This window comes from Abramis brama (genome assembly GCF_963993115.1).
Source record: "Abramis brama genome assembly, chromosome: 13".
NCBI lineage: Eukaryota > Metazoa > Chordata > Actinopteri > Cypriniformes > Leuciscidae > Abramis > Abramis brama.
Genome location: NC_139975.1, coordinates 39,110,603 through 39,182,691, shown reverse-complemented (window position 1 = coordinate 39,182,691; position 72,089 = coordinate 39,110,603). Strand labels below are relative to the sequence as shown.

The window sequence follows — 72,089 nt, the reverse complement described above, 5'->3', positions numbered from 1 at the left end:
CAGTCCTCCTCCCATCCAGTCCACCGCCAGTCCTCCTCCCATCTAGTCCACCACCAGTCCTCCTCCCATCCAGTCCACCGCCAGTCCTCCCATCCAATCCACCACCAGTCCTCCTCCCATCCAGTCCACCGGCAGTCCTCCTCCCATCCAGTCCACCACCAGTCCTCCCATCCAATCCACCACCAGTCCTCCTCCCATCCAGTCCACCGCCAGTCCTCCCATCCAATCCACCACCAGTCCTCCCATCCAATTCACCACCAGTCCTCCTCCCATCCAATCTACCGCCAGTCCTCCCATCCAATCCACCACCAGTCCTCCTCCCATCCAGTCCACCGCCAGTCCTCCCATCCAATCCACCACCAGTCCTCCTCCCATCCAGTCCACCGCCAGTCCTCCTCCCATCCAGTCCACCGCCAGTCCTCCTCCCATCCAGTCCACCACCAGTCCTCCCATCCAATCCACCACCAGTCCTCCTCCCATCCAGTCCACCGCCAGTCCTCCCATCCAATCCACCGCCAGTCCTCCTCCCATCCTATCTACCGCCAGTCCTCCTGTCCAGTCCACCGCCAGTCCTCCCATCCAATCCACCACCAGTCTTCCTCCCATCCAATCTACCGCCAGTCCTCCCATCCAATCCACCACCAGTCCTCCTCCCATCCAGTCCACCACCAGTCCTCCTCCCATCCAATCCACCACCAGTCCTCCTCCCATCCAGTCCACCACCAGTCTTCCTCCCATCCAGTCCACCGCCAGTCCTCCCATCCAATCCACCACCAGTCCTCCTCCCATCCAATCCACCACCAGTCCTCCTCCCATCCAGTCCACCACCAGTCTTCCTCCCATCCAATCTACCACCAGTCCTCTCATCCAATCCACCACCAGTCCTCCTCCCATCCAGTCCACCGCCAGTCCTCCTCCCATCCAGTCCACCACCAGTCCTCCCATCCAATCCACCACCAGTCCTCCTCCCATCCAATCTACCGCCAGTCCTCCTGTCCAGTCCACCGCCAGTCCTCCCATCCAATCCACCACCAGTCCTCCTCCCATCCAGTCCACCGCCAGTCCTCCCATCCAATCCACCACCAGTCCTCCCATCCAATCCACCACCAGTCCTCCTCCCATCCAGTCCACCGCCAGTCCTCCTCCCATCTAGTCCACCACCAGTCCTCCTCCCATCCAGTCCACCGCCAGTCCTCCCATCCAATCCACCACCAGTCCTCCTCCCATCCAGTCCACCGGCAGTCCTCCTCCCATCCAGTCCACCACCAGTCCTCCTATCCAATCCACCACCAGTCCTCCTCCCATCCAGTCCACCGCCAGTCCTCCCATCCAATCCACCACCAGTCCTCCCATCCAATCCACCACCAGTCCTCCTCCCATCCAATCTACCGCCAGTCCTCCCATCCAATCCACCACCAGTCCTCCTCCCATCCAGTCCACCACCAGTCCTCCCATCCAATCCACCACCAGTCCTCCTCCCATCCAGTCCACCGCCAGTCCTCCTCCCATCCAGTCGACCGCCAGTCCTCCTCCCATCCAGTCCACCACCAGTCCTCCCATCCAATCCACCACCAGTCCTCCTCCCATCCAGTCCACCGCCAGTCCTCCCATCCAATCCACCACCAGTCCTCCTCCCATCCAGTCCACCACCAGTCCTCCTCCCATCCAATCCACCACCAGTCCTCCTCCCATCCAATCCACCACCAGTCCTCCTCCCATCCAGTCTACAGCCAGTCCTCCCTGTCACAAGCTTGTCCTGTCTTGTTTTGCACTTGGGTGTTTTGTTGTTTTGTGCCATGTGCTCGTGTCCATTGTTTAGCCCCTCCCATCTTGTTATCTAGTTATTGGTTAATTTGTCCCACCTGTTGTGTTCGTTACCCTCCTTTGTTTGCTCCCCTATTTAGTCTCCTTGTGTCTGTAGTCTTGTGCTGTTACGTTGTCTAATGTTCTTGTGTTTTGTTCCTAGTGTTTAAGCCTGTTTAGTATTTGTTCTAGTGTTTTCCCCCACGTGGGATTTTTGTTTATTCTTTGTATTTTTTGCTTGGTTAGTTAATTAAAATCTTACCTTGTTTTTCTGCATTTGAGTCCTCGTTTATATTTCTTGATTTATTCGTGACACTCCCATCACAGAACCACCTCAGCAGAAACGCAGTAAGTTCTGGTATTTTCAAATAGCACATAAATCATGATTCAATTGCTAGTCGTGTTTTTTTTTTTTCATGTTGTTTAATCATGGTATAAATGATAACCATGTTAAACATTTAATCTGTTTCTTTTTCTCAAACTGAAATGATAGGCCTTTATCACAGTGTTCGTGTCGTCACTTACAGCGGCGAATAGTAGCGTAAACCGACTCACGGTCTAGTCTTTAGCAATGACGGCGAGCACAGCGAGGAATTGTTTTTGCGTTCCTAAATGATGTAATAGTTCTACTAAACAGCCGTGTGTCTCAGTACGTATGTACTGTTGTAACTTAGATTCTGTGAATTGTTGCCCGCATATGTACGTACTCCCTTTTAAAACTGCAAAACCTTCATCCTGCCGAATAGCATGAATTCACATTTTCTTCGCTTTTTCATCAGTTTGAAAAGAATGTAAACTGAGATACGGCTGTTTAGTAAAACTATTACAACATTTAGGAATGTAACGACAATTCCTCGCTGTGCTTGCCACCATTTCTACAGACTAGACCGGAAATCGGTTTACACTACTATTCTCCATTGGAAGTGATGACACGCGCACTGCGATAAAGGCCTATACTCTAAATGAAGAAATGTATTAAAATAAAAAATCATAATACAAGTGACTGATTAGTGTGAGGGGACTTCTGAGGTGTTATACCAATAACTACTGTAATATGTAGATCTGGATAACTTGCCTTTCAAATATTACTAAAGTGAAATATAATGTTTCATTATGGAGTGCACTGTTGCACATCCAAAGTCTGCTGTAGGTGTTGGGGGCTTTATTTGTATAGAATTCACTTTAGTCTACTGTGTAGATGTGGACAAGCTACATGGCTTCAAAATACATCAAAATACATGGCTGTAACAATTCACAGCCTATGCTAGTTTCTGTTAATAAATGATAATCAACTCAAAATAATATGATGTAACTTAGCAAGCTTTCATATTCTGTGGCGATTTCTGTCATCATAATCTCAGTTTGTTTATATGTGTTTATATACATTCATAAATTAGGCCCTTGATGATCATACAAACCCCTATTCCAGTGAAGTTCCTATATTTAATGAATATACAACGAAGACAAGATGTTTAATGTTCAAACTGAAAAGCTTTATTGTTTGTTTGCAAAGAATCACTCATTTTGAATGTCATGGGGCATGGGTTTGCCATGGGCACTAACACACCCCCATGGCTTTTGAACTTAGCACTGATAACAATCTGGGAGGTCATTTTCCTCTTTATCCCAAGGAACACGAGGTACATGATTTCCAAAAACTTTTAAATGTGGACTGCACACGTAGCACTTGTAGTAGTGACAAACAGTTAACTGACAATTGTTTTCCAAGGTGTTCCTGAGCCAACGTTAAAATGTTTTAAAATGTTTTTAGTAGTGATTCCCACCATCAAATAGCATCCCCAGATGACTCAGTCATTAACAACAAAGGATGACTTGCTTGTGAATGAATTGCATGGATGCCCATTTTATGCCCAATCATGACACTCACGTGTTTCCAATGAACCTGTTCACCTGTGGAATGTGTCAAACATTCTCAGTACTATATGTTCCAAACATTCAAACAACAGATTAGTTGTACTGTCTTTGTAAAGTTTTCAGATTAAAATAGGTTTAAATGATTCATAAATCGTTGTATTATGTTTTTATTTTTGTTTTACAGTTGACCCAGCTTAATTGGAATTGGGGTTTGTAAAACCCATTATATCAAATTGACAGAATATTGACAGAATCTTACTTAGAAATCAATCTGTGACACCCTGTTCCCTGTGACAATCTATATATTTCCAAATGTAATGTGTACAGTATACATTTGTTATTGGAATAAAGGTACTGTATTAAACCAGTATTCATTGTAATAACAGATACATTTCCTTCATCTCAACAGAAATCTCTGCAAACAAAAAAAGGAAGGTGACGGACAAGGAAGAAACTACAGGGAAGAAACTGAGGGGGAAAAAATCAGCCAAAGGTTTTTAAGCTTTCCTAGATTTACATTTTACCATTTCAAATCAGACTTCAAATACAGTGATTATTTTGCCTTAGCCATTTATATTTAAGTCATAAAATATATCATGTGTTGCCTGTCAAAATAGTTTTTTAATACATTGATGATGTATGAGGTCAAACTGATGTACTTTTTTTGCTCTTTCAGAATGTAACCATGGGATCCAAGAAGGGACTTTTTACCCAGTTAAGAGGGTGATCCGCTGCAAAATGCAGAAGGTTAGTTTTTACAATAATTAAAAGTCTTAGATGTACTCAGTGGAATTGCAGCACCCCAACTGAAAACCCCTTAACCCCCCAACTTTGATGTTTTTTCAGGGGATCCAAAAGAAGTTGGTAGAATGGGAGCCCTGTTCACTCTGGTATGTACAATCAGTGTTGGGCAAGTTACTTAAAAAATGCAATACATTATAGATTACTAGTTACAGTCATCTGAGAGTAATTAGTTATATTACAATATTACTGTCTCTGAATTGTAATGCGTTACACTACTTTTGCATTACTTTTGAGTTACTTACACCAAAATAAACACAGAAGTATGACTTAGCATTCTAAAATGCTAAAATTTTAATTTATTGCAGCTCATTATACATCTAGTAGGATAATGTGGGGCAATGTGGAATAGCATTATGACTGTGTAGGCCCCTAAGGCTACTAACAACTTAATATAATAGACACAGTGAAGGCTTATGTCACAAAGCAAAAAGTAACAATCACAGAATCAGAAAAGGAGGGAAAGGATCAAAGTCTGGTAAATCTTGAGTCACTAAAAAGAATCGTTCAAAATGAATGAATCGTTCACAAACAACTGCACATCAAAACCGCACATCACTAGCTGTTTTACCACATTAACGTATCAGCGTGGCTTGTAAACTTAACGTTAATAACAGCAGTCTTTATGACAACGTTAGCTTACCTTGTCATTTCGGGTGTTGATGGGGATTTTGCCGACAAGCTTTATAAAAGCCGGAGATTCCACTGTTGATAGAGGCAGCATGTCTTCAACAATATACTCTGCCACGAGTCTCTTCACCTCTTGGGGTTTAAGCATGGCAGTCTGAGAGAAACATCATTTCTGTTGCTTTGTCTTGCTCTCATCCCCGTCATTTTTTCTCTTCTCTGCGCCAGCTCTCTCAGTTAGCTTAGTGTTACCGTGGCACCTGTCCAGGTGTTTCTTTAAGTTACTGGTGCTATTTTTCGAAGTAGAGAGTTCCCTCGGTGTCGCACACACACATAGATTGCACTTGACTATAATATTCTTATCTTTCTCTTTGATGAACTGAAAATAATGGGAGAATGTCCACCTTGCAAATGTAGACTCTGTCTCAGCCATCCTAACCATAGAATTCCAGCAACCGAAAGAACGTCAGATTTTTTTCTTCGCTGGTGCCACTGCCAAAACGTTTCTCGGTAGTGGTGAATTCTTAAAAAAAAAAAAAAAAAAAAAAAAGCATTGTATCGCGCGTTACTGAGATTGTAACGGGTATAATATTACCGAATTTTTATTTGTAATGCGTTATATTACTGCGTTACAGCAAAATGGAATACATTACTGTAATTGCGTTACTTTTGTAACGCGTTACTCCCAACACTGTGTACAAAACCAATAAAGTAATTACCTTGGCTTGTATTTGTGGGCAGCTGTGGCTCAGTGCGTCAATGTGTCCTTGGGCAAGACACTAAAACCACCAGTCTGTCATTAGGTGTATTAATATGTGGGAATCCAGTCTTCAAAGCCTGTCTGCAAACGGTGCTGTATGAATGTGTGTGTAGTGGTAGTGATACACATTGTAAAAGTGTTTTGAGTGATCCCAGAAAGTATAAAAGCGCTATATAAGTGCAAGTCCATTTAACATCTATAATAGCATCAGGCACTTGACTGAACGGGTTGTATTTGGGATAGCCATTTATATGTGGCTTGCCTTTAATTTATTTTGTGCAAAGCTCTTGCTCATATTTAAATTATATATTTGTGCATGTAAGTATGAGATTAACTGGATGGATTAATTGTTTAGAGTAAAAAATAAATGATTTGCCGCATGCTGCCTTAAGTTTAAACATACACGCTAAACAGCGCAAGGGAACAAAGATCTACTGCGCAAAGCAACTACCTGAGACTGAGCTTCATTTATCAAAATGTACTATCACATTAGCCCCGTAAAGATGGCGGACAATTGTTGGCACTGAGCTTTTAGTTAAAGTTTTACAGTGTTTGTGTATTTTATCAGTGATGTGGTGCTTAAGGCAGATAAACCTGACTGCCATAATGGATAGACATATGTTGGACATAATCACTCATTTATTCTGAGCAAGGATTTCATTTTTCTTTAGATTGAATTTTGATTAGATGTTGACATTGGGATGCTAAACTAACACACATTGGTTAAAGGCATTTACAAAATACAAAATCCTTTCATGAACACATTTTCAAGACTATTATTGTGGAGCAAATTGCAGAGGTCTTTTATAATGGATACCTTTTGAGCAGAGGTATATGAATTTAAATAAATGTTTACACCGTAGGTAATGCATATTCAAACCTTAACCAAAATATTACCATATTTACTGTTATCAGGTTACTGTAAGTTTATAAACCTACTGAATGAAGGGGTGGCTTGTGGTTCCTTATTGCCCTGAACCTTGTCATGTTTGTTTTGAATTGAATTCATTGTTGATGTAAAGATCTAAATTAATAACAATCTCTTTTTATTACAGTGGGAAAACTTGGCGGGCACAGTGGGTGACGGAGGACAACACCATTAATTAAATAAATAAATGTTCAATCCCATTGTTTTGTTATAATATAATATGTATATGTATGTTCAATATGTTGTTATGCAGTCTATATTAAAGAATGTAAAAGCCTGAAAGACTCCCAGTTTGTAGCAAACCAGAGAACACGTGCTGTGTTTGCAAAGGCTTGACAGATCATCTGTCAGATAGATAGATAGATAGATAGATAGATAGATAGATAGATAGATAGATAGATAGATAGATAGATAGATAGATATTGCATACTTACAACAATATAAATTCGGTAACACTACAATAAGGTTCATTAGTTAACTACATTAGTTAACATTAACTAATAATGAACTGCACTTACAGCATTTATTCATCTTTGTTAAGGTTAATTTCAACATTTACTAATACTTTATACAAATATTGTTAACATGAGTTAATGCACTGTGAACTAACATGAACAAACAATGAACAGCTGTATTTCTATTTACTAACATTAACAAAGATGAATAAATACTGTAACAAATGTATTGTTCATTGTTAGTTCGTGTTAGTTAATACATTTACTAATGTTTAATAAATTAACCATATTGTAAAGTGTTTGCAGAACAAAACTTGATCATATCCCAGAAATAAGCAGACACGTGGTGGCAGAACTGAGTATGTCATTGTCATTTGTGGAACACCGCCTGGTTATTTATTGAAATATCCTGATCGAGGATGAATACCACAATTTACACGCCAGTCAATGAATTCAACAAGCACGCTAAAAGTACTTTGTGGGGCCACGGGGGCCACGACGCGTCAAAACCAAAACCCATCAAGAGAGCCGCTAGGGCAACGATAGCAGGGTCCATAGCAAATAAACAAAACGTTACAGTTTCACATTATTCTGGCAAGATCTGAAAAATATTCGCAACAACGAGCAAGCGAGGGTTTATGTACATTCACTGAGGGAATATTATGTAAATAAAATATATATTTCTGGCTAGAAATGTAATCAAAACTTATTTTTATGCAGAATCTAACTCAAAATATGATAATTTTCACTAAAAATGAGAGAAATGTCCGCCATGTTTTTTGTTTTCGCAGCCGGAATCTTGAAAGTCACGTGACTTGGACGGAAAATATTAGGCAAAAGAAAATGTAACAGTCATACAATTCAAGGCCCATTGGAAAAGAAAGGGCAAAAAAAATGTAACAGTCATACAATTCAAGGGCCATTATTGTAACCACTCTACGTTTTGCACTTTGGACCAATGTAGTCAGTGTACGTTTTTATATGAGACTGGGTTGCAACAACATATGCAATAATGTACCAACCTCTGTTTTACATCTATTATTATTTATGAAGCTCACCGCTTCAGAACTGTTCAGTAAATCGCCAAAGCTTACAATACGGCAATTCAGAAGGATGTTGCACTGATATAAGCAAGGGGGTATGATCTGACAATATTCTTGGTAGATATTCACATAATTCAATCAAATAGTCCTTCGCTTTTGGAATGAAAAAATTGTCAATTCTGGAATAATTACTATGCCTATGCGAGTAGAAAGAATATTCTTTTCTTTTTTTTATTCTTAAATCTCCATATGGAGATTAAATTAAATTAAATTAAATTAAGTCTATTAAATTAAAACGTGATAGTTCGTATTTAGTTTATTTAGTTCGTATTTCAAAGCTAAGGCAACTTGACTTAATGCTGACACTTTGGTAGATGATCTATCTAATACTGGGTCCATGACTACATTAAAGTCCTCTCCAATCATTAGTTCTGCCGTAGGACATGCAAATTTGAAAAATAGATTGTGAATAAAAGCAGCACCCTCTATTTCAGGACGATATACATTTACCAGTGTTATTCTCTGCATAGCAATTATTCCTCTTAAATAATATATCTACCGAATTTGTCTTTATCAACAGATTCCATTTGAAAGGGTATATTTTTTGTCAATAAGTATAGCCACCCCTCTGGATTGTGATGTAAAGGAAGAAAAGAAAACCTGTCCAGGCCATTGCTTTTTAAGATTTTGATGTTCAGAATCGGTCAAATGCGTTTCTTGTAGCAAAGCAATTCCAATATTATGTTTTCTAAGGTATAGCATGACTTTTTTTCCTTTTAAGTCTTTGATTTAACCCATTGCCATTCCAAGTAACATACTTGTATTTCAGTGTATTTAACGTTAACTGTAGATTATTTGTTATATTTGCATTTAGATCTTAAAAAATTATCTCTACGCCACCCATAAATAAAATGATTAAAACATGTGTTCTGTCCACCTCCCCCTATCACTCCCACCACTTCCCCAAACGAATTATGAAACTTTAAACCCCCATGACTGATTGTGCACCGCAACATGCAGTCGAATTTGACTTCCTTTTCCTTATCCATCCTACCTAACTCCCAGGTAACGTTAGATGTACTGTCAAACCTACCAAATGTTAAACTTAAATTACGTACTTTCAAGCAAACAAATAAATTATTTCGAACACTCCTAAAGTCCTGAAATTCACATATTTTAGTAAACCGTAACGAAGCTGCTCAATGTCCCAAATATAAATAAAACCATGTTCTTCTTGAACCGTTATTTAAATAGGCTTACTCACCATTGACAGAGTTTTTTCATTAATGTTCATTGAAAAGAAAATCCCCTCACCCCTGTAACTTATGTACAGTTATTCTTTTACAGTGTTTGGGTGATTACTTTAGTGGAGTTTAGTGTGGATCCCCGGAATGCTTTGAGATGCCATTGGCTAGTGTCTTATCCGGCAATCAAGTGTGGATGGTGTTGTCGAAGATAAGTTTCTGCTGATGCTTTGGAGTTGAAGGATCTTTGTCCCTCCGGGCAGCTGAATCCTCAACGTCGCGGGATGAAGCATAGCATAAGTGACGTCATTATTGCGTAGATGTCTTTTGAGTGCGCTGAAATCTTGTCACTTTCTGAACAATGTCGATGACATGTCTGAAAATATCATGATGGTAGAGTTGCCATAGGTGAGCTTGCCCTTTTCTCTTGCCACATTGAGAATCTTAAGTGTGTCTCCATACTGAAGTAGACGAATGAGAATAGTCTGTGGCTTGCCATTTTCCGCTGGTCGTCATTGCAAAGTGCGAATAGCTCTTTCAATTTCGTAGATCTCATCCTCCTTCCCCAGAATCTTAGGCAGCCATTCCTACATAAAGTCCACTGGGTTTCTCCCTTCCACTCCCTCAGGGAAACCTACAGGACGTAAATTCTGACGGTGAGATTGATTTTCGAGTTCATCAGTTTTGTCTTTCAACTGTTTGATTTCGCCGTCAACAGCCAACTTGACATCCGCGACATCTGAGTGAAGGCCTGTTAATTCTTCTTCCATCTCCATCTGCTTTGTTACCACTTCCACCATTCTCAGATTTGTTGACTGTAGTTCATTGCTCATTTTCTCCAAGGTTTCTGCGAATTTACTCAGGCGTCCATCGATTAACTCCTGAATTCTGAGAAATCCTTTCCATTTCTGCATGAAACCATGGCGGAGGGTCTTATAACTGCAGTCTCGTGTCTTGAGCATCTTCCTTCTTGTTGTCCATTTTCTTTGAATTCGCCATATTTATCAGGATGTTCAAATCGTAACAAAATTATTGTACTAAAGAAAGTACTTTCGGCGTATGAAAAGCCTTTAGGTAGGATTATTTAGATTAAATTATTTGGGAGCTCCGTGCACTACGTTTCACTCTAGCACCGCCATAACCGGAAGTCCGACACAAGTATTTGTTATAGTTAACAAATAATATTTAAAACTCACTCTGGGATCTGTGGCCCCATCCCCCCAACCAGGGCAAGAAGGGTCTTAGTTACCTTGACTATGATCAGATAAGTTGGTTTTATTGCTGTTAAGAATGTGGTCACAAGGTCGAGACAGAGGCCATAGGGAAGACAGAAACAATCTTTAATACAGACTTTGCTGCATTAATCATAGACGAACTGATCTATAAAAGACCATGCCAAACCTGTAGGTGGCAGTGTAATGAGAAGCTCAAGCCCATGTTAGCCAATCAGAATCCCGAAAATATGGGTCACACTTTTGACGCAGTGCAAGTTCTGTCACATACTGTGACGTCGACTGCCTAAAACTCAGTTTTTCTCAGTTTACATGCAAACGTGCAAACAGAGTTTTCCAAAATCTCCACTCTGGCCGGAGTTTTTAGAAAGAATCGGTTTCAGAGGCGAATTCTCCGTTTGCGTGTAAACGAGGGGCACAACCGAAAGGGAAATATCTCAGTTTTTCAAAATAACCATGTGCGTGTAAACGGGGCCTTGGCCTTCTTGGCATATTCAGGGTGCCATTGAAAAATAATAAACTGTAATGCTGGTGTTAGAAGCCGTGGGTTGAGTATCTGATTGTAGATGAGCATGTTTTTACATCCTGTAGAATCTTTATCACCTGAAACCCAAAGCTGATTATATCATATATATATATGTGTTTGTGTGTGTGTGTGTGTGTGTGTGTGCACAGCAAAATCCCCAGAGTTACATTAACTCTGCTCAGAGAACATTTGATCCCACTCTAAAGAGTGTTTAAGTAACTCTGAATCAGAGTTAAAGTTAATGATGTAATTCAGTGATTAATTAAGTGATGATTGAGCATTAGTGACGAACACCTGCTGTTAACAAGCAGAATCACTGAAGGAAAGAGAAAAGCAAGAACGGCAACTGACTTCCAGACACAGCCTTAGATTACATCAACTGAAGATAAAAGAAGAAATTAAATCTCTCAAGATCTTAACAGAGGAGGATTAAACAACTCCACAAACAGCATTACCAGCTTCACTTGTTAATAACCTGTTTGACTTTATTTCTGCCATTCATCTGCAGAAGTTCTTATTGAGAATTAAAGCTCACTTTAAAACACCATTTGTATTTTTATCATATTCCGGTCAGGGTTTAAAATGTTTTCAAGTCAAAAAAAGATTTTGAAATATGTTATATTTACCATTTTATATGAAGCTATGGGCTATCCTAACCTTTACCTTTATTCTTTATTCATATAAAAATACCCCAAATCGCACGAAAATCACACACAAACCATCTCAGGTTACGACTGTAACCCTAATTCCCTGAGAAGGGAACGAGATGATGCGTCAATGACGCTTTGGGAGCGCTCCTGTGTGATTGTGTCTGAAACACCTATGTCAACTAGTCCAATGGCGAGAGTGGGCGTCACGGGTGGGTGACGTGACGACCAGGAAAGGATAAAGGACATCCGGTTTAGAACTGCGCTAGCTTAGAAAAGGCCCAAAGCAAGTCGATCACAGGGATGTAGGAAGTATGGCAAAGGGACGCATCGTCTCGTTCCCTTCTCAGGGAACTAGGGTTACAGTCGTACCCCGAGACGCTCCCTTTCGAGGGAACTCGCGATGCGTCAATGACGCTTTGGGAATGAGAATGCCCAACACGCCATACGAACCAGAACCTGTCTGTGTGAATACTGCACAACTAAGACAAGAGCACTTGAGAACCTGGGGAAGCACAACAAGCAGTAACTCCAGCACTGTACCAATCGGGCAGTAACTGGGCCCTACTGTCCACAGCTCCGCAATATGAAGTGAAAACCCATCACTAAATACATAAAGTTTCCTCGTGGAAGGAGCTCTGAAGTGAAGTATGGTCTCCACAACCTCAGTTGAGAGACCAAAGTCAATGAGTTGGGCCCCCTCAGAGGCCAAATCTCTGGGCTGGGGTGAAGGGTCATCCCTCCCACATGAGACTAAAGGTCCCTCCTGACTGGAATCTCCAAGGGAGAGCCATCGAGGAGAGACACCATGTCCGAGAACCAGTCAGCTCGGCCAGTATGGTTCTACTAGTTCCTGGGAGACGAGTAATCGGGGAAAGATGTACAGACGTAGCCTCGGCCATGTCCATACCACAACGTCCAGCCCCAAGGGAGCTGGGTGTGTGAGGGAGGACCAAAGTGGACCATGCGTCGTATCCTGAGACGCGAAGAGATCCACTTGTGCCTGGCTATAAACCCCCCAAATGTGCTCCACCACCTCGGTGTGGAGCCTCCATTCCCCGGGCCTCAGCCCCTGCCTCAACAGGATGTCTGCTCCTACATATTTATGTAAAAGACCACTGATGTGTTGTCTGTACGGACAAGCACATGATGGTCCCTCAGGTCTGGGAGGAATGTCTCAACGCATTGAAGACTGCCATCATCTCCAGGGAATTTATGTGCCAAAAAGATGCTGACTCCTCGACAGGCCCTGGGATGTGCGGCCTCCCATTACCGCTCCCCAGCCTGTGAGGGAAGCATCTGTCGAGATAGCAACTCGATGGCAAAGAGCTACCAACACCGGAACCTGGGAAAGGAACCAGTATTTCCTCCATATTACCAATGTGTGGACGCACTGCTGCGTGATCTTGATCGTACGAAGTGGGTTTCCCCTCGGGGAGAACCCTCTGGTTCTGAGCCACCACTGCAAGGGTCTCATATACAATAGGCCAAAGGGTTTCACATTGGATGCTGCTGCCATTAGGCCCTATAGTTTCTCAAACTGTTTCACAGTGCGTGACTGGCCTAGCTTCAACTCTTTTATGGCTGTGAGGATAGCAGCTTCACGAACGGGCAATAGTGTGGCTCGCATCGTGACTGAATCCCATACCACACCAAGGAAAGTGGTTCTCTGTAGTGGAGAAAGCACACTCTTCTTGGCATTGAGTCTCAGCCCAATTTCTTCATCTGAGCGAGGACGACAACTCGATGCCGAACTGCTAACTGCTCTGATTCCGCCAGAATCAGTCAGTCATTGATGTAGTTCATAATGCGTAGCCTTGCAGCCTGGCGGGGCCAGAGCTGCATCTACGTACTTTGTGAATGTGCAGGGTCATAGAGTTAGACCGAATGGAAGCACCCGATAATGATATTCTTTGCCCCCAAAAGAAAACCTCAGAAACTTCCTTTGTAGAGGGAGGATGGAAGTAAGCGCCTTTAAATCTGTCGTGACAATCCAGTCCTCAGATCTGATTTGAGTCATGATCTGTTTGAGTGTGAGCATAATGAACTTGAGTTTCATGACTGCACGATACAACAGACGAAGATCTAAAAATGGGAACGCAGCCCCCCATCCTTTTTCGGAACAATAAAGTAGCGGCTGTAAAACCCCAAGACTCTGTCGGGTGAGTACACCTGCTCTATAGCTCCCTTAGCTAATAGAGACTCTACTTCTTGCTCCATCACCAGAGCCTGCTCGGGATGTACTAACGCAAGTAGCACCCCATTGTAACGAGGTGGAGGAGAACGAAACTGGATTCTGTATCCTCTCTCTATTATCTGCAGGACCCATGGAGATATATTCGGCAGATTCTTCCACTCTGTCAGAAAATCTACTAAGGGTACCAGTCTCTCGAGACTGGCCTCTGGTGTGATTGTAACAGCCACTTTGGTGACCTGAGGTATCCTGGCAGGAAACAACCGAACTGACTCTTTTTGAACCCCCCTCAGAGGATGCGAGTTTGACACAGTGTCGTGGTGACACTGAGCCATGTGCTTGTGGAGACCGCTGCGCCCCGAGGCACCAAGGGTGGCGGGGTTGGCAGAACAGCCTCCTGAGGGCACCGAGGTGGGGCGGGCACCATATACTGAGGTGTACACCGCTCCACCCCAGTCGGGGTTGCCCTCAGAGGTCTGACACCAGTAGCATCAGGACCTTGGCCGAAAACTTTTTCACAGAAAAAACAGTCCTCAGATCCATCTTCTGCTTTAAAGGCTTCTGTTGAGAATGCCATTCCGGTCCCCAATCTTTCTGAGGGGGAGCACAGGAAATTACACTCTGCCTGTACAATGAGTTTGTTAATGGCTAAAGTTATAAACTCCAGACTCATTGTACACATGAGACTGAGATGTAGAGTCTTCAATTCCCTTAACTCGATGCTCAGCACATCCATCTCCTCGGAGGTGCTGTAGCACCAAATTATAGCATTTAATTCCTCAAAAATTAAATGTAGTAAAAGATCAACCAGACAAGTTAACATGGTCTGGATGAATTACTGAACCTATACATGAATCTAACTAATGAAAGTCAGATAAGCAAATTTAAATGCAGCCCACTTATTTAATTTCTCAGAATCAAACAGCAAAAAATCAACCAGATAAGTTAATATAGTCTGGATGAAAGGCTGAATATATATATTCATATATATAGGCTTATATATAAAAAATAGTTTCAACATACAATAAAAGAATCATAAATTCATAGCTTGCAATACACCATGTATCTTCCTTAATTAATGCCTTGCATTTGCATAACCACTGGATTCTTATTGCTGGATTGTTATCTTTTTTAAAATAAACAATAGCATGGGGAAACTCTCGATAGTGCACACATGTCGGTAATGTTCATGAATGAATGTAGCCCGTCCACTATTATTCTTATTGCAGACCCCATAATCTACACGCTGCCTCAGCACACGCTTGATCCGAGGTCGAGAAACAGAATCTTTATTGCAGACCCGTAATCTACGCGCTGCATCAGCAAACGCGAGATCCGAGCCAAAGAATCTTTATTGACTTTCTTCCCTCGAGAAGAAAGTCATCAGGAGCAGAGCTAAACTCTTGATAGTGCAAATGTTACACGTCAGGAATTTATGAATGAACACTGTCAGCCCCCTTTTACTAGAGCTGACTGTGCATGCTCCACTCCCAAACAAACAACACATGAATCGCATGTGTCCCCACTCGTAATGAAGTGAGTGCAGGGAGGAACACACGATCCAAAGCTGTTTGCTTCCCATATTCCTGTCTAGATATATGCTTGTGGTTGTGGACTGCATCGATGCTCAGCACCTCTGCCTCCTCAGAGATAGACTGATGAAACACCAGGCTCTCTAACCAGGGCGGAAGAAGGGTCAGGGTATATTCTGGCAAACCATTTGCCAACTACGTCTAGCAATCGGCAAAGCAAACTGTGGTACACCCCATTTACCAACATGCGATGGCAACTCGCAAAGCACAATGTTATTTTCTGTTTTCCCGGCACGGTACCATAGAACGGCATAAAGCAAGAGGGTTAAGAAGTAAGAGGCGGGGCACCAGTTAAAAAAAATTCAAAGTTTAAGTTAACGCAAACAGGTATTAATACAAGTTTTAGTCAAATATTGTTTGTTTATAGCTGAATTACTAGAATGCAATTATATTTGGAACATTAGAATATAGCTATTAATCCAATAAAGAATTCAACGATATAAGATATAGTGGCATGACAGCCCCATTCTTGTGATATCTTAATAAAATATCGAATTTCTAACTGGTGGCCATGCCCCCCCTGCAAGGCTGCCAGATGGCACAGGGTGAGCCACACTTAAATGGCACAAGCATGAAAACATATTAATGTACTTTAAATATTTGTATTATCTTAATGGGCCATGATGAAGCATGTGATAAACAAATATAATGTGTATAATATAACCTTGTTTCTTTTCCAAACAAGATGACTTGAGTCAATAAATATCTCTGTACACAAGACAAAGGAGACAGTTTTATTTTTCACTTTGTTTTGAACATGACAGTGTATACAGATTTAATAATACAGGTTTGTTGTAAATGTAATTTTATTATATGTTTTATTTGAATATTTGATTGAATGTGTCAGTTGCAAAGGCTGGTACTGGGATTGCATGAGCTGACCAAACTTTGATTTGTGGGTGAAGTGTGTTAATGTGTTTGTTTAAATAAATGTGTTTTTGCTAATTATAGGCCTATGCCATATATGTTATTACTTCTCCTTGTTTGTGAATAAAGCTTCAAAACAGAATCAGTTGCTCTTTTTTAATATTATTAAAATTTAAACTACTCTCATGATTTACTTTTATCTTTGATGTTTACAGTAAATGTGCAAATTACTACATGGACTATTGTTTTAGCCATTAAATAAATGTCATTAAAATGTGAAAATTGTAATTGTTATGAAAAGCCTTTAGAATAAAACTAAAACATTTCGTTGTGAATGTAATGTAGGTTTGCTCAATTCACAACTTGACCAATTCAATATCTCCATGTCTCCATATGTTGTGGTAAGCTTGTAGAATTGAACTAAAACCTTATGAAAGTGCTGCAGGGTTGCTATTGCACCATCTAACCATATATAGCATTGTGTGTTTTCTGGAAAAAGTTTGGGCACCCCTCAGAGACTGCATAATAATTCGCCCCGTCTTTTAAGAAAAGATCGTGGTGATATGCCATTTAGTTTCTAGAGAAAACTGGATAATGTGATGTTTTTCAGACAAAAATGCTTAAGTGTAGCAGTATTGAGTTGTATGCAATAAAATCAGCTTTGCAATAGGTTGGGTATTGCATTTGAATACCTGTAGTCACTCAATACTAATTGACTGCACAAAAAATAAATAATTTGATTGGCTCAATACACCTTACACTGCAAACACAAGTGCAACAAATCATGACATTTATCAGTAACAATCAGTAACTAATTGTTAGTTGTGCTTCTCCTTGATTCTCTACTGGAAAGCAACATGGGAACCTCAATATAACTCCCCAACTTAAAAACTAGGATTATTCATCGATATGAATTAGGATAAGGATACAAAAAGTTTTTATAAAGGTTTAAGGTCTCTGTCTCGACAGTCAGAAAAAATTGTTACAAAATGGAAGGCCACAGGAACCGTCCTTGTGAAAGAAGATGTGGTAGTCTGAAAAAAATAGCCAAAGGCAAAGGTGAAGAATTACAATAGTCACAGACAAACCACATACCACCTCCAAGGAGCTCCAAAGAACATCTTGCTGCTGATAGTGTTATTGCACACCAGCGCACTTTGCACAAGGAACAGCTCAATGGAAGGGTGATGTGAAAAAAGCCTTTTCTGCCTACTGCCAACAAGCAGAGTCGTTTGAGGTATGCAAAAGCTCATCTTGACAAGCCATAATGATTTAGGAATAATGTGCTGTGCATAGATAAAACTAAGATAGAGTTATTTGGTCACAACCAGAAGTGCTTTGCATGGCGGAAAAAGGACACAGGAGAACCCAGAGGAAAAGAAAATCTGAAAAGAGATCTCCAAAATGTTTCATTTATTTCTCCTAGACAACTTTGAGATCCATATGACACCAAACTGAGACAAAGGTTTATTTCTCCTGTGTCTCAGGCTTTTCTCTGGAGCAATAAGATGCACTAAATCTCAATTTAGTCTCCTTTTAAGTTTCAGAAGAGATCTCAACAAGCTCTAATATAATGCTCAGAGTTTCTCAACTTCTGTGTCTCTTTGTGATCTCAGACCAAGAAATCAGAGAGTTCTCTCCATGAACTCAATATACTCTCATCCCAGCTTCAATTCATGCATCTCATGCTAAACTCAGATAGAGCAAAGGAAGAGATTTCCACAAGTGCTCATTGAATTCTCAGACTTGGATCACTGTCTTGGTTGTTTCATATCATATGGTATCTTAATCCACATGATTTTTTTAATATAATGTATTACTGTATGAATAAATTATTTGTAAATCTTTTATTTTAGGCTGCAAAGACCCTCTTCTTTTATATTATTTTCTATAAATAATTTGAAATATTTCACTGCATGTAATTCAGTAAAATAATTTTATTAACCACACAAAACACATTGTAAAATAAAAACAGTAATTTATTGGTAACTTGAGAGCAAAGAAATTACAATTTCAACATTTCAGATGTATCAAAGTTTAACTGCCGAAAACTCATATCATTAATAAATTTAATGTTGTATATTCAGATATGCATCTTCTCATGTTAGCCCCAAAGTGACCTTTTTGTATGACAATAGATTTGCCCATATAAAACAGTTGAGATGGCATCACAGTATAAACTATTTGTCCATCAACATATTTTACATTTTCAGTAAGGATTTTCAACTAGTTGGAAAAATCATGGGCTCTTCTGTTCAAAATAAGATCATATCTTTGACTTTATAATATCTTTAGTCCCTTTCAAGTTTATTAGGGAAATGTGCAGCAAACACAATACCAGGCATTGAGGACAAATCAATGAACATCAACTTGCCCAAAATACTTTCAAGTCCTACCACTGTCTTTCTCACAGGAACTTCCAGGAGGCTAACAATATGGAAACACGTTCCACCTGTCAAAGTATCTTGTAGAAGATTTATGCTTGCAACTGCAAATTCATTCAAAAATGCAAGTTTTATCTCATTCTGACCTTCATTGGGTTCTTTGTAGGAACACAATAATTTAATCTGTCCATATTTAATCTGCGCACCATCACAAAATAACACTGTGCAATTGTTTCGTCTTTTGGTTTTGACATACTGCTGGGAAGTGTAAATTATTTTCCTTATTTGAGCTCTGTTGTATGCCTTGACGACATTACTATGTAAAGCCTGACCAAGAAACTGTTCCAGAAGAAAAATATCATCAGTTTCAAGACATCTATTGAATGATGCCCCTAACATGGCCACAATATTGACAACATTACTTGGTTGATAACTATTGCTATTTGTCATTCTGGCCAAAAACTCAGTAGTTACTATGTTCAGCTTTACGTTTTGTGTGATGCTAGGGAGAGATTGTATAGTCTTTACAGCATTTACCATTTGGGCAGGTATATTCTGGGTTCCATGTATAAGACGGAGCAAGTACCCATTTTTGTCTTCAAAGTGAAAGCAAGAGTGTGTCCACAGAGGTCCAAGAGCTCTCACACTATCAGCTAAATGGACAAGTAAGTGCAAATTGGCTGTCATGTATCGCTCACCATAGAGTCCACTCATTTGAGAACAGAAATTCCAGAGTAGTTTCTCAGCATGATCTATTTGAGCAGGGGTTATTGACTCCATCAGAAGAATAAAGATTGCTTCACTAAGGAGCAGGAAATGGTTGTAGTATAGTCCTGCAAGAATGCCCCGGAATACAACTGGCCCGAAAAACAGCAAAATGTACCGATACTCAGATGCTTTAAAGAACATCCTGTGAGAAGACACAGAACGAGGGAATCGAATCATAAATGGTGGCCTTATTTCTTTCAGACGTTTGTCAACTTCTTTGATTGATCTGACCATACTGAATGCACATCGGGAGAACTCTGTGGAAAACCACAAAAACATCAATAGACGCATTACTCCCAGTAGTACAGAATGCATGTAGTCTATACCTGTGCCCAAGACCAAATCATAGCTTGTTAGTCTGCTGAGAAACGTAGGTCCCTTCACCCCACGAACAACGCTGTTGGAATCATAGGCCATCTTAGCATAATCTACAAACCCCTTGTGAGTACGAGGCGGGCCTTTTGGATCTGTCTTCTGGAAAGGAAAGGCATGGACATGACCTCTCTCTCCAGTCTTCACTGTTTGACCTGGCTGTTCACACTTTAGACACCCAAAATGTCCATTGAATTGAACACTATTAAGTACCAAAGCTTTTGCAGGCAAATCGCAGGTTCCTGCAATGGTAAAGGCTTTGCATATGAAAGGTTCTTGAGCTCCTGCAAACTGAAGAGAAATTCCTTCTCTTTCAATTTTGTTCAGAGTGCCACACAGTGGTTCAAGGAATGTCAACATTGACGGCTTTGAATCCCCAAACCAAACACCTGCAAATATCATGTTTTCTCGTTTCGTGCGTTCAACAAAATTTAACTCGTTTATGACACAATAAAAAGGCCAAACAGAAAACTTTGAAGACTTAAAAATAGGTATGCCGTCTGTGTTCCACATTAACGAAATGTTTCTGGAATCACTGAGAGGCCCATTGCAAGTAGTAAATTTCTGATAGGTTTTTCCGTCATATATTTCTTCAATACTGTCATGACACTTTTTATGTCTATTAAACCTGAACTTAAGTTTTTCTTCAAAACCTTCCTGAGCAAACAATCTCTTCAGTTGTGCTTCAATGGGAACCTCAATGAAATAGGAGGTTGACCCCTCCATCAACACATTGGCTTCACAGGTTTTACACTGGGTGTCTGTACTCTCAACAATCATGAAGCATGAGCTACAATATTTGTGCAAAAGCAGAGAGGAGGGATCATCAAAAAACTGTTTAAATTTGTGGAAATTTTTTAAGACACTCAGTCTGTGTATCAGAGGGGCAGTGCAGAGATATTAATGTAAGCAAATCACTGAGAGCTTTTCCTGTTAATTTGTGTCTGTTTGCAAAAGTCATTATGAGGAGAAGACTCTCTGCAACAGAAATTGGTGCATTTCTGTACAGTGGATGATCTACAGTGTTTGTAGAGCTTTCGGGTTCTGTTCCCTCCTCTTGGTTAAGCTCAAAACTGTCTTCAAATGATAGGTCATCATCAATTGAAAAGTCTTCATCAAATAACGCATTGTCATCTAAAGTCCCTTCTTCAACAAATTCAGGTAGGTGCTCAGAAAATGTATCCATGTAAATAGGCTGTTCAGGCTCTGATTCAACATTAAGACCAGAGTGATGCATCTCACTTGTGTGTCCATAGCACTGGGATGAATGGTTGGCGTAATGGATGTTACACACATTTGTGTTTGAAGAGTCTTCCAAATTAGCAGATCTGGTCACTTGCTCGGTGCTGCAATCATCTGACCTCCAGTTTGTTGCTTCTAGAAAAAAAAAAAAATCAATTGATTAATTTGATTTTACTTGATTGGTGAATTTATGGCTTACTAGTCTCAACATGTTTATTTTTCATTATACTTATGCTAAACACATTACTAATTACTAGACTATTAAAGTGTTATAATAATCACCTGAGCTGTCAGTAAACCCTTGACAAGTGAGGTTTGAAGGTCTCACTTCAGTAACAGTGTTTTATTGGACACATTAACTTTTATTTGAATTAACGCTCCAGTCAATCAAAATTTAAAGCTTTGCAACATGCGATTTCCACAGAATAAATAAACTACATGCCATCTTGGAGACTGAAGGAAATGGAGTTAGTTATTTTACATTTTTGCACATGTTTTACCTCTATTTTCCTGTCCTTGTGTGTCCTGCAGAAAACCGAGAATGATAATACATTAAGCATATTTAACACTCGCATGCAAATTTATAAGGCATACCTAGGTTACAACAATGCAGTATATACTGTAGGAAATCCTGCTATAAATTCTCCCCTCATGGGGATTAAAATATTAACATTTTATTGGATCTGTTTAAAAGAGGTGATTATTTACTTGGATGGCCATTTTGAAAACTGTACTTTGTAGTGCTGTTGAACACTACTAGGTCAGACATGTTCTTAATATTTTGCTAATCCCACATATAAAGGTGATCTTAACAGACTGTCATTTCAAACAAATATTTTATTGTTATATAAAATTATTGAGGAACATTGTCAGAACCAATGGAGCTGATGGTTGGTTGATTATGTCCTGGCCAATTATCAGATTTGTTATTGACCTGAATCAGTTAAGTCATTCATGTAAATTAATCTAAAAATGTGCTGTTTTGACTCTGAAGCTTCATGTAATCTGTAAAGCAAATTGAAACTATAGTTATCAGATAAATGTAGTGTAGTAAACATTAAAATATTATTTTTCCCTAAAATGTAGTGGAGTGGAAATATCAAGTGGCAAGTTAAGTACCAACACCTCAAATGGTACGTAAATACAGAACTTGGGTGAATGTGCTTATATTCAATCACTGCAGATGACAATATAAATTGTTAATTTATAAATTGTTAATTTATTTAAATGCATTCCATTTGCAATAAAATGTAAATTTCCCAACCTTTCTTCTGTATCTTTTGCAAGTATTTTGCTGGCTCTTCACCTTTCTCCTCCAGCGTGAGTTGTACTTCTGCGCCATTTTATTTTTTTAAAAATATATGTAGCTCCAACTGTATAATACACACACACACACACACAAATATAGAAGATGCTCTTCTTTGATGATGGTGGTACAGACCAGTGGTTCCCAACCTTTTTCCTTGGGGCCCCCCCATGTACATATTTAACAATACGTGACCCCCCCCACCCCCCCCCCCACCCCCATATATATATATATATATATATATATATATATATATATATATATATATATATATATATTAGTGCTGGGAAAAAATTAATCGCATCCAAAATAAAAGTTTGTGTTTGCATAATATATATGTGTACTGTGTATAATTATTTTGTATATAAATACACACATATGCATGTATATATTTAATATTTTTATTTATTTATATATAAATTATTTATATTTATATATAATATAAATTATGTATAAATGTATAGACAGTATATACATGCACATTTTTTTAAATTAATACATGCGCAAATTATATGACACTGAAATAATGGGCGTGTAAGAACTATTTCAGTTAACTGAAATAAAAATAAAACTTGATTTTTTGAATGTAAAAATAAAAAATCAAGTACTAAAAGATAATGTGTTGTACATTTACAAAGCTCACAAAAACCTTAAATTACAAAGAAAACACAAGTAAGTTTATTCTATTATTAAAAAGTCGCTGTATCCACTCACCGCTTATAGTTGCTGCACCGTCACCTTTGTTTTCTTTTTTGAGCTTCAGTTGGCGCAAAAACACTGTGAACCTTGAACCTTGTAGATGATGCCGCCCCAACGTCAGCATTAGAAGAGAGCGCCATCAATCACAAATGCTGCATCGTCATTGGTTAATTCACAGTGGAGGGGCGCTGCTGAATCAACGAGGTAAAGGCGCGCGTTAGTTAACGTACGGAGTTCTTTTTACAGTCTATGATGGAGTTGCAGGCAGACGGAATGGAGGAAAAAACAGTTGCAGGACTCAAAAGAAGGTAAGCAACATGTTTTTTTAAAACAGAATTTGGGTAACGTTACATTTTAAATGGCGAGTGTATGCGGGTTCTGATTCTCTCTGAAGAAACTGGTCGTATTTTGTAGCAAATAGTTAAGCTTGCTAGGAAGGCCATAACATTAGCTTTCTGCAAACTTTAAGTAAAAAAAAAAAAAAAAAAGAATTTGGGATTATTATTTCTACATTCAGCGAGGCCTATACATTCTTGAAGTTACATAAATTGTGTATGATTGGAAAAATTTGATCTCGTGCAGTGAGACCCCAATAATTAAATGTGTTGTACTTTTGTTTATTTTACAGAATGAGTGCCGATACAAAACTGCCCAGAAGAGCGCGAAACCCTCCGAAAAAGATGAGTTTGTATGAACCAGACCCCAGCTCCCCCAGAGATAACCAAGATGGTAATTGAGTTATTTTACTATACTACGGCTTAGCTAATTGTGTTAAGTATTAAAACTGGTTTAAGTCAGTAACGTGCGGTGAAATCTGGTCATGGGTAGGCTGTGACCTATCAATGTGGCATATGTTCATATATTCATTCAGTTAATGTAGCAACCCAAGTTCATATCAGGCATCATCACATCGCTGCCTGCATACAGCAAAGTCATATGTGAGGCTAATGCACAATCAAATCTAATAATCAAATTAATGGACACATCTATGATAGATATATATTATACAACAAACAAATGTTTTGTGCGGGACACAGTAAGAGAGGGAGGCGGCGCGGTGTCAGCGAACCGACAAGCAGCCTAGTCACTATTGTGTAGTTTGTATTAATGCCATGGTTCAACAAATAATGTAAAAGTTAAATAATAATTCACTTAGACTTTATAAGAAGCAATTGCGACTTTATTTCACACAATTCTGACTTTATATCTTGCAATTCTGACTTTATAACATGCAATTGCGACTTTATTTCACGCAATTCTGAGAAATAATGACAGAATTGCGAGATGTAAACTCGCAATTGTGAGATAAGTCGCAATTATCTTTTAAAATGTTTTATTCTGTGGCGGAAACAAGCTTCCATACCTCCTGGCCTCTTCCTCCCATCCATCCTCCCTGACGCATAGCTACCGGGCCGGCCCAGCTATCGGTAGGCGCCGGCGGTGCCGCGGTAGCTACCTGAGAAAACGTTTTGGAAAAGACGGGCTATGGACCCAACCAACTCTATAGGAGGGGAGGGGAGAACTCCCTCACATGGTACAACCCAGAGCCATATAGAGAAATTTCATTTCTCTCTATGGCTCTGGTACAACCCATGCAGAGGCTGCGCGCTGCGGTGTCAGAATGCGGAACGTGTGTAGCCTAATGTAACTATACGTGACAAATGTGAAAAAAAAAAAATCCTCGACCGGCCCAAAAGTGAAGCGGCCCACCGGGAATTCTCCCGATTACCCACCCCGGGCCTGTTGACAGCCAACGCTAGGTGCCGCTAGATCGGGAAGTGCGGATTGAGTGAGAGCGAGTGGATCACGTGACATGAAGCAAGCTCGGTCTCTGCCTCAATGTTGATCATTCAAGACAGCATGAGAACTGACTGCGCATGCGCAAACCTACGTAAACTACGTTCTATGGACCAAAGAGGCACTGCTAACCTCTGCCTCAATGGCCATGGCCTTGAATTTCCTGCATGAAACAATGGTTTTAGGAGTAAACAATGGCAAAATGAGTATATTATATGTGTATTCCTGAAATTTTTTGTTACAAAAATTAATATTTGGAATAAAATAAATGCAATTAATAATGTGGTGAATTAATAAAGTTCTTGGAATTAATAAATGTAATGTCAACATTTCCTTTGGTGAGGCACTGCCTACCCTGCCTACCCTGACCGCACGTCCCTGGTTTAAGTGGTTATTTTTAACGTACTTTGGACACTTTACTAACCAAAATATTCGTCAGTATTTGGTCTCTTATTACTGGAATTTGTATATTGGTTGCTTGAGGCACAAATATTGATTATAGCCTACAGGAATTTTTAATGGAATGTCATGAAAAAGGAGTGAAATTTATTTGTACATTTTAGTGACTGAATTTTGCGAATCATCTAAAAATTTAAGGGATAAAATAATTTGTATAGGAATTGCAGCTCAAAGTTCTTTACAAAAAAGTATTCCTGCGCCATACTCTTAATAGACAATGTGTAAAATAAATAAATAAATAAACAAATAAAATGTGTGATAATTAAATAATGAAAGGGATTAAAAACATTGAAAAAATAGAATAGAGAGTGCATAAATCAAAGAGTTGCAGGAGCGAATAAATTTGAAAGTGCTAAAAGAATAAGTTAATCCTAGTTGAAGGCTAAAGTGAAGAGGTAATTTTGTTGCTTTGCTAAGAGGGTTAGAAATAAGACAATAAATATATAGTAGCATGTTTAAGTAAGATTGATTTTTAGCCTGCACTGATTTACTCACAATCTCCTTTTTGTTCACTTTGTGTTCATTTTCAGGACTTTTTGTATTTTTGACCTTTGAAGATGGATACACAGCAAAGATTTTTAATCTCTGTGATATACTAAACAAAGATGATAAACCCATCGCTTGCTTTAGAGATCTGACACCAGGAGAAAAAGTACTTGCAAGATGGTCTGACAATAAGTTCTACAATGCTACAGTAGACTTCATTGGAACAGCTGACAAAACGGTGGATACCAAGAAGGCGACAAAGAAGGACATGAAAAAAAGAGATGCAGCTGCACAAAGATTCTACAACCTTCCATTCCTACCTCAAGCAGGCCAGTCCACCTCTGCACAGGATCACCCAAATACTGCGGACCAAAATGTCATTCAGCCTCCAACAACCTGGCCAGTGTACCAGCCTCCACCTACAGAGTCATTTCTACCTGTCCAGCCACAGCACCAGCATGCAACTGCCTGGCCACAGTACCAACTTCCAGTTTCCCAGTCATCACCAAATACGCCACAACATTACCAGCATTCACCAGTCCAGTCGCTCAACCAGTATGGAACTACTCTGTCTCCAATTCCACACAATTCCAGCCTTTCGCAGTATTCAAAGCATCACCAGCCTCACACAGCACTACCAAGGCCGTAACCAGGGTTTGAAAATTAGTGAGGTCCGGGGTGAGGTGCAGGGCCGGATTAAGAATTCAGAGGCCCCCGGACACAATGTCTTGTAGGCCCCCCCTTATGCAGGCCAAATGTATAGTTTGTCCAAGGACATTTTAATTTTGCATTAACAGTTTTAGTTTACTGACTTAAAAGGATCTTTGTTGTACTATGCTGGAGTAAAGTTCACAAATGATCGTTCTTTCCCATAGGATTTTGTAAAACTATGATGGGTGGACCTCGGTCCCTCTAGGGGGGTTCGGGGGCATGCTCCCCCGCAAAGAAATTTTGTACATTTTAAGGTTAAATGCATCAATCTGGTGCTCTTTGAGAGCTCAAAATTAAGAGCTTCAACGGGCTTCAACCCATGAACTGTGCACAAAGAAAAAACATTGACTTGTACCTGGACATTGAAGGGGGCTCAAACATATTTTTTAGTTATGATATAGAGTTTCAGTCTACATTATCACTGGTGTTTTAGTATGCCAAACAATTAGTATAATAATATAATAATGATTTATATAATATATTCCTATATAAAATCCATATAGCCTAATAATTGAAAATGAATATTTCAAAAGTATATTTTACATTACACTATAGGAAAATTACAATACTTTTGTCCTAATGTCTTAACTTGCAAGAAATAAACCCTTTGATCGCATGAGCAAAGTGCACACTTTTCTTTAAATCACGCAGCACAAACAAAATGCCTATATTAATTAAAGTCTTGTGCTGTTTTATAAAGCACAAAACCATATCACGGTTTCGATTTTAGTTCGTTGGCAAAATATAACGCATTATAATATATATATGACTTACAAATTGACATCAACTACGATGTTGTTGCATCATGCTTGTAGTTTCTTTTGCGCTTTATTTATAATAAAGTGACATAAAGCGCTCTGCCGCATTTGCGCGTGTAATTGAAGAGGACGCGCAACGAGACTGACGGGATCAGGAAAGTACGTTTTTTTAGGTGAGAGACTTTTTATTTCGTAACAAGTTACAAATAACGTTAGAATAATGATCTGTATTATGCTATTGTTTTTATAGTGTTGTACATTTCTTACAGATAATCACGATGATCATTGCGTTTGTCTTACCGAATGTGGTATCTTCCTGTCAGCAATTACAGTTTGTCTAAGCTTCTTCTTTTTTATTAATGCCACGAAAAACATTAAAAAAAACAAAATAATAATAATAATCCGAAATAAGTTCAAATCTTGTGTTTTGGAAAAGAAAATTAATATATCACTAGCCCTAACATTCAACTTCCCACTTTATTAACGTCCTAAAGTGTCACAATAAAGGGGAAAAACGAGTACAAAAAGACGTATAATAGGTGGATCTGGCAACACGGAGGCTGCGCCCGCGCCCTCACTCACAACACGTTCTCAAGCCCCGTTCACTGTTCCTTCTCGCAGCGACATGAATTGCAAACACACATGACGCGGTTTAAACGGCTAATTAATCATTGAGAGCTTGAAATTTTATTTTTGAATATAAAAAAATGACCGAGGTCCGGACCTCGGTGACCTCATAGCTGGCTACGGCCATGCCTCTGGGGGTTAATAGTGAATGGACCTTTGTAAGCGAGAGGGTTTGCTGGCTGGCTGGATGTCTAGAGCCCAGAGACGTATGGACTGAGTCCATGACGGACAGGTCGTAGAGCCGATGGAACGTAGGCTCTTTCCTCAGGACCTCCCTGCGGAGTGTGCTCCGATTGGGAGGCTTCTGCAATTTGTTCGTCTAAAGACAATTGGATAGGACTCACAACGAAAAGCTCATGGTTTCTGAGGATGTAGTTCCACTCCGCCAAGGATAGTTTCTTGGAATAGAAGACACATAGATGGAGGACTGGTGGATCACCCTGCCACTGTGATAACACGGCTCCAACCCCAATCGTAGAGGCATCAACCTCCACGATGAAGGGTAATGCTGGATCGGGGTGGACCAGAGTTTGAGCTGAACAGAAGGCTTCTTAGAGTTGTCCGAAGGCTTTCGAGGCAAGGGGGTTCCAGGACAGAGACTTGGGCCGGTTCTTCAGGAGAGAGGTGAGTGGAGAGCTGATCAAACTGTAGTTTGAAATGAAACAGCGGTAGAAGTTGGTGAGTTTAAAGGAGCATTGAATATCCTTGATGGTAGTGGTCTGAGGCCAAATTCAGATGGCATCCACCTTCCTCTGGTCCATCTGTGCACCGGCTTGGTGATTATGTACTCCAGGAAGTCGATGGTGTCGTGGTGGAACTCGCATTTCTCCAATTTGAGGTAAAGGTGGTGTTCTCTCAGCCTGGAGGACCTGCGTCACGTGGTGGTGATGTTCGGCCAGGTTCCGAGAGTAGATGAGTATATCGTCGATGTAGATGATGACAAAGCGACGGAGGAACTCTCAAAAAACACTTCGTTCATGAACGCCTGAAATATGGAGGGTGAGAGGCTAGGACCAGAGAAAGTGGATAGTGGAATTTGGCGGTTTGGGCATTCAGTGTGCGGTAGTCGATACACGTCCTCAAACCTCCATCCTTCTTGCCTATGAAAAAGAAGCTGGAAGCGGCAGGGGAAGTCGAAGTACGAATTAACTTCTGCTTGAGTGCCTCCTTGATGTACTCCTCCATGGCCTTCTGCTCTGGGATGGACAATGGATAAATCTTACCTTTGGGTAAGGTAGCTCCAGGCCGCAGGTCGATGGCACAGTCCCATGACCGATGAGGTGGTAGTTCTGTCTGCTTGCTGAATACATCTTGGAAAGCCTGGTAGTCAGAGGGAATTTCAGGTTTGATGTTGGACTCAGGACTCTCAATGGAGGTGGAGTTGAGAACGAGATTCGAGGTTGATGGAGATCTGAATCGTCAGAAAGTATTTGAAGGTTCCTTGATGGCCGAACAACAGTTCTCAGTACAATACTTACTCCATCAAGTAATCTCTCCTGTATTCCAGTTTACCTGAAGGGAATGTTAGTTCATCCACGGGCGTCCCAAGATGATATCCGCAGTGGAACCTTCCAGCACCAGAAAGGAGATTTTCTCTTGATGCAGGCAGCTAATGTGGAGTGTCACAGTGTCTGTTACTTGATGCAGCCACGGCCCAGCGGTGTTCCCAGGATGGAGTGAATATTCATTCTGTGTGAGCAGGGTTACCTTTTTAGTTGGAGTTGGTGAAGAAGATTGAGGGAAATGAAGTTTCCAGCTGATCCAGTATCTATGAGGGCTTGCGCTGAAACAGGGCATTTTAAGGCTGTTACTGAGACAGCCGTGCGAGTGAGAGATGCAACTAAGGGAGGAAGTTGAATGGTACTCACCGCTGGGCGTGGCGGCAGACCGGACAGTTGAGAATCAGGTGTCCGTCTGATCCACAGTAGAGGCACAGTTGGTTTTGTATCCTACATTGACGCTCCACACAGAAACGATGGAAGGAATCAATCTGCATCGGTTCTGGTGCTGGAAGGGCGACAGATGGTGTGGCAGGAGGAGGATGCGCAGCGGGCAGATCCAGTGTGCATGCTGTGAGACATTAGGAGATGAGTAGTGAGATGATATAAGCGTTTTTTTCCCTTTTCATTGGGAAACCATTTTTTAGGTTGCATTTTGAAGAATAATGAACCTGCTGCAATCTTCCTCCTTGCCAGAGAAGGACGCTGGTCAGGCCACGGGACTCACCGAGGCAGAAGAAGTCACAACGGTGGTGGATGATAATGATTGGTGAACGGCATAAACCAGTTTCGTGAACGGGTCTGGCTGGCGATCTTTGCTCGTCTCTGTCCCTTGTTGCATTTTGCTGGTCTGGTCTTCTGTCAGCGTACAGAAGGAGACAACACTGGTAGCAGCGAGCAAGCGTGATAAGCAGGTGAGGGTTCAGCATATAGATTGTTCGGTAGACTAGCTTGAGTGATAACAGTCTGTGTGTTCCTTGCAGGTGCTGTGACGATGATCTGGAGACGAGGAAGATGAGGGATGATGAAGAGAAATAGATCGTAGCAGGTGAGTAGTTCGGGTAAGGAGCCAGGTAAGTTGTACCTGTGGTAACAACAAGACCAGATGATTGGGAAATGAACGAAGACTGCTTAAGGACTGTGTGTCGATGAGTGGGTGCAGGTGTGCGGGGATAATACTCAGGTGAAGCTGATGGAGTGGGTGGAGCTGAAGGGTCTGGTGTTGTTGATGGTGTTGCATCGGTGACGCCTATAATGGCGGCTAATGAATATGAAGTCTTGAACTTTTACATGAAATAGCTTACTTACACACTGATAAATAAGGTGGATAGGAGGTTAATATTGTTGATAAATAAGGTGGATAGGAGGTTAATATTGTTAATTAATATGTTAAGTATTAATTTGTGTAACAATGACAACTTCTTCAGTCGTTCAACCGCTAGTTTACACTTTATTTTAAGACGACATTTATGTGATTAAAGTTGAGTCGACTAGTCGCTGATGACGTCATTAATGAACAAATAAGCCTGAACGCGGGTTTACTTGTGTACAGCTATTGCATATGACATAGCGCTGCCAACAAGGCTATTGCTCCTACATAACAGCTTGTTTTATCAGTTATTTTGACTTTGGGTTGTGATATTTCTAACAGATTTCTGCTCATTCTGAATCAGTCTCGGTGCTTGCTCTGCAGCAGCAGCAGCTGCGTAGCAGATCTATACCAAAGACCAAATACATTAACATTGCCATATTCATTACCATGCCAATCTCTATTACCATACTAATCTCCTGAGAGTTGTCATGACAGAATATAAAATATGGTTGTTACAACCCCAAGATGGCATAGGATTATAGGGCTATAATAACACTTAATTAAATGTAAAAAATAATTAGTGTGCTGTAACAAAGAAACCACCAGCACTGATAAATACAGTGAAATCAAAATAGTTTATTTACAAATTTTGGTGTGCAGGTGTAATGATGAATTTGTGATCTGTGAATAATGATCTGGTGAACAGAATGAAGTCTAACTTGTTTTAACCCTCTGGGCTTCTTCGTATAATAGTCACACTTAGCTTCCTCCCGCCCGAAAACGGGCGAAGCCTTAAAATTTTACTTTACTTTTTCCCAGGATAACCAATCAAATATATTTTTGTTCTATAATGTTTTCTGAATATTATTTAGAATTTTTAGAATTTTTTATGATACTTTGCATTAATTATATAATTTTTATGAGCTATTTTTTCCATTAGAATTAATATATATATTTTTATTTTATTTATTTTATTTTATTTTTCAATAAATGCAACATTTCACATCAAAATAGAGTGTAGGCCTAAAAAAAAAAAAATTTCAACTGAGAAGAGCGCCATCTAGTGGCTTCAAAATGTATTCATTTGTGTCATGTCCTATAACCGCCTATAGGAGGCCTATAGCTTTTTTATTTATTTATTTGATTTATTCCCATTCGGAAAGATTTTTTTTTATTACTAAGCAACCACTGAATGGAACAACACAAATTATATATCATTTTACATTTATTAACTCCTAACGAGTGCTGAGTAATCCCTCTAAAACCAAGTGTACCGCCAACAGGCGCCACCTAGCTGCAAAAATATTCTTTACCATATTTTTTAAAAATCTTGCCTTGATTAACACAACGTTGATGTCATTTGAAAGCTTAGAGTCTGAACTTTACAGTGAATGTATCCACTTTGAAAAACTCTTAAGTATTTTGAGTTATTTGCTGATAAATAGAATTTCCTTTTTTTCATAATCTATAAAATAATGTACTGCAATGTGTCAAAAACATCATACAGCTCATGAAACATTCTCAGATAATTGAAAATGGCACTTCATTTTTTACAGCATATTATTACAATTAAAATGAGCCCAAAATTAACATAATCTATTGCTTTTATGACAAGATATTCTTCATGGAGATAATATTGCCCATGAGGGGGTGTCAAAGACTGTACAAAAAGGCTGTCTCTTTTCCAAATGCTGTAACTTTTGATTCCTTTATCCAAAAATTATTATTTTTTATCCAGATGCAGCTAACATGTAGGGAGACTTCACTAAAAAAGGAATTTTCTTCCTGAGTTATTCCATGACAAATAAGAAAGATATGCAAAATCATAATAAAAATTATATATATATATTGTCTTTTATCCGCTGTTTCTTGGCAGGACAATGTCCAAATGTAATGTAATTTATATTTTCAAAAAATTTAAAAAGAGTTCTTTCAAACGATACCTACCTTTTGACTCTCCTTGCTATAGTTTTGGAGTTATTATGATTATATAATTTTTATATAGTTTGGGGCAAAATTGGCTGTTTCAGTCTTACCAGTTCATTTCTCTCTGTGTGTGTGTGTGTGTTTGTGTGTGTGGATGTGTGTGTGTGGGGGGGAGGGTGTCTTATTTGCACTCTTGATGTTCTAGAGTGTCACCCCTTCATTGCTGTACACTTTTTTTCAGCACAGTGGCTGATCTGTAGCTTGTACCACCAAAAGTTTCTCTGAGTTTTTCTATTTTTTCATATTTCCCATTCATTTCCTATGTCGCCCGTTTTCGGGCGGGAGGAAGCTAAGTGTGACTTTTTTTTTTACGACCCTTTAATATATCAGAATCATCTCCTTGATTTTTTTGTGTGTTCATATAGGTAATAAAACAAAAGTCACCAAGTTTCACCCCCATCCGATGAAGCAAAAAAATTAAACAATTCGAAACGTTCAAGTTTCCGTTTTCGGGCGAAGAAGCCCAGAGGGTTAATACCCTCTACACTGACTAACAAAATCAAAAAGACATCTTCAGCGTCACTGACACCCTGGTTTTGAGAGTATTAAAGTTTTTTTTATTTTGATTGTTTGTAGCTGCTCCTTACTGGACCAAGTGGCCTGAGGACCTCATGTATTCCCCAGGAGAGACTGTGAGACTGCAGTGTCAGGCTGATGGGATACCAACCCCAAACATAAAATGGAGTATCAATGGAGTTCCTATCACAGGTATACAACAGGCCATTTAATCTCTTCACCTATCTTACTAGCCAGGGCTTCTTTGTAACTGTTGTTTACTAGTCCTGACTAGAAGTTTTTCATATTTGATCACCTCAAAATATTTTGGTGCAGATATACTGTATATATCAAATATGCTTAAGTATATGCATCATTCCCCTTCCTCTGTTTGTGTCGTTGTGCTGGCTTTACTATTATACTAAAATGTTAAAATAGAAATATTCAAAATTATAGCTGAAGGCAACAATTACGAGACCAAGCACGCTAAAATAATGTTGATTGAAGTTCCTGTTCTGGCCTTTTAGTTCCTGTCAAAACTGCATTATATAAAACCATTATCATGCATGTATCATAGCATAAGACTCTCGACTCAAGATGCAAATCTGTCCACTGTCTTGGTTTTTCAGACTGGTCTTGTTCATTCAATTCAGTTCAGTAAAAATGTCAATGTTGCAAAATTCATCAGTTATGCAACCAATTCAATTTATCTATGAAGCAGCTCTGCAGAAAAACGTTGATGTCATCATTCAGCTCAGTTCAGCTCTCATGAGATTGGTGAAGCGTGTTATATAGCCATTTACACACATTTGAGTTATATTGAGTTACATCCATTTACGCTGTCTACATTAATCCGGATGCATTTGAAAACGACGTTTTCGTTTATGAACAAGTTATAACGAGTAATAGTTGCACTCTATGCCACTCTATATTTTTGTCACTGTTGGTTGCAATAAAAATGAATGCTGGATCTTAACGCAAGCAGTTTAAGTTATTTACCCTGAACAACCAAACCTCACACGATGATCACAGACACTGAACTGAACCAAACACAGGGCTTAAATACACAGGGAGTAATCAAAGAAACACAGCTGACATGACCATTGAGTTGAACAACAGGTGACCAGAATACAACAGTCAGACATGGTCAGGGACGTATAGGACTCCCCCCGAGCGGGGTCAGGGGTCAGGGCCATCACGGGACTCCCGTCAATGTGCATCTGGGTCATTCGGGATAGTCTTTTATTGGAACAGACTTCCAGGAAAGACATGAACTCAGACATGAACATAAAAATAATAAACCCTAAATATGAACAAGCAATTTAACACGTGACAGTTTTACTGTTGTTAAACATTAACCCATAATTATCTCAATAAAACAAGTGAGTTTCTGGTAAATGTTTTTTATTTCTCTGTTAATTCTTCTGTGATTGTTTAGATAGATAGAATTGTTTGGTGGCAACAAGGAAATATATATATTTGTTTTCATGACAAAGAGTGCACAAGAGGCTCCCATCTATCTAAACAATCTTGCAATATTTTCAGACAATGTTTCTCCTTGTAGACCTAAAGGCTTCTGTGGTTCTCTGTGGTTCTCTGTGTGTTGTAGGGACGGATGTGGACCTCAGACGGCATGTGAGTTCTGGGACTCTGGTCCTGACCAACGTTCAGTTCAGCGATACAGCAGTCTATCAGTGCATGGCCACCAACAAACATGGCAGTATCCTGGTCAACACGCATGTCCATGTTGCTGGTGAGTGTTATTAGTGTAAACTTTGATCAAATGCATTTTGATTATTAGTGCATCTTCACACAACGCGGTAGAAAGGATGGGAATGATGTCACTCCAGAAAGGGTTCAAATGATGTGATGTGTGCCTAACCCTCTGGGGTCTGAGGTGTTTTCTGGGCCCTGAAGGTGTTCTGATTTTTCGAGAGATATTTCTATAACGGCTGTACGTTGTGTCGGTCAGAGCTGCCTCCTCAGATCCTGACGGCGGACGGGCTTGTGTACAGTGCCACAGAAGGGCAAACCGTCCTGCTGGAGTGCCGAACCTTCGGCTCCCCGCTACCCAAAGTGGACTGGTGAGCATGTGTTGTATATTTATTATCAACACTTGGGTAAGTTTCATATAAAAACTAAATTTTGAACAAAAAGCTGAGAAACTCAAGTTTTTATCAAAAACTACATCCAGAAGGGATTCAGGCCGATGATCAAAACATAGATGGAGTAAACTGAGTCCATCAACACCCCTAATGCTTGCACAGTCCTATAGCTCATCCTGGGTCGACATTTCATTCAATAACATTAGGCGGTTTTGATTAATATGCTATTTAACTTTTTTTACATATGCATATGATTACATATGAGATGACTTGTTTCTGCATCTTCTTCTCCGTGTTTTGATCAGGAGATTCAGAGCTCTTTCAGAAGGTGTGTAATAGCGCCCCCTACTGTATAAGAGTGAAAACCCAGAAAGCCGGAAAATTCCGTCAATGGCAGGGAAAGAGTTAAATGAATTATGATTGTAAATCCATGCTGAGCAGAACTCTATGCAAGAGTTTTACAATATTAATTATATAATGATTGCTTTATATTTGTATCATTAAAACAAATCACTTTAAAGATGTTTAAATCTGGAGCAGCTTATAACCTATATTTGAGAAAGATGAATGCACTAATAATAAAGCAGTATGAATAAGGGTTTGAGGATTGTCTGCCAGATGCTCAGATGTGATGTTGTCTTGTGTGTTTAATCCAGTGCGACTTCATGTTTGCAGGGAGATTGTAGACACCGGTCCAGCTCATGCTAATCCTAAAATGTCTCAGATGACCAATGGAAGTCTTCAGATCAGTAACGTGAGCAGAGAGGACAGCAACATCTACACATGCTCAATGAGACACAGCAACAGGAGCATCAGTGCTGAGCTGAAGGTCTTGAGTAAGTGTCCATATCCATCAGAAAATTATCATCACAAGTAGCATAGATCAAAACTGAACAATGTGCTTTCTTGATACACCTTACAGGGTTTGTACAGATACTGTAAAATGAAATTCCAGGACTTTCAAGCTCTACTTTTTTGGTTTTCAAGGACTTCAATCATAGATATCACTTATCAAAACAATATCTTTATTATCTTTCAAATTCTAAAAAGGGTAAATAGATAAATAAATGTATACCAATAAAACAAAGTGCAGCACATGCAAAGTATGCAATGACTGTGCTTCTGATTGTTAACAGGCTTATTAGAGGGATAGTTCACCCAAAAATTTTAATTAGCCCATGATTTACTCTCCCTCAAGTCATCCTAGGTGTATATGACATTCTTCTTTCAGAAGAACACAATCAGATTTATATTAAAAAATGTCCTGGCTCTTCCAAGCTTTAGCAGTGAATGGCAGTTTCTGTTTTGAAGTCCATCAAAGTGCATCTATCCATCATAAAAGTGCTCCACACGGCTCTGTGGGGTTAATAAAGGCCTTCTGAAGTGAATCGATGTGTTTGTGTAAGAAAAATATCCATATTTAAAACTTTATCGACTAAAATAACTAAGTGCTGCAAACTCACATTCACAACATACATTTCTCACCACATGATCCATTCCTGGCCCACATCTCTTATATGGAATTGTGTCACATTATGGAAGTAAAGTGAGTCATGAATGTCTTTTCATGTCTCCAGACAGAACTAAGATTGTAGACCCTCCCCAGGATCTCCATGTTGTACGTGGAAATGATGCTGTTTTACAGTGCAAATATACAGTGGACGAAAAGTTAAAAGATCCCAGAGTTCAGTGGAAGAAGGACGGACGCAAGATCGATGCATCTGATAACAAGTAAACACAAGATTTGAGCTTATTTGTATCTAAAATCTTCTAACCTCGTCAATTGATAATGCACATTTTCTGTTGATTCTGTTCTTTTTTTCTTTGTTTTGTAGTCATTATTTGCATTCATTTAACAGCTCAACACTGTTAATGTTATTATTTGCATTGCTTATTTTCTTGATTTTCCGCGAGTACCATGTTTTTACCATGTTTTAACCATGTTCTATTTTGTCAAGTGGCTAACATAAGATCCAGCTTTATTTTTAGTAACAGTAATGCAGCATTTTCACCAACATACAATTTGTTTTAAAATTAATTGCATGCCATTTAGCAACACAAGCCATTCAGGATTTATTAATATGATATTGTAATATCGATCTCGCTCACTGCAGTGTGCAACAAGTGTCTCTCAGCAGCCGGCGAGTGAATGCACATATGTTATAACATCTTTTTCAACAGACAAATGTAATGATAAAAGCGCTGTGTTACTCCACATACTCTTGACCAGAAGAAGCGGCGACATGATAAAGTTCCGCTGCTCTTGAGAAATCTCTCCAGCGGCCTTGTCCCGCTCCACCGCATTCGGCCCGTTTCTGCTTTATACTACAGTAATGTTAATAATCTCTGCATGAATATTATTTCTGCCCAAGTTCCGTCAGATTCTTTTCCGGCTGTGAGATGAAGACAACAACTCCCATGATTCTGCGCTCAATCTCAGCGTCATCAAGGTACTCCTTTGTTTTGAATAGGCGACCTCTACAGCGAGAAACTACATATTGTGCCTTTAATTGAACTGTATCTATTGTCTTGCCATTTTATCGCCCATTGTCCACTAAGTGATCAAAACAATCCCATGAATATCTAAACGTTCCATAAAGCAATAAATTCAAACCAGTAAAACCAGATTGTCATATGTGAAGTTCACAATGTAATTTTGGGAGGAGTGACCCCATCTAATCTTCATTTAAAGGCCGGAGCATATAAGCAGCCGCTCGCTCACCTCGCTCTGGCATCAGGTGTTCTGGCATTGCTCCACCTCCCCAACTCCACCAATGTAATTTAGGTATCTTGCTACTTACCATACTCCTCATCCAAGCATTAGCAATCCCACTGGGGGTGTATCTGAGCTCGAGATGAAGCTGCTTCCACTGCCGACAGCAAGCCAAATACGCTTAACCTTATTAGCTTAAAGATTACATGGGCAAAGGAACTCGTGAAGTTGTATGCATTGCATTGTATGGATGAATTCTATGTTTTGGTGGCTTTGCTGGTGTTTAATGTTTGCGTTTCCCACATGGTCGCAGGTACACTGAATACCCAGATGGCTCTCTGAAGGTGACCGATGTTCAGATGAAGGACTCAGGAACCTACAGCTGTGAGATCAGCACTAAACTCGACTCCGACAGCGCCACGGGCTCCATCACCGTACAGGGTGAGTCTGTCTCCTCCAGTTAGACATGCGGCTTTACATGTCATTGCTTCTGAAGCACATTCATGTGTTTGACGGTCCTCAGATAAACCTGCTTCTCCTCACTCGCTGGAGCTGTCTGAAGAGATGGACCATAGTGTCACTCTCTCCTGGATGCCAGGCGCTGACAACAACAGTCCCGTATCTGGTAATTATTATCAAATCATTGATATTTTCTATTTTCTATTCATATTGACTATTTTCATAATAGCCCACCATTTACCCCATCCTATGTTTTATTGTATTTATTTAATCTTGACAAACTATAAATCATTAGAAAGGTCAATAACACTTTATTTTGATGGTCCACTTAAGACATCCCTCTGGCTATAAGTAACTATATTGCAAATACATGCCAACTTACCTACTTAACCTGATCCTGAACAGTACAGTCTACTAATACTCTAAAGAGAGTTCGTTGACATGTCATCACCATAGAAATAAAGTGTAACTGAAAGTTCTAAGGCTTGAGGTTCTTTTTTTATCTCTGTCTTATTGTAAAAATCTTACAGTGACAGTATTTTTTTAATGTTTGTAGGAAGGTATGGCTTTAATATGAAATCTGAACCTGTTATACATCCACTGAGAAAGAAACTCCTGTGCACTTCTCATCAGAGACTTTTACTGAGCTCCGTCCCTCTGGGCTTTAGTCCAAAAGTGTGCTAATTTGGAGAATATCAGGTGGATTCTCATTTTTCTATTTTGAGCATTAGGGCCCTGTCGATCAAATCCTCAGTACACTCCTAATGCTCCAGAAAAAAAGGTTTTCTCAAGAACTCTTTTGGATCCATTCTGTCTTATTCAGGAACAAAATATCCAGACTCTAGATGGCAGACATTCATTGTTCGATTTGTGAATTTAGTAAAAGATATGATTCAAATCATGTTTTATTCATGATTCAGCTACATTATGATTATGTGGCCTTTCGTCCCTGTTGTCCACCAGAGTATGTTCTAGAGACGAAAGCCGGATCCTCCCGGTGGGAGAAGTTTAAGATAGTTCCTCATGACATCAAACACCTGAAGGTCCGTCTGCTGCCGTACAGCACATACCTCTTCCGGATCAGCGCTGTCAATGCCATAGGACGCAGCGAGCCCAGTCCTCCCTCAGACTCGTACAGCACTCCAGCTGCCAGTAAGATCCTCTGAGCTCTGAAACACTCCATGAAATACATGGAAAAATGCAATGGAAGTTACAACCCAGTCTATTTTACAAAGTCCCACATAGCAACATTGTGACGTCCTAGATCCGGCCCACATCTGGCACATGTGGAAAGATGATCTGGCCCACATGCAGTGTGGAATGACGGCCCTTGGGCGGCTCGCTCCTGTTTGCCGGATCTGGGCCACAAGCAGGCCATAGCAATGCCTTATGTCAGCCAAGAGCAAAGAAATACACCACAACTGGACCTTATCTGAGCCACACAATCATCTGTGTATATTAAACATGGAGTCATTAATAAGCCTTAATAAGCCTGTTAACAAGTAGAATCAGTGAAGGATAGAAGAGAACAGAGAAAGAGACGAGCAGAAACACAACAACTACAACTGACTTCAGCCACAGCCTTAGATGAAATCAACTGAAGATAAAAGAAGACATTAAATCTGTGAAGATCTCAGCAGAGGAGGATTAAACAACTCTACAAACAGCATTACCAGCTCCACTTATTACTGACCAGATTTAAGAATTAACAGAGGTTTAACTCTAAAGTTTTTAATTTGAAGTCACCATAACAGTGATTAGTTTTTCCATTAGTTGGGCTCTTAACTCTTATTATATCTTTTGTCTATAATATACTCTATACTCTATTATACTCTTTTACACTTTAGAGTTAAACCTCTGTTAATTCTTAAATCTGGTCAGTAATAAGTGGAGCTGGTAATGCTGTTTGTGGAGTTGTTTAATCCTCCTCTGCTGAGATCTTCACAGATCTTTTTCTGTTCTCTTCATTCCTTCACTGATTCTGCTTGTTAACAGGCTTATTAATGACTCCATATTTAATATACACAGATTTTGTGGCTCAGATAAGGTCCAGTTCTGGTTTATTTCTTTGCTCTTGACTGACATGTGGCATTGCTATGGCCTGCTTGTGGCCCAGATCCGGCAAACAGGAGTGAGCCGCCCAAGGGCCGTCATTCCACACTGCATGTGGGCCGGATCTGGGACGTCACAATGTGCTATGTGGGGTGGTGATTTTGAATTAATTTTGTATGAGACATGACCTCACCCCTAAACCAGACCGCCAATGGTTTCGCCAATAGGGTGTAAGCAGATCATATGAAAATATGCGTTGCGATTGTACACATTAGCCACCAATTCACCAAAACATAAAATAGTCATGAATTGCCATGAGAGCATTTTGGAGAAAAAATACTTTAGTTTCCAAGCATTATCACTTATGAGAAATGCTGTAATTATGATTATTAATCATAACTCTTTCCCCGCCACTGATAGAGTTGTCCGGCAATCCGTGTTTTCACTGTTATACTGTAGGGGGCACCATGACGCATCTTCTGAAAGAGCTCTGAATCTCCGCATCACAAGCGAAAGAGATGCAGGAACAAGTGATATCATATGTAAGCAGATGCATATGTAAAACAACGCGATCATTAACATTAAACAGCATATAAATAAAAAATCTGGTGTTGATGGACTCAGTCTACTCCATCACAGTTTAGATAATCTTTCTGAATCTGATCTAAATGTAGTCTTTGGCAAAATGAAAATTACCCACATTCAAGTGTTTTAAAAAAGAATGCATAAAGCTAGAATATATATATATATTGTGTGTCTATTGATCCAAACAGTTTGGTCATCACATGGAAGGTGATTAACAATCTTGCACTGGAGAAAAGTCTTCTCCAAAAGAGAGAGCCATATTGCACATGATGAAGAGAAGATTGACATTTGCATCATGTTTAATCTCGTTTTCTTTCTTGCATTTGGAAGGAAATGGAGCGACAGTACTTTAATGGACCAGGTTTTAAGTACATCATCTACTTGCGTCGATTTTCAGCCAGAGAGCCACACTGGAAGAAAAGCAGCGTCTCACATCCTCCGTTCATCGTGAAAGACACTGGGACCTTCATCCCCTTTGAATTTAAAGTTCTGGCAGCCAATGACCTTGGTGCCGGACCAGAACCAGATATAATGATTGGCTTCTCAGGAGAAGATCGTACGTTTCCTAATATCTAGATGAGTTCTTGAAAGCTTAGCTTTGACCCATGCTTTGCTTTATCTTAGCCCAGCATTTCCATAATGTCTAGGTTGCTTTATGCTGATTAGTGCCAGTTTTGTGTTGATCAGAAAGACACAGTTCCTACTTTCTGAGGATTCTCAACAATCCTCTCTTACAGTTTTTCCCAATTATTTACATACATTTGCTGAATCTTTGTTCCAGTTTCCCAAAATTATAATCACAAAACCACAAACGCAAAACTCTAAAAACACTGCATTCAAAACTATTTTAATCACTTTCCAAAATAGTTTTTTACACCAAAATGACAGACACAGAGCATTTGTAACGCTCCAGAGTATTCATGCTGATAAGCACAGGTGAGGAGCCCTCGGGATGGCAATCAGGTACAACCAGGGCAATGGTCGGTACATCAAATTCTTCTCCCAAAAACTCTACATGCCCCAGGTATAGCACTGACTGACCGGCGGCTTAGCAGCAGCTCAGCTAAAGTGGGTGGACAAGTCTTCTTTTGTTTTAGCTGGAGCTCAGCAATCAGGGAGTTGTCCCAGTACCATGACAGAACTGGTTACACGAATGCCGATTAACTTCAGACTCTATGACCCCTCCCCTTTTCATGGCAGAGTTCAGGACAACCTGGAGCTGTTGGAGGTAGGCGGATGGTTTCTCACCAGCGTCCTGAAATGTGTCCATAAATATAGTGAACAGTTCATCCCCATCTTGAACGGTAGCATATGCAGAGTCAGGAGTGCCTAAATACACAGCAGGCAGCGTGCTGGAACTCAATTGCTTGACCATGTCTGCTGCTGGAGGAAGGAGACTCTCGACTATCCTCCTGGAGTGATGGAGGTCGGACACAGATGGGTTCTCCACAGCAGTTCTAGCCCTGACTGCCAGGTGTCGTAGTCAGCCTCATGCGCAGGTCTGGGGAGCCGACCTGAGAATACCCTGAGCCGCTGGTGATGTGCTGCACTCTCCTCATTCTTTACAATGTGCTCTACTGCGTAGAGTGGACCTCAGGTGGATGGACGTCGATGCTGGAACCCCGGCTGCGTAGGATCAGAAGGATCGGTGCGTGGCTCAGTGGCTGACCTGGGAGCAGCAGTGTCCATGAGGGGAACAGGAGTGGCTGGTGGGGGCTGAGTTGATGGCTTCACTGATGGCTCTGGCGGCGCAGGAGACTCTGTGATTGGTGGCTCTTTCACATGAGACGCAGGGTGGAGCTCAGAGACCGAAAGTCCAATCTGAGACATCATTGTTTTGAGCACTTCTGTGTAATCCACCCCAGTTAATTTGACTAAATTCTGCAAATCAGACAAATACAACATAGTTTTAGCTTTAGCAAAGTGCTCTGTATAGACAGTAGATAGCTCCAGAATGTAGGTGTCTTTTTAGCAGAGACAAATGTGTGCGGTAAAGTGGGACGCAGCACTTCCAAAGCCACACCACTGGTAAATTCAACAACGAGCACACCATCGAACTCGGATTCTGGTTCAGAAATATTCTCAATCTTATTTATTGAACCATATTGGTTTAGAAACTCAATAACTTCCTTACCTCCCGGTTCTGTTATGCCCTCCACCAGCACAGCATTTGTTAATTTGATACCACGTTACAAAAACGCATCCATTATTGTTATTGAACTGCAATAAACCCAAATCAATAACTCAAGATACATTAAACACACAAATTCCTCATGACTGGCTATAGTATAGTAGACCAGTATCAGAAAAACTAGGTTCAGCTCCAGGAGGAAAAGGCTGGGTTTAATGAAACACAGACACAAGGTTGCGGTGCCAGGTTGTGGTGTATATTACAGTAAAATAAGATGACAGGTATTTACAATGTGTACATGTGCACATAGGTAGTATTCAGTTCAAAGGTGTTAATGAGCCTATACAAGCAATTTCAGAATTCATACACAACAATCCAAGTGCTCAAAGCCACACACAGTCCACGCAAAGGGCAGAGGCCAATCATTTAGAAGAAGTTCATGAGAAGATCAGTCCATGAGGCCAGTATTAATGTGTGTGAGGGTGTGTGAGGGGAGCAGCGCCTCCTACCGCTCCGGCAGATGCGTGCACTCTTAATCTTCGGCTCCAGGCCTAGTAGCTCGCCATCCATACATAGAACCTGGCCTGTACAAAACAGGACCCAGCAATAAGTAACACTGTTTTCAAGCATCATAACTATATCACCATAATCATATAATACCATAATGTTATCATAGTCACAATTTCATTATTTTATCATCATGTACATGATTCGATTTAAATACTGCATATAGCAATATAAATCATTTAGCAATCAACCAGAGTACTCTTACGCCCGTTTCACACATACTCCGTTTGCAGTGCGTATGCGGTGCGTATTTATTTCCGTACCCATGTTAACAGGTTAGAGCTTTCACACTGCATGCGGGTGCAGTCCGGCGATCCGTTCCAGTTGCGGTGTGTATACAGCAGTGCAGAGATCGTTTCCACACAAGTCTATTTCTGCTGTTCTGCACGCACTGAATTAAAGTGACAGCACAGGGTTCGTGGTCAAAATGAACACAGATTGACATGAAAATGTAGTAATTTCACCATAAATGCATTTAATTAAATACTACTATTTTTCACAGTCATCTTTTTACTTTAAGACCGGGGTAAAGCAAGGAAAACTACTATTTACCTCAACAAGGCGACATAATGAACAACACTCGTCTCACTCGTGGAAGTGGAAAAACAAGTTCTGTGTGACATGCAAGATTTATTGTATAAAGATTTAAATGCAAAAGAAAAGGCATGAGAGTCAGCTGTTATTTGTCAATTTTAAGTTTAATATAAGTAGGCCTACATTGTTAAATATTTTACCACTTGCTTGAGCAACTTAATATATAAATCTATATAGGCTAGAAGTAATGCATTGAATAATTTAAATTGTGCTTAAAAGTGAATACGTCTATTAAAGGGGCATTCCACCCATTTGAACATTCTTTTTTATTTAAAGTGGGTCATATATGTAGTCGAAATGTAAAATACATTTTGAATTTGGTGCCTTCGTGACCGAGGAAAGACAAAAAATAACTTCAGACGCATTTGTATGAAAGACAACAACTCCCACAATGCACCACATTGCACAGCTCCGCAAGCCACTCCCACTAATCCAGAAAGCGCATATCTGCCTATAAGAGAAATCACTCTTCTGTCTACAAGGCTAGCTACCACCAGAGCTTGAAATTCATTTCACACAAAATGTCTAGTTAGTTTGGCGAACTCATTAGTGCATTACTCCTCGTTTGTATTTCTTTCGAAAAGGTGAATTATTGCATGGTACCTGGATGTTCAGTCAGAACATATGCGGTGCGAAACTAGGATAGTTCTCAACACAAACGTCCGTGCCCTCGTCTGATTCAGAGATTTCGTCCAGGAGAAATTGTCATTTCTTTGCTGCAGACGGACTCTATCTCTGTGTTCGTAGCGGTTCGTAGTTGCATAGTGAGATCACCGGCGCCACCAGTCCGCCCTAACTCGAGCCAGTCCGGGCTCCTCGTCCGCGGCAGGCAGGTCTTCTGCCTCGGCTGCTCTTCGCTATAATGCGGATTGTAAAGGTAGCCACAAACACCTGATTCAAGCATCAGACTTCCGAAATCCTTCTATATCATATTGAGCACTCTCCTCCGCTATTGTCATAACTTTACATCTGTCTCCACAGCACCTGTTAGCTTAGCTTCAAACAAGATGGAGGATATTGCTTTCAGTTTCAGAGAGTAAAGTCCCACCCACTGATCTGTGATAGGTCTGTAGCGTGAGCGGGTCCCGCCCCCGGGAAAGATGAGGAACGAGTGTCTGTAGTCTCAACAGAAATCCCCACCTCTTACACTTCCTCCTACAATGACGCAAAATGACGATTTTTGCGTCATTGTAGGAGGAAGTGTAAGAGGTAAATAACGGATTTCTCCCGTCTCAGGGGAAAATGAGAGAGTGTTGCACGACCATTCAACAGTATGACTGGGTTTCTAACAATGCAAAGCTTAATGCAAATGGGTGGAGTGTCCCTTTAAAGAGTGTATATGTGTACAAAGAGAATCGCAATGCTGACAAAATGCTTTTTCGTTTTGAGAATCGCAATGCTTTTTTTTTTTTAAAATAAAAGTAGCTGATAACTTCTGTATTTGAAATAAAAATAGTGAGTATGTGTTTGTGGTCCAGCCGCGGATCAGTCACTGCAAACGCAGCACATGTGAAAGCACTATAGCTCGTGCTGCTCCTGCACCGCACACACACTGCACACGGAGGATGTGTGAAACAGGCGTTATAAATAAACATTATCAGTAAAAAATAGTTCCAAAATACATATCAGCATTAAATAGTGGTTAACCACTTCATAATCACTCAACATTAATATTGCTTTAAATGTCATTAAATATCAATGCATTGTTCATATATAAATTCAACACAAATAAGCACAGAATATATAGTCTGATTTAGTACAATAAAACAAGTACAGTCAGCGCCATCACCGGCTAACAGGTCCATATACAAGACACAAGCGCGCTAGCATTAACATATTATTGTTGTATGATACACACAATGAAACTCACCAGTTCCCGTATCAAGTCACTCAAACAGCACCGAATGGTGGAGGCATCTAAACCGGTTGGCATGCATAACAGTCAAACCGGCAGTTTAGAGTGTTAAAGTATACGTTTACAGGGCTAAACACCTGCAGCAGCTCAAACACCCCGGCTCCCACACACACCCATAGATATCATATATAAACGCTAGATGTCTTATGGCGCAGTCAGTTCCGGCATCACCGTTCGGCCATCTTGTCACAGGCAGGCTTAATGTAAAGTGAGTGATCAGCACGCACACAAATCCTCTTATCTCTCTGAAATCTTGACGGATTTACAAACGGTTTGGTTTCTTACAAACATTATTAACGTGGCTATAATTCTGAATGCTTGAACATGTATGTTATAATTTTTCATATGTATGCAGTGTCATAACTCGCCCTCTGACGTTTATAACAAACCAAACCGTTTGAAAATCGGTAGAAAATTGAGCAAGTTATGGTTATTTAAAAGTACATGCACCATTAAACGAGTGAGCGAGCACACTGTGGCAAGATGGCCGCCCCATGCGGACGTCGACCTCCATTGGCCAGCAGCACGCACGAGACATCTAGCGTTTATATATGATATCTATGCACACACCAGCCAACAAGTGCGGCCATATCTGAAGGAAAGTGACGCAAGCTCTGCGTCAAATCTCGCGATACTAACATAAAGTCTCGCGATAACGTGAACATAGTGTGGAGCAGTAAGAAGGGAAAATAAGGCAGAGAAAATACCTGGGTTACACTATGAATATCCCATCGGTAGGCTTATTAGTCCAGGTGATATGCGAAAATTAGGTAACACTTTTTCATAATAGCATGAAAATTGGTACACATACAGTTTGGGTCACTGAACATTTTCAGAAATGGAGCCATTGCAAAAACGCCTTGTGGCAACCCTGGTGGCCATTTTGCTTTCCGCCATAACTGAATTATGTATTTTTTTATTATATCTGCTGAACCAAACATGATAACATGGAAAATGTGATGTCTACCCCTATGCTTTGATGGTCAAAGATTACAATGATACCATATAAAACATGATCAGGTGAATAGTTAATGGTTAATTTAGTGACATTGTGAGAAGGATTACAATGAAATCACAGTATCTGAGAATATCATCTGGAGCTGGGGTCACACTAAAATATTTTTTAAATCTTATAATATTTTTTAAATGTGAGAGACCACAAACATGACGATAAAAAATAATAGATTTATCCATGTTGTTCCTCTAGTGGAGTGTGTGGAGTGCCGCGATGTGACCAGGAAAGCACAACACACATTAATAAACTCCATTCATAGACAACAGAAAAATCTTGCAAATTCTCGCAAAATCTCTTGCATCAAACGTGACTTTAAGCTAAACAAACATGGCGGATGACCGCCAAGAAGAAATGGTGCTTACAGGGACAGGGACACACCAATCCGGCAGTCGGGCAGTTTTTGATCGTCGGCCGACTTAGTTTTTCCGGTGTGTTCCGCACCGTCAGCTTTCATCAGCGTTCGTTCTTTGGCGTGGGTTGGGTGTGTCCGTTACCTTACAGGAACAAAAGAAAAATGTAAGATGAAATCGCAGACATCCCAAGTCTCCCGGAAGTTCCGGGAATGGGTACCTCCCTGAAATGTCTTTTTGCAGGTAGGGATGTCTGAAATCATGGAGATGGTGTGAACATGAACATGTTACTGTTACTGAGCTGGAGTGAGTCTTTCGTAAGCTTGCTTTCTGATTGGGTATTGTCTCGTTCATGTGATAATCTCCAGAGCTTGAGCGTGTTTGTCAAGTCAAGTCACCAAATTTATATAGCGCTTTTTAGTTACAGTTTACCAGTTTATTAAGCACCCACTGTAAAGGTGTGTATATATTTGTTTACTGTTAGTTGTAACGAGTGTTTTGTGTACTTCGCTGTGTGTGTTGATGATAATGAAAGGGAGAGAGAGAGAGAGAGAGAGAGTTTATGGATGAGACTTTAATACTCACTTCTTATACTGTGTTTATTCAGCTCTTACTGTGATTCTCTGGAGTAAAACTAAAGCTTCATCTTTTGTATGATGTACAATAAACTTCACTGAACTCATCAGTATAACGTTATTTTGGTCATCATTCGGACAGGGTTTGCTTCAACAGGCTGGTATTAATAGTGGATAAAAGCAGATGACAAATAAGTTATAACCGTAAATAAACTAAACTATACCTGTTCTATCTCCATACAGCGTATATTCACTGTCTCTGTGGGCATTATTGTGCGACTCCGAGTCGAAATGAACACCGCAACTGAGAGTTTCTGTTCTGATATTATCAGATGAGATTGTCCTGTGGCTGAAGTCAGTGTTAGTTCTTGTGTTTCTGCTCGTCTCTTTTTCTGCTCTCTTCTTTCCTTCACTGATTTTGTATGTTAACAGGCTTATTAAGGCTGAGAGCATGGCATTGTGATTTGTGTTGCTTTAAACAAGGGCTAAAGAGATTTTATAATTTTGAATGCTGTGCCTGATGTAGAGAACTGTGTGTAGAGTTTTGCAAACAGTGTGATTTACAATTAAAAACTGAGTGTAAAGCAAGACTGAGCCTCCAATTACACAGACTTGGTTTAGGGATTTTGAACATTGTGTTTCAAGGTTTAATTTTAGTGTGTAAACAATTGGGAAAAACTGTGACAGTAAACCGGTAAAATTACCTCTGCTTTGATCCAGATTATGAACACAGTATTTTATAGAAACCTTTTGACAGAGTAACTCAACTCAAAAAAATCAAAGACCACAATGAAACTAAGTTTATGCAACTTTAGTGTGTTATCCTTGACAAAGAAGTTGTAACAATGTTGTATTGCTACATTTGATGTGAAATAAACGCAAAATCAGCTCTCTCAATCTGTCACAGTACCTCTGGAAGCCCCGTCACAAGTGTCAGTCGTCAAGCTGAACAAAACTGCGGTCATGGTTAGATGGAGTGCAGTCACACCAGAATCTGTCCGCGGACACTTGCTAGGCTACAAGGTACACGATCTTAAACCATAATTCAGTTTCTGCACTTGGCTGCTGATTCTCATAGCTGGGTTCGGTTACACTTTTCTTTAGGTGGCCTTAACTACTATGTATTGACATAAGAAAAATAAAACACCTATGATTTTCTGTGTAACTACATGTTGTTCTGGAAGATTCTCATATTTAGGTTTAGGAGTTAGGGTGGGTTAGGGTTATAGGGGTTAGAGTTAGTCTTTAGGGTGATGGTTGGGTTATTTTAAGGATTAACAGAGTAACTACACTTGTTCATTAATTACAAGTATTTTAAAAGTAATATTAGAATGCTCTAAAATATATGTATATAATTAGTAAATTCATAGATGCATACGATATGCATCAAATCGTAGTTAAGGCCACCTAATATAAAGTGTGATCCGGCGTTCTTTTTTCTCTTGAGATCCATCTGAGAAGGAAGGGCCCCAGAACTCACAGCCGAGGCCTGGCAATCCAATCTCCCGTTGTGGACCAGAACAGAGTGATTGAGGTTCCTGAACACAAGGTGGAGGTGGTTGTGAGCGACTTGCAGTTTTACTCGAACTATACTCTGACAGTGGCACCTTTCAACAGCCGAGGTGAAGGTCCGCATTCAGAGGCGCATCACTTCAGCACTCCAGAGGGCGGTAAGGTCACTTTTCTTTGCGGAATGATCCTCTATGAATGTGGATTTAGATGAACTGAACGTGTGCTCCTCGGCATCTAGCTCCCGGACCAATTTCATCCCTGACCTTTGAGAGCCCGTCTGAGACAGAGGTCACGCTGTACTGGGAAGCTCCACACAAACCCAACGGAGAGATCACAGGATACCTGCTGCAACACCTCGAGAGTGGGTCAAACATCCCGATCTATAGACACTCTGTGCTATTGCATTATGAGTCCATCAATTTGAGTATATACTGTATATCCTGAATATATAAGCGTTACAGTCAAAACTTTAGCCATTACAAGTACAACTTCAATGTCAGCAGCAAAGCTGAACTGGTGAGGTCCCAAAATATGTCAGTTAAAAATGGCTCACTATTTGGCCGGTACTGTGTTAAAGTCACCCTTTTTATTCATGATTTTTAAAGAATGAGTTATTGGTCTTTGATGAGCACCTGTTCAAAGGGAAGCTTAATGTAGGGTGTTGTTTGTTCTGACTGGCTTCTGTTCTGTGCTCTGTTCAGTTGTGTCTGGAAGCTCGAGCCCACGGCCGGTGGAGAGCATCGATCTGCCCGCTGTTACTGAGTACACCGTGAAGGATCTGGATCCTCAGAGCCACTACCTCTTCTACCTTAGAGCGCGCAACACCGCTGGCGACGGGGAGCTCATCATAAAGCAGGGCGCCACCTTGCTGGACGGAGGTGAAACTGCACTGCCAACATTTCAGCCTTCTTGTTGTTTGTTGACAATGTAATATTTGTCAAGTCTTATCTACACGTTCCCTCCACAGAACCACCATCTGTAATCAACATGACTGCTGGAGAAACATCGGTCAACCTCAGCTGGGTGCCAGGAGACAGACATCGTAACTTTGCCTTTAGATTCCGTTACATCCAAAAAAGTGGTGAGTTTGATCAAGGTTTAGACAGATCTTTTGATCTACTTATCCTGAAAACATGTGTTTTCCCTCATAATATCATCATATCATAAACGGGGGTTTGACCCGTGAGTAACCCGTGTACCAAATCTCAAAAGCACACACTCCAGTGAAATCCACTGCAAGAAAACCTACACCGCACACTCTTGAAAAAGGGAAGTCTCTGTGCACCCTCCAGGGATAGCCAACCTGCCCGCTCTGGGTCACCCCTGCTCCTGAAACAAAAGAGAAGAAAACCTAACCAAGTAATAACAAAATATAAATACACAAGAAACAACGGTAACACTTTATAATAACTGCACGCTATTAATCATTAGTTAAGCATTACTAAACAGTTAATTCATCATTTATAAAGCATTAATAGACATTAATAAGCATTTTATAAATACAGCTATAAATGCTTTATTCTTGATTTATAAGCATATCTATAATGTGTTTAATAATTGTACTTTCATACTTTATTAATGATCAATTTATCATTTCTAAATGAAGTATAGCATTATTTACAAACCAGTTACATTATTTACCATTATTTACAAACTATGTGTTGTCATTGATTAATAACATCACTTAGAAAGTGTAAGTAAATGTAGTAGATTCAGGTAGTTATAAAGCATTTAGTAGTGGTCAGTTCACTATGTGTGTGAGCTCATCTAAAGTGAGGACTATTTATGCCTTGTAAAGCATTTATAAAGGAGATTTAAAGGCTCACTGATCTTCTAAACAGAAAAAGGAAACAAACACAACACAGTGATACAGAACATAAAAATATTTATCAGCCTTTAAATCTCTTTTATAAATGCTTTACAAGGCATAACTAGTCCTCACTTTAGATGAGCTCACAAAAATAGTTAAGTGACCACTACTAAATGCTTTATAACTCCCTAAATTAACCATGAATTACAGTAGAAATAAATGTTAATAAAGCATTTATTAACACACTAAGTAACTATTACTATATGTCTGAATAGCAATATGTATTTAAACAGTTTATTAATCATTTACTTACACATTCTAAGTGATCTTATGAACCACTAACAACTCCTAAATAACCGGTTTGTAAATAATGCAATACTTCATTTAGAAATGATAAATTGATCATTAATAAAGTATGAAAATACAATTATTAAACACATTATAGATATGCTTATAAAATCAAGAACAAAGCATTTATAACTGTATTTATAAACTGCTTATTAATGTCTATTAATGCTTTACAAATGACAAATTAACTGTTTACTAATGCTTAACTAATGATTCATAGCGTGCAATTATTATAAAGTGTTACCGAAACAACAGCATTAATTATGAATGCTCACAACAATAATCAATTGACACAAAAATAATTAAGAAAATATAACTACACAAGAAACAACCACATTAATTGTGACTGCTCAGAACAGTAATCAATTGACAAAAAAATAAACACACTGAAATAAAGTAAATGTTGCTTACCGGAAATGGCAACAAAAGCACAAAACAGAGAAATCAAAATGCCCAGGAAGACAATTACAAAAAAATATTAATAAATCAAAAGAATTCTGAGAAGGATAACAAATTAGATTAAGGAAATTATATAGCTCATAATATGAGCTGGCAAACACTAAAACAAGAAAAACAAAATCCCCAAAAACAAGGCAAAACGGAGCAAGAGAAAACAAAACCAAAACAAAACAAAACAGCAGCGTCGTGACTACACCATGTCGCGATCAAACGCCCAATTTACAGGCCTGAAATGCACAAGAAACAAGGTTAGCTGACATACTTTCTCTTAAAAGTGGCCATAGAAACATGAGTGGGTTTACGGGACTTCCCGTCTGTAACGGTCACCAGTTGGAGTGCCCTTGAGAACCACCAGAGGGCACTCCACACCAGACTATCTTGTTCACTCACAGACTACATCTCCCATCATTCTCTGCCTGGACTCATCAGCACTCATTATCACATTCACCTGTAACTCATTATCTTGTTTAGTTCACCCCATATAGCCTAGTTCACCCCATCACTCTGAACTATTTAAACTGTTCTCCCAGCTTCCTCATTGTGAAGTCTTGTCTTGTTTATTCCATGTGATTTCCCGTGTATGACCTGGACTGGTTACTGGACTCTGTAACTGGAATCGTTTACTGTGGGTGGGGCCAGAGCTTCACTTCAGTCCTGCCGAGCCTGAGCTTCACCACGTCAGCCCTGCCGAGCCTGAGCTTCACTTCAGTCCTGCCGAGCCTGAGCTTCTCCTCGTCAGCCCTGCCGAGCCTGAGCTTCTCCACGTCAGCCCTGCCGAGCCTGAGCTTCACTTCAGTCCTGCCGAGCCAGAGCTTCTCCACGTCAGCCCTACCGAGCCAGAGCTTCCCCACGTCAGCCCTGCCGAGCCTGAGCTTCTCCACGTCAGTTCTGCCGAGCCTGAGCTTCTCCACGTCAGCCCTGCCGAGCCAGAGCTTCACTTCAGTCCTGCCGAGCCAGAGCTTCACGTCCGTTCTGCTGAGCCTGAGCTTCTCCACGTCAGCCCTGCCGAGCCAGAGCTTCACTTCAGTCCTGCCGAGCCAGAGCTTCTCCACGTCAGCCCTGCCGAGCCAGAGCTTCACTTCAGTCCTGCCGAGCCAGAGCTTCACTTCAGTCCTGCCGAACCAGAGCTTCACTTCAGTCCTGCCGAGCCTGAGCTTCACTTCAGTCCTGCCGAGCCAGAGCTTCTCCACGTCAGCCCTGCCGAGCCAGAGCTTCTCCACGTCAGCCCTGCCGAGCCAGAGCTTCACTTCAGTCCTGCCGAGCCAGAGCTTCTCCACGTCAGCCCTGCCGAGCCAGAGCTTCACTTCAGTCCTGCCGAGCCTGAGCTTCTCCACGTCAGCCCTGCCGAGCCTGAGCTTCACTTCAGTCCTGCCGAGCCTGAGCTTCTCCTCGTCAGCCCTGCCGAGCCTGAGCTTCACTTCAGTCCTGCCGAGCCTGAGCTTCTCCACGTCAGCCCTGCCGAGCCTGAGCTTCCCCACGTCAGTTCTGCCGAGCCAGAGCTTCCCCACGTCAGCCCTGCCGAGCCAGAGCTTCTCCACGTCAGCCCTGCCGAGCCTGAGCTTCTCCACGTCAGCCCTGCCGAGCCTGAGCTTCTCCACGTCAGTTCTGCCGAGCCAGAGCTTCTCCACGTCAGTCCTGCCGAGCCTGAGCTTCTCCTCGTCAGCCCTGCCGAGCCTGAGCTTCTCCACGTCAGTCCTGCCGAGCCTGAGCTTCTCCTCGTCAGCCCTGCCGAGCCAGAGCTTCTCCACGTCAGTTCTGCCGAGCCTGAGCTTCTCCTCGTCGGCCCTGCCGAGCCTGAGCTTCTCCTCGTCGGCCCTGCCGAGCCTGAGCTTCTCCACGTCGGCCCTGTCGAGCCAGAGCTTCTCCACGTCGGCCCTGCCGAGCCAGAGCTTCTCCACGTCGGCCCTGCCGAGCCAGAGCTTCACGTCGGTCCTGCTGAGCCAGAGCTTCACGTCGGTCCTGCCAAGCCAGAGACTGTTCACGTCACGTCTGCCGATCCAGATACTGTTCACGTCACTTATGCCGATCCAGAGACTGTTCACGTCACTTCTGCCGATCCAGAGACTGTTCACGTCACGCCCGCCGAGCCAGAGACTGTTCACGTCACGCCCGCCGAGCCAGTGTCTCCGGACAAGATGGCCGCCGCCGAGCCAGTGTCTCTGGACGAGATGGCCGCTGCCACGTCGCCTGAGCCCTCAGCAGAGATGGCCGCCGACACGCCTGAACCTGAGCCCTCAGCAGAGATTGCATATATATATATATATCTTTACAGTAACACTTTAAATACTGTCATTAATGTATAACTACATGGGAACAAACAAGTAACGCAATATTATCATTTTAGTAACTAACAAGAAACTCTGATTACACTCAGTTTAATGCAGTACTTCACTATTAGCTAATAAATAATTACCATTTTTAATAGCTCCCAGAGTGCTACTAAGAAACTATATTGTAAAAAAAAAAAAACTTTTTAATGGCAGATGTAATCCAGATGAGACTAAAAAGATAATAATTTATTATGTCAGGTAAATGTATCATGCCAATTTCATAATCAATTCAAAGATAATCGATACAAAACATCAAATACTCTGGAATAAAGAGAAGATGCAAACCCAACATTAAGAAATACATGAGGCTGAGGGGTCTCACTCTCAGCCTCACGGGCTAATCTGAAGTACATATAAGGCCCCGAACCCTTTGCTGCATTTCATTATATAGTCAGGACCTCTTTCACTTGGAAACATCTTTTAACAATGGAAATTTGCATTCAGAGGTTACACCTTTGGGTGTAGGGAGACCATTTGTCTAGAGGCCAACCCCTCCCTGTGTGCTAGTTATCCATAAACTCTTAAAAACCTTATTACCTTTTGTTTTACTTATTTGGAAATGAGACATTTGTACCAGTCGCACTGGGACATTTTAAATGATACCAAACATGAAAAATACTCTGTGATAATCATTCACATTAAACTATACATTTTCTTGGGTGATTTACATGTGGTCTCAGCATGTGAGAGGGGGAGTGGGGAAGAGGGGGAGAGATGTGTTCTGAGGTGAGACTTTGCCCCAAAAATGGTGAGTTTAAATGCTAATTTCCAGAGAGGTCCTTTGTCCTCTCAGGGTCTGGTCGCTCTTCAAACAGACTGTCCGGCGGCATTTCCTAATTTCTCAATTCTTACAAAGCTATTTACACTATTTGTATGGCTGAATTGAATTAGTCTCAAAGCTGAACAAGAAAGAGACACTATCAATGATAGAGGTTATGTACAGATGACGCAGCACACATGAGAACACCTCAAAGCCAAATGAAGCTGAACTCAGCAGTGATGATGTTGCTTGTGTGTGTGTGTGTGTGTGTGTGTGTGTGTGTGTGTGTGGTAGACGGTGGTCAGTGGGAAGAGTCTGAGCAGGTGAACTCCACACAGGCCTTCTATCAGCTGCAGGGACTGAGTCCGGGTGTTTGGTACCTCCTGCAGATCTGGCCCAGAAACACTTCCTGGACTTTCAAAACGAACGAACCAGGTACAGGCCAGTCACAACCATCCCTGGATGGTTTCATGGGTTCCATGCTCTGATTCGCTGTGTGCCGTCTCTTTCTCAGAGTTGCAGGAGATGCCCGGTAGCTTGGCCACTCAGGGCTGGTTCATCGGACTCATCAGCGCCATGATTCTGCTGCTGCTGCTCATTCTGTGCTACATCAAGAAGAGCAAAGGAGAGGAGAGCTCAGGTAACACACACTCACACACACACACACACCAGAGATGTTCACACATCTTTCATCTGGAGTCCGAGTCAAAGTCTGAAGTCTTTATCACTGGAGTCTGAGTCAAGAGTCAGAGTCGAGTCTCGAGTCATTTCATGCCTAAAAAAAAAAACATTCTCAAACTCAAAAATCCTATTATTTGTATAATATAAACAAAATATATGTTCTTTCTATTATCTGTTTTGTTTGCAATAAAGGTCCTAAGATATAAGGGATAGCGTAAATCCAGCTTGTTACTTTATAATCCATTACAATGTATAAACAATCATCCTGGCAACAAGACAAGTAGTTATTTTCAAAACAATCGCTCAGTGGACGCAAGATGGCGCCAGTCGCGGTTTGTTATACAGTAGTTTGTTATACAGTAGTTTGTTATACAGCGGCGTTGTTATTGATGAGTCATTATCTGAAAATATCAAACCGCGGAATGTTTAAGTCAATAGAAAATTACTGTATGTATGCTGATGCTGACGCATATGCTATGTTAACCCCCTGGGGTCGGCGGTATACCAGCTCGCTTTTTTTCTTATCAGTTAAAAAGAAATTCATTTTGCTCTGTTGACTTTGATATTACAAACAAGTTTCATACATCAATCGATTCTGTTAAATGTGTATTATTTTTGTGTATACTCACAATAAAAACAAAGTGTTGTGCGTTTTGCCAAATAAAGAAAAATAAACGTGATGTGAGTTCTGCCTTCTCTCTGTCAGTGAAGTCCATTCTGAAACGCGTCCGAAAATGAACAATAACTCAGCGAATACTCAGTCAATCAGGCATACAGACGCACAGGCATGAAGCTTGAATTCTCTTCTTTTAAATGAAGTAATTTATATAAAAAACAAATATTCTCATCTTGTGAAATCTGTATTAAAAGAGAGCGATTCCAGTCGAGCTCATTAGAGCTCATTCAAAAATAATGTGACGACGCCCCGGACAGCGCACGCTATTCAAACGCAAATGGCTGAGGCAATCCACGCAAACCTGTGAACGCCCCCATATCAGCTCGAGAAAACACAAGTTTATTCAGATCATTACTTGTTTACACCGTCTCGCAGCGCTGTGAGGAATAATAATAATGGAAAATGTACCTCAGAAGTGCGGGTATTTCGAGGAGCAAGGATCCGACTGAGCTGAGGAATATTGTAGTAAGTTTTTTTCCTTTTCAAGTGAATCGGGTTTCTGTGTGTGAATGAATGAACGGCAGAGATGCGCGCTGTTTACCACAGCTCGCAAAAAGACAGTTTAAATTTAAATCGCGTGTGTGAATGAATGATGATGTTTTAGCAAACTGTATTGCTATACTGAGATGAGTAAAAATCGACTGAAATATGTTGAAATAAAATGTAGGCTATTTGTATAAGCAACGTATTAAACTGCAAATTAACATTTATATGCCCTAATATTTCATAAAAACAACGTTACAGTCAGGCGAAATATGAAAGACAACATTTTGTTGACTAGATTTGGGTACAGTTTTTACTGTAGAATATACTGCCACATCAAATAAGCTTTTGTTTAGCAATTTCTGCTCATATGTTATATATATAGATATATATATATATATATATTAGGGGTGTAACGATACGCGTATTCGTATCGAACCGTTGGACCATTTTTTCTGCCGACAAAAATTACGTTATTTCAAATGAAGGCGCGTCGCGGGTGGCAAGCAAGCATCAACTGGCAAATGCAATGTAAGGAACGACACTGAGCTACTCTTATTGTGTTTGTGTGGACCGTTATCAGTTTTGACCTGTGAAGCGAGACTCGCGAGCCCTATGCGCGAGCCTGATCAAGCAACACCACACAGCGCTAAGAGACCAGACCAGTAAAGAAAGCATTTGAATTTCAAATGCTTTTTGAAATCGCCACTGAAGTAATAACATCGCTGCGAGATCTAGTGAGAAACATGCACATTTCTCTGTTATTAACGGATCAAACAACGCTGACGTGGAAACCAGGAAGAAACATCGTGCCATGAATGAACTGGCCGGTGTCTACAGATCAGCAACATTCACCGTGGAATGGATTTGCTGTAGTAACACTAACTGCAAGGTATGGAAGTTTGTCAGGAATAGTGGGCTATAATGCTTTCAAGTAACATTAAGTCGGTTTTATTTTGACATTATGAATACAATTATGGCTGCCCTCAAATGTTAATCTGAACTAAAATAAACCTTTGTTTATAACTAGCCTACTACTGCAATATTACATTTCAGTTTGTCCAAGGAGCTGTTTTGTTTTATATGCTCATAAGAAGAGTCAAGTATAGCTCCATTATTGCTCAGTAAAAAAAGCAAAAAATAAAAAAAATAAAAAAATCATACTTTATGATGTTAGTTTCATTAAATAAAATAATAATAATAAAAAAAAATTCAAGGAAATTTCTCTGGCATTTATTTATTTTTGCTGTATGGAAAACGTACCGAACCAAACCGTACCGAACCGTGACACAAGTGTATCCTATCGAACCGAACCGTGAATTTTGTGAACCGTTACACCCCTAATATATATATATATATACATACATGTACATGTTTGTTTTTTGTTTAGCAATTTCTGCTCAAATGTTATATATATATATATATATATATATATATATATATATATATACACGTATATATATATATATATATACATACATGTACATGTACATGTACATATGTATGTATACATACATATATATATATATATATATATATAAAATACTATTTTTGTCAAAAATAAAGTCACCAACTAAGATGTTAGCTGTTCCAATGTTGGCTATATTCAAACTAATGAATACATAATAAAATGTAGGCCTATAATCATTTTTTTACAAAGAAAGAGTACACTTGAAATATTGTTGAAATTGTAATTATTGTTGTAATTGTAACCTTTTTAATAAAATAGCAAAAGATATTTACAAGATAGATGTAAGCAAAATCTTAAATGGTCAATATAAGTCTTCTTCTAAATATATCTTTTGTCCTTGCATTGTGGCTCAGTCAGTGTCACACCTGAATGAATGGCTCATTATGCAGAGTGGGTGGGACATTGTATTCTCAGGTGTAAACCACTCCTCGTTCACGCCCCCCTCGCATATTGGCTTTCCAAGCAAAACCTGTCTTACCCAATTTAAATCAATGTATTGTTTTATGTGAACGATAAAGCAAGACTATTTTCACATAATTTTGAAGCCAGAACTCGAAGCGACAACATCCATTAGTCAAAAGTCTTATTGACACATATTTAGTATGAGTTTTGTGGTCTTATTTCAGCAACTTTCATTTTTATTTTTTTCAATAACCACGCATAAACATTATTCTCTTAAAAATACAAACATCTACATACACAATGTTTAAATATTATGGTAGCCCTGTTTGTGCTATATAGAGTGAATTTACACCTTTGCCATTATCATGTTTATAAATAACTGAAAAAAGCACAAATGTCAGGGCAAGTCAAAACATCCCAAGGGCCCCAAAAACACCCCAGACCCCAGAGGGTTAAGATATGCGCTTAAAAGTTTACGAAAAGTTAAATGTACATATAAGGAACAGCTGGAGGACCAATTTGCAACTTATTAGGTCAGTTGGCAACATGATTGGGTTTAAAAAGAGCCTCTCAGAGTGGCAGTGTCTCTCAGAAGTCAAGATGGGCAGAGGATCACCAATTCCCCCAATGCTGCGGCGAAAAATAGTGGAGCAATATCAGAAAGGAGTTTCTCAGAGAAAAATTGCAAAGAGTTTGAAGTTATCATCATCTACAGTGCATAATATCATCCAAAGATTCAGAGAATCTCGAACAATCTCTGTGCGTAAGGGTCAAGGCCGGAAAACCATATTGGATGCCCGTGATCTTCGGGCCCTTAGACGGCACTGCATCACATACAGGAATGCTACTGTAATGGAAATCACAACATGGGCACAGGAATGGCACGAACACACATCTGGAAAGGCACCATCAATGCTGAAAGGTATATCCAAGTTCTAGAACAACATATGCTCCCATCCAGACGTCGTCTCTTTCAGGGAAGACCTTGCATTTTCCAACATGACAATGCCAGACCACATACTGCATCAATTACAATATCGTGGCTGCGTAGAAGAAGGATCCGGGTACTGAAATGGCCAGCCTGCAGTCCAGATCTTTCACCCATAGAAAACATTTGGCGCATCATAAAGAGGAAGATGCGACAAAGAAGACCTAAGACAGTTGAGCAACTAGAAGCCTGTATTAGACAAGAATGGGACAACATTCCTATTCCTAAACTTGAGCAACTTGTCTTCTCAGTCCCCAGACGTTTGCAGACTGTTATAAAAAGAAGAAGGGATGCCACACAGTGGTAAACATGGCCTTGTCCCAACTTTTTTGAGACGTGTTGATGCCATGAAATTTAAAATCAACTTATTTTTCCCTTAAAATGATACATTTTCTCAGTTTAATCATTTGATATGTCATCTATTCTGAATAAAATATTGAAAGTTGAAACTTCCACATCATTGCATTCTGTTTTTATTCAAAATTTGTACAGTGTCCCAACTTTTTTGGAATCGGGTTTGTATTATACATCGCCTAAGAAAGTAACACAAATGCAATACGCATATACACGCACACGTCACTCGCGTGCATTAACAGGTGACACTGACAGTTGACCATGCAGAGCATCAAGAAGTTGGAGCGTGGGGAGTAAATAACATTTCCGAATGCTTCGGGAAAAGCTGCATTTTGGAAAATTTTTGATTTGATTATGATGACAGACAATTGGTAATGTGCAATGCAGAATCTGCAAACATATCCTTACATATGACAGCAAAAAAACAGGAACATCTCATCTACAATGGCATGTCGAGCACGGCTGCGCTGCAGCTAGTAACTCTGCTAGCACAAGCAGACAGTAATCTATGTCCAAGTTCTTCTCGAAGCCAGTGCCACTTAATGCCAGATCCCAAGTCATCGACAAGTGTGTGGATTTCTGCTGCGAAGATACGGCCGTTCCAAATGGTGGCTTGCGGAGGATTTATAAAGTTAGCCCAGGAACTAATAAACGTCGGAGCAGCCTGTCTGCTGAAAAGTTGCTGCCTGACCCCACGACTATCTCTCGCAGATGCCAGGAAAAGGCAACAACAAAAAGAGAAGCGATTGTTGCTGAGATAAAAGAGGTGATGTGTTCAGTTAATGTTGGGATGACTACAGACATGTGGACTGATGATTACCGCAAGGTCAGTTACATGGCGATCACATGTCACTTCATAACGTCAGATTTCAAGTTGAAGAGTAATGTACTCACCACTGCCATGTTCCCTCACGATGATTCTAAAACAGCTGAAAATATCCGCAAGGAATTGCAGAAGCAGCTTGTGTCAGTTCTCAAGTTTGATCCCTCTGTAATGAGTAAGGTGGTGTGGGTAACAGACCAAGGTTCGAATATTGTTGCTGCATTACGACCTTACCGGCGCTTGGACTGTCAGGACCACATCTACAACACGGTCCTCCGACATGCCTTGGACATCACTGAGCTGTCAGTAAAAGTCCCAGAGGTTGGTCGTTGCTGGCTGTTAAGAAAGTAGTTGTAACGACACTGACCATCTGTCCGGTCAGATGTTCTGAAGTAGCGAATCATGATTGTTCTTCTCATGCTGACTAAATATGAACACTACACGTTCATATTCAGAAAGCCCTAATTGACTAGCTTTCTGACACAAGTCTCTACAAGCAGGCCCTGGTTAATGTTTTACCCGACCTAATGAAATCAACGAACAGGCCCCTGTTTGTTTCTCATACTATCACGTGCTGCGACCACAATTCCCTTACTGTGTCTAACGTTTGTTCTTTGTGTACTGAAGGAAAATTGCAAGACTTACCCCATTCAGTTGTTTTGGGACAACTAGGACTATCTTGCTTCTCTCAGCAAAATTATATGACGCCTCAGGCTGTCAAGTTAGTCTGCCCACAGAACTACCTTTGTTTTTGCCGAGTAACACATTCTCAAATAGCCCCCAACCCCTCACGTGGTATGCACCACGAGATGCAACAGATGCCGACCTCACAGATATACACACACACATTGACATATATGGACTTCCACTAGTAAAATTTCATTTTACTAACTATTAAAAATGTACAAAGAGTGTTCCAGGTGATTTGCATGTTCACCAGTGTAATATTAGAATAGTTGTGTTTTTGAATTACAGTAATGTAATCTTTAAGTGCCTTTGTTCAACAAAAGAATGTATCTCTATGTTGCTATCTTTGTCAATATTCGTCCTTAGTATTGTTTTGATCTCCTGTGCATGACGAAGAAGATTTTTGATAAGAGACTGTGATAAACGTTATGGTTCCATGCGTTTTTAATTCCCTGAGCATAATATCATACTTTGCCCCCTCGTGATTCCACACGAGGGTCGGGCTACATTAACACACAAGAAAATCTTCTGCTCGGAATGCTCTAAGAGGATTCGTCGACCACGAAAAAGGGGACGGTACATGGGACACTGATAAAAGCCTAAACCTTCAGTTTCCTCTCTCTCTTCTCCCTCCTCAAAAACTTTGGAAACCCAAGTCCGGACCGGCTTCGGCCTGCTTCTCTTTTCTTCTCTTTTATTTCTTTTTATGTTTTTCTATAGTCTAGTTTCGTTTTCCTATTCGCCTCTGTTCATTCACGAGCTGAATGAACTTCGCCTGAATCATTCCCCGCAACTTCACCTCAAAGAAAGAGACTCTTTGAACCTCCCGCGCTCGCGCTCGCATGGAAGACACAGCACGCGCGCACCGAAGCAAGCCCTGCTTTCTTAAAGAAACACACGCACGCTGCTCTTAGGACACACGCACGAACTCGGCGTTCTTCAGCAACAAAGAGAACCATTTTGCAAGATAAGTTTATTGAACTTTTAATGTGATTTGATTCCTTGCTGTCTCTCAAAAGGTTATATTGCCTGTGATTTTGCCATGCTGAGATCATCTCGGTGATCTCTCTCATCCTGAACTTTAGTTTCACTTTCTCCCTTTCATCCTCTCCCTCTCTCATCTGTTATTCGTTTAGTCTTGTATTTTGTTTACGTGTCCTGTACATACATATTTACTCGTGTAAATTGTAGTATTTTGTATTCCTTAGTTCAATGTATTAGTCCAATTATTAAAATTCCATATATACTTGATTGATTCTGTCTGCCTGCTCATAACTAAAGTCAATGAGATGTTTTCGATCTTAAGCTACAAAGCTGATTTGTTACTTTAAGTAACCTAATCTTATAAGAACAGGAGAGTTGTTTTTATGGCCAGAAAATAGCTTTCTTCAAATTATAAGAAAGAGATAATTTTTGTTGGGAAATTGTTAAGTTAATCTTACGGCCGTTTTGCTGGACAAAGTTTTCCCGTTTGATGATTATTCATTTCCATTAAGGGTTATCTCATAATCGATCTGAAATAGGATTATTGGTATATGAATGATGAATTATAATTAGTTGTGATTGATTATTCAGATATACAAATCGATCTATTTTCAACTTCGAATAAATTAATGTAACTGTATTATGCAAAATATTAATCATATTCATGATTAATTATTAGAATTCCCTATAAATCATTTGAGCTAATGTTAAATGTACTACTAATGCCAGTGCGGTTACATAGTCCGCTTCATAAAACAAAGCGTTCTGGCAAGCCAGTTATCCAAGACCGTTCTGCAGATGGGAGAAACACGTTACAGCACTGTCAACGGATTTTTATGTATTTTATTAATATTATTTAACATTAGCCAGTTGGCAAAGAGTTATTTTTGGACATTGTTTTGAACATTGTTCTTCAGTTCAGTTACTTAAAGCAAAGAAAGGTAGGCCGTTTATTTACTTTTTTCGCGGTTTGATCCTGTAGCACTATATTCTCCCTTCATGCTTATGCTTATCTGTAATGGACAGTCTGTCCAATATTTGTGGGCTTGATGTTTCAGACCTATAATAAAAGTTTACCTCTTAGTAGCATGTGACGTGTGTGTGTTTGGGTGTAGCAGAAACAGCGCGCATCAGAGAGCGAGCGTCAGAAAGAGCGCATCAAAGAGCGCATGCGTCAGAGAGAGCTTAAAACGATATTTATGTCGGTCTCGGGTCGGGTCAGGTCAGGTCAGGTTGGGTCGGGTAGGGTTTTAACACCACGGGCCAGGCCCGGGTTAGGGCTGGAGTTTTTGGCCCGTGCAGGGCTCTAATATAACCTCAAATCACAATTTCTCATGTAAGCAAAAAATTTGCTGATCAGCAAGGAGCAACATACATGTGCTACATTCCAGTAGAGCCGCTGCACAGACGACACAACTGATGAAGGAAGATTATCAGCCGATCGCACCAGAAAATGAAGATGATTAAGCTCGTCTTTAATCTGCCAAATTATTGTTTTGTGAATCATTCACAAAATTGAGATGATGTCACATGCCTGTCCTGTCTTGTGCTGCACATGGGTGTTTTGTTGTTTTGTGCCATGTGCTCTCCTGTCTATTGTCTAGCTCCTCCCATCTTGTTATCTCATTATTGATTAATTTGTCCCACCTGCCTTACTCGTTACCCTCCTTTGTTTGCTACCCTATTTAGTCTACCTGTGTTTGTAGTCCAGTGCTGGTTCGTTATATCTGTTTCCTCGTGTTCCTGCTATAGACCTGTTTATCTTGTTTGCCTGCTTTGTTTTCATTTGTATCTGGATTTATTTTCTATCTTTATTAAACATTCTACCTCTGCAATTGAGTCCTCGCTCTCCTTTTCCACAACCATATCGTGACAGATGACTGACAGTGATACCCGGCCAAAGCAACGAAATAAAATTTTCAAAACAGATCCATACATTGAACAAATCAGGAAAAGACTTGGCCATAAAAAATAACAGACTAAATAAAATTGCTTTCAATATGAAAAAAAAAAACAATGAAAATGTAAAAGAACACTAAAATTAATTAAGTTTGAACACATTTCAAGGTTTAAATAAAGTCTTTAAAATTTATTTAAAACAGGGCTGCATTGAGTTTAGAGTTTATTCCCTTTGCGATGCAAAATAAGAAACACAGAATCTTATTCTTGCAACATTTTAAATTTGTATTGCCAAAGAAATTGCAGCAAAATTAAACAAAACAGTACAAAATGAAAATAGTTCAAAGCAACATAAATTAAGAACAGGCGTTTTTTTTTGCCTCTCTCTCGCGCTAGATCTCTTTTTATAGTCAGGAGGGCAAAACTGATATTAAAACTTTGTTGGACACTTTTTGGTACAAGCATACAACCTATCCAGTATTAATATTTAGCCCCTCAACATGTGTTCTAGCCTTGTTGTCAGCTTAGAAATGATGATTTTTTTGTCCATTTTAACACTATATTCTTAAAAGTGGTAAAAGCGGATTTTTTCCCCAAAGTGCTTCCATTTTCTTCCATGTTACCTACTGTAATTTTGGGCAAATGTGCAATATAATCCAACTTAGGTGCAAGCATGATCATTAAAAAATAATAATCAATAAATACCACAAGAGTATCACACCACAAGGGGCACTGTTGTGTCAGCAGCAGATCCAGAGAAGATGATCACAGCAGGTGTCAACAGTCTGAACAAAACTTTATAAAGGAGTGAATCACACAATCACACAACAGATTAACTTGGTCTATTTGTCTACACAAACATTTACCTCAATATTCTACCATTCTACCATCAAATGTTGCCAGAAACAGGTAAGATAAACTGTTTTCCAACCAGTTATACTTCCCAGACAGATAGCTAGGCTAATTTACTTTCATAATTACTAGCTTACTTACTAACAGGTAAATTAAGTTTTGTGCAGATGTGTAATGGAAATAATATGTTTATAATTTATTTGCTGCACAGCAGCCTATTTTACAGTCTGCTAGCTAAAAGTGTTAACCAGTTTGTTAGATAGCCAAGCCCTCAGCTTATGTCAGAGGACATTGTAGTGATCAGAAACCAATCAGACTAGTGTAGTGAAACATTTATTTGCCTTTCAGATGAGATAACATGGATCCAGAGGGAGCTGTAAGCCTAGCGTCCAAAGAAAAACAAATAGGAAGAGATATTGAGTGGGAAAAATGTTTCATTTGTCAAGACAAATATGGAAAATACAGCTAAGATAAAGCCCTAAGAAATCCTTCTGATAATGGGCTAAAGTGTATTAGATATAAGAGCAAATCATTTGTGACTCTTAACGAGAGCCGTCTCGGTACTATAGTACGGTCTAAATCCGGACTGAAAATCCTCGCAGATATCATTTCTTTCAAGAAAGGAACACAGTTGTGAGGATACTGCCTTTTCTAATATCTTTGACAGAAAAGGCAGATTTGAGATCGGCCTGTAATTGACTAATTCTGTAGGATCAAGTTGCGTTTTAAAGCTGTTTGCGGTCTGAGCTGTTTTCTGGGCCCTGGAGGTGTTCTGACATGCTCTGACATTTCTGGTTATTTCTGTTACTTGTGACATTTTCATGGCTAAAGTCTAATTACACTGTATTCAGCACAAACTCTGCTACAATAATATATCAGCAGCATGTATGTAAAAGTTTGTAGTTTTGAGATAATGACATTTATGCGTGGTTTGTGAAAATACAAAAAAACATTCTCACTGAAATAAGGCCATGAAACCCATACTGATTATTTCTTCACAAGACTTTTGAAAATTGTATGACGTAGCCTAGAATATTTGCTCTAAACTATGTGAAAATCACCCTGACTGCTCATTCAGATAAGACAATATATTGATTTAAAAATGTTACGACGTGTTTTGTGTGAAAAAGCTTTATGCGGAGGTCATTAATATGTAAGCTTTTCACACCTGAGAAAGACAAAGACCCTCCCCTAACGGCCCTATTAGGAGCTATCAGGCCCTGTCATTCTGAGCAATCTTGCACAATACTGTAAATGAGGAGATTTAAAAAAGAATGGCTTTTAAATTGTTTGGATTTATTTACAACACAACATAGTCCAAAGATACACAACAAATGACAAAAAAGCACTTATTGAAAACAATGATCCAAAGACAGAGACCTTTGTGCCATTCCTAAAAACATTGTACATACCTTTCATTTCCAAGGTGTTTGATTTTCACTTTACCATGTTCACGTACAGAGACTCATGTGGATGTTGAAGTCCTCAGTGGCATCTGGGCCCTGAAAGAAAAAAGTGAACATACTGATATCAAGAGAAAGGCCTGCATGATTTTGGAAATAAATATTAGATTTTTCTGGTTAAAATTGCTTTTTAAAATTCACAGAATACACACACACACACACACACACACACACACACAAATGTTTCCAACAATATATAATATAATGAACACCAGGTTTGTTGTGCCTTGTAGGCATAAGCTATGCGCAGTGCTGGATAAAATAATAATAACAATAACCTATAGCAGTATAAATCTTCCAAAAGATTTCAGTAACAACTAAGCTATAGAAAAATATATTGATTATCATGTTACTTCAAATGTTTCCATTCGTTATGATGAAATGAAATGAGATAATGGTAAAAACATGAAGCCGTTTGGTGCGTTTTGCTTTCATCCAAAATATGATACATTCAAACGCGATCGCGCTGCAAAATATGATACATTCAAACACGATCGCGATCCAAAATATGATACATTCAAACGCGATCGCGATCCAAAATATGATACATTCAAACGCGATCGCGCTCAAATATAAAACATTATGGTTACCATATACATATCTACGTTTGAGCAGATATCCACAAACACAGTAACAGTAAACACGGGTCTAAATATTATAATATTCCCCATATATCTAGCAACAGTTCAACTGCAATGTGACATTTATGCAACAATAACAAACTAATATGTAAGAATTTCTTACCTTACATCTTTCTTGTCTTCAAATCGGGTTCTTCTTCTTCTGAGGTAAATCCAATGTAAGCTCAGGCGCGTCTTTCAAACTCGACGAAAAGTGAAGTGAAGTGTTTTGGTGTTTTGTTGTTGAGGTAACGAGCGCGATCGCGTTCCATGTGGAGATTTGCATGTGAATCTCTTTTGCGCGAGTGGGCGTGGCAAAATTAAATATAATGAGCAAGCGTTTGAGAAGCTGGACATCTTGTTGGTTTTATACAAATTACTTAAACAGAGAATATTTGTTTTTGTTTTGAATCTGATCATTTAAAAGTACACACTTAAATGTTTATAAAGGTGTATGGCTCATAAATGTGTGACAAGTATTCGCTGAGTTTTGTTTCAGTTTATAGACGTGCTCAAGAAAAAAAAGTTCACTGCGACAGAGGCAGAACGCACACCCTGTTTATTTTCTTTATTTTACAAAAGCACAATGTTTTGATTTGATTGTAAGTGGACACATACAAAAGTAGAAATATCACAGATTCTTTTTTTATATTTCTTTTTTCTGTATGACCATAAATGACGGAGTAATTTAAGTTTATAGTGCTACAATGTGGAGAAAATCCAGCAAAACGCGCCCGCGCGTTTGCCGAGCTCAGAGGGTTAATCATAGCCAGCTTAAAGGTTTTTGATACGTATCCTAGAGACAAAGATGAATTAATGATATTAAGAAGAGGATCTATGACCTCTGGAAGCATCTCTTTCAGTAGCTTAGTCTGTGTAGGGTCTAACATACATGTTGTCAATTTAGATGATTTAACGAGTTTAGTAAATTCCTAAAATCCTCCTATAAGCAATGAATGAATGAATGAATGGAATTTTTCCTTAGGGAGACTAAGAGACTAATGCACTGTCTGAATCGGTACCGTAGTATACAGTTGCATAGTTATAATGTTCTCTCTAATATTATCAATCTTGCAAGTTGTAACGGTGTGGTTGAAACATAGGAGGAAGCAGGATCCACGTGCAGCAGTCTTTTATTAAATAAACTGAAAACTTGACAAATTTGGACTCAGGAACATACAACTTCAAGAACTCACAAAGACTGAACTAGACACAGAGCTTAAATACACAGGCAAACAAGCTAACAAGGGGGCGTGGTTATTCAGAGACACCTGGGGAGATTAATAGACATCGTTTATCGTTTAGTTTAGTTTATTTGAGCTTTTCACAATCATGTTTGTTACAAAAGTCATAATATTACACAGTAATGGAAGCTCAAAAGGAGTAGGCTGAAGCAAGGAAGCTTATGTGCGCCTACCCCCATGTGAAGCCCTCAGTGCTGACAGAGAAGGCTATACTGAACATGTGGCAGGCAGTGCAAGTGACAAAAACAGGAGAAGATGACATGACTCATTGTGTTTGTTGACTGATCCAAAAATGCGAAAGCGCATTTTATCTTTCACCAGCTGGAATACATCGTTCTGAAAGTGACTCCAACGATATCATTTCACTTTACCGTTATCGTAATAGCTGTGGTACGAACTCTACTATTCTTTTATATTAAGAATGATTTTACTATAACTTTATTGTTATTGTTATCATCCTTGGCATGAACTTGCCTTTACATATATGAATAACCATTTGAAGTGTATTGTATGTTTTATACGTAGTGAAAACAGCATTTATTTGACCGATACTCTAGATCTAGATAGCGGTGAATGTATACAGTAGTGCTGCTTTGTTTATAGGGTTGCCAGCGAAAGAGACACTCTGAATTTATGGTGCTTTCTATTTTTTGGGTTTCAGTGAAAGATAAAGAGGAGGGTCAGGTAGAAGCTGGGGCCCGAACAATGAAAGATGACGTGTTTGGAGAGTACAGGTAAGCGCAGTTAGCCAATTATGTTACATTACAGTGTTAATAGTTCTCTCTGTTCATAAGTCTCTCTGCTCTCATGCTTGCGCACATAGAACTCTGGAGAGGTAAGAACATTCACTGACTCCGTCAAACATGTACACTGACTGTTTCCTGCTGGACTGTAACCGAAACCTCTGGTCTGTCTCTCCATCAGTGATGATGAGAAGTGCCCCATCAGTCAGCCGTCTGTCTGCGAGAGCAACCAAGCAGTAACGACAGTCTAGCGGACTACGGAGACAGTGTTGACGTCCCGTTCAGCGGTCACGGCAGCTCTGCGTCTCCCGTCAATCCCAACATGCCTCCACCCAGCATCAACTTCCCCACTTCTGTGACAGGAATTCTGGGGCCAAATTAACACACGCACGTCCTTGACCATTTGAATGAGAAGCAAATATTGTATTAGACAGGATATTGATTTCAGGACAGACAGTTATTATTATATGACGAGAGGAACATCATCCATAAACACCACCGGCTTCACACTCACATAACAACACATGCATCCGACAGATGCCAATAAAGTGCAGGACAATTGCTTATAACATTCCATCCAAGCACTGAAAACTGTTAACAATGCTCATCTCGCTTCCCAGTTTACAGCAATGTATGAACCGGAAGGTGTTCCACTAAGTTCTCTTGCTAAACACTGGTAGAATAAGGTGTGATAGAATACATAAGCAGAAATTTTTATAAAGCAAAGTCTACATTTGCTGTATCTACAGTGCATCGGTTGCTGTAGGAAATAACGTAATAAGTTTAATATAGTACATGTCAGAACTACGGCTTCTTCTGTACAACAAAAAAAGATCATGTTTACAAGACGCTCCCATGAGACGCAGCTCACTATTTAGCGAAAGAGTTATCAGAAATGAGTGAATTTGAACACTTTTCCACACAAACAAATGAAAATAACTGAATCTGACAGTTCAGGCTAAGATCTGAATTGGCTTTGTAAAAACGACTGTTCAGTTTTTCACTGTTCGAGATAAAGACTTGAGCCGAGCAGATTTTTGCTGCGTCTCTGAACAATGCCTTATGTAGAAAACATCAGCTAGAATCACTGTGATGTTCCTGTACGATCACAGGTAACACAGGCTGAAAAGAGAAAATCCTTTCACATTTCATAACGATTTGAAGCCATTCTTTACCTATTTGTGTTAAAAAAATGTTTTTATAATTTTTTGGTTGTATTCATATGCATGTTCTTATTTTTTAAATATGAAATATATGTATATACATCAAAGTATATTAGCCTCTGAAATTAAATATATGGTTTATATATATCATCACATATTCATATTTTTATCTTTACATTTTACGTGTAATGTTTGTATCTTTACATCTTTAAATATTTGTATTCATGTTTTATAATACAGCATGTACAAACAATTATTATTCTCCCATGTGTGTCTCTCTTTGTCTTAATAATCAATGTTCAGGGCTTTTAACGTGTATCATTTGTATTGTTGCCCAAGTAAGCTTGTTAAGTGTCCAAATGCTTAAAATACAAACTATACACACAAAGCTTACCCTTCCAGACCTTTATTTTCTCCATTTGGACTTCAGTCATGGTTTTGGCAGGCATTTGACTGGACAGCTCAGAAAGCTCACTGATAGTTACAATTTGGTGAAGGCTCTGTGAGGCCAGCACCACCTCCTCTTATATTATCGTAGACATCTTGTAGACCTGAAGTCTCATCATCTCTTCGATTTGAACTAAATACATTTTTGTCACGAATCACACACAAAAGAGAGAGATCCAAGTGCAGTTAATTTATTTGGGGTAATCCGTACACACAATCAGTTCAGGCAAATGGTCAAAATCCAATAAGTCAATCCAAGAACATAAAACACGAACAAGAACAGGCAGCAAACAGGAACAGAAGTGTGAGGACATAAAACAAGGTCCAGGTCCAT

At 40.0% G+C, this 72,089-nt stretch overlaps 1 long non-coding RNA gene and 1 pseudogene across 2 annotated transcripts; one reads left to right on the top strand and one right to left on the bottom strand.

The window, feature by feature from the left end:
- Positions 1 to 21,265: 21,265 nt before the first annotated feature.
- Positions 21,266 to 22,697, bottom strand: LOC311095075. The gene is made up of 3 exons (XR_014608763.1): positions 22,625 to 22,697; positions 21,861 to 21,885; positions 21,266 to 21,495 (listed from the first exon to the last, which is right to left on the bottom strand). It is a non-coding gene; the product is annotated as an uncharacterized lncRNA (long non-coding RNA).
- Positions 22,698 to 30,178: 7,481 nt separating this feature from the next.
- On the top strand, positions 30,179 to 70,527 carry LOC311095402 (neural cell adhesion molecule L1.1-like; annotated as a pseudogene). The gene is made up of 21 exons: positions 30,179 to 30,275; positions 33,577 to 33,708; positions 35,105 to 35,248; positions 35,468 to 35,579; positions 36,276 to 36,436; positions 37,178 to 37,331; positions 38,627 to 38,754; positions 38,837 to 38,938; positions 39,736 to 39,924; positions 41,807 to 41,965; positions 42,507 to 42,637; positions 42,995 to 43,118; positions 49,464 to 49,579; positions 50,004 to 50,226; positions 50,307 to 50,429; positions 50,770 to 50,946; positions 51,036 to 51,149; positions 56,070 to 56,210; positions 56,290 to 56,415; positions 70,064 to 70,136; positions 70,327 to 70,527. The product of its transcript is annotated as a neural cell adhesion molecule L1.1-like (transcript).
- The last annotated feature ends 1,562 nt before the right edge of the window (positions 70,528 to 72,089 follow it).